Source organism: Dama dama, chromosome 27 (assembly GCF_033118175.1).
Source record: "Dama dama isolate Ldn47 chromosome 27, ASM3311817v1, whole genome shotgun sequence".
In the NCBI taxonomy this organism is placed as follows: Eukaryota; Metazoa; Chordata; class Mammalia; order Artiodactyla; family Cervidae; genus Dama; species Dama dama.
The window spans coordinates 6,912,328-6,984,416 of NC_083707.1; the positions used below are offsets into that span (position 1 = coordinate 6,912,328).

General features: G+C 41.5%; 1 pseudogene; it reads right to left on the bottom strand.

Moving 5' to 3' along the window:
* Window positions 1-19,817: 19,817 nt before the first annotated feature.
* On the bottom strand, window positions 19,818-57,027 carry LOC133047444 (aurora kinase C-like; annotated as a pseudogene).
* Between the last annotated feature and the right edge of the window lie 15,062 nt (window positions 57,028-72,089).

The window sequence follows — 72,089 nt, forward strand, 5'->3', positions numbered from 1 at the left end:
CATCACTGTGTTATTGTGTTTTGTTTTTTGGTGCTGCTTTTTGTAGCATTATGTAGAACAAGGACAGAGAACACATGAACATAGTCCAAAGAAAATTATTTGATTCTACCAGTCTCACAGGAAGACTGTGAAATGGGGAATCCCTCAGTTTAACTTTCATGGAGACCATGATGTTTATTAAAGAAGAGGAATAAAAATGTGTAAATTTGGAGCTTGCATATATGTTATTAAAATTCTCTAGTAACCACAGCAACCACTGAGAACTTACATCAACAAAATATCTCCCCCTTTTCTCCAGGATGTATATTTCATCACTGACCTTGTTTAGAATTGCCAGTTCATGGTGAACTTAAAAGCAGACAGATTTCAGTCAGCTCAATCACTCATTTCAGATTTTCTGCAATCAGTGCATTTCCTCCCTTCTTCACCACATGGCTTGTACCTGAATCAGATTCTGTCCACTTGCCCTGACCATCCTGTAAATCAGAGAATGAAGTCACACTACAGAGCATCTTAATGTCTGTTGTGATTATATCTGGCAATCCCAGATTTAGTATGATTGTTACAGACTTGTGTGAACACACATGGTATGATTGTTATGGACATGTATGAACACTGTATTGTATGATTGTTACATAATTGTATGAATACCATGTTGTTTGGTTGTTATGAACTTGTATGAACACCATATTGTTTGGTTGTTACAGACTTGTATGAACACCATATTGTTTGTTACAGACTTGTATGAACACCATGTTATATGATTGTTTTAGACTTATATGAACACATTGTATGATTGTTACAGACTTGTGTGAACACCACATTGCATGATTGTTATGGACTTGTATGAACACCAAATTATTTTATTGTTACTGACTTGTATGAATACATATTGTACAATTGTTATGGACTGGATGTTTATGTCCATGTCAGATTCATATGTTGGGACCCTGTCCTCAGATGGAGTGTGGTTAGGAGGTGAGGCACTAGGGTTAGATGTGGCAGTGAGGGTGGAGGCCTCCTGAATGGGATTAATGCCCTTACAACAGTCCCTAGAGAGTTCACTTCCTCTCTTGGCCCTCCAGCAGGTGAAGACATGAGGAGGGGGTGGCAGTCTGCAACCTGCAAGGGTTCTCATCAGAACTTGACCATGCCAACCCGTGAATCTTGGCCTTCCAGGCTTCAGAACCATAGGAAATTATAGCTGTCTGTTGTTTATAAGCCTCCCAGTCTAAGGTACTTTGTGACAGAAGCCCAAACAAAGATATCAGTGTTGTTGTTTACTTTTATTTTTCATTTTATTTGTCTAATTATTTCAAATAGAACCTGCAGTTTAACTCTAGTGGGTATATGTGCCTGTATAACAGAAATGCATGCCTTTTAGTGAGAGGGTGTTTAAAATAAGACTCAGTGAGTCCCAGAAAGCTAGATTTAGTCTTGTATGCCAGGCAATAATAAAGGGACTAAAGTAATGAAGCTTACAAAGGCTTATGGAGAAAAATAGACACCATCAGGCGTTTGAAACTACAACAGCTATGAAGAAATCATGTAATTCCATCTTCCCCATCAGCGCTCTGTGTGCTAATGTGTGCATTTTGCCAAAGGCCTTAATCATGGCTAAATGAAATCAAGACTACTCCCTTACCACCTCATCAAAAAGACATTTGGACCTTTGAATAAGCAAGGTTAAAAGCTCAGGCGTTCGGAGACTTGGTAGGCATAAATGTCAGCCCTTGCTGGGTTTGCCGCAGCCGCATTGGAGCCACTGGCGGGGTAACGGCCCTGTGGTTCGCAGCTGAGTGCTGTCACAACCCGTGCCGTGGTGTCCCGGGGCTTTCCTCACTGATGACTCTTAGCCATTCTGCAAACACCATCAGGCATCTGGAAGTGGTGGAGAAGCTGACTTGTCCCCATGGGTAGAAAAGAAAGGCAAGTGGAGAGCTTCCTCAGCCATCACTTGGCCATTAAACAAATGGCCTGGTAGAGACACGACCATGTTGACCTTGCTCGGATGTGTGTCTGGTTTTAATCTAGCTATTACCCTAAATGTTTGCTTTCCTTTAATTCTCCAAATATTTATGGGCAAGGATAACATTCTAAGGGCTTCCCTGGTGGCTCAGTGGTAAAGAATCTGCCTGCCAATGCAGGAGATGGGGGTTCAATCCCTGGGTGGGGTAGGTCCCCTGGAGAAGGGAATGGCAACCCATCCCATGATTCTTGCCTGGAGAATCCCATGGACAGAGAAGCTTGTTGGGCTACAGTCCATGGGGTCACAAGAGAGCTGGATATGACTTAGTGACTAAACAACAAAAACAAGAACAGTCTAAATATGCAGATATATATCTGCTATGTAGGCAAACACATTATTTACCTCTCTCAGAGTATTAGGTTCACTTTTATGGTTTGGAGGGAGAAAAAAAACCAAACAAACTGGAGAGAGGGATCTTTACAAGGAGTGTCCCCTCAGAGAGGTGTCCCAAAATGTCAGAGACCTCGATGGTCAGGTGAGGTAGGACACCGTGTTCCTTCCCCCAACAAAATCAAAGCATTGCCAATTGAATTGTTGAAATTAGAGGCCTCCTCTCGCTCCGAAGGCTGCACTTGACCTTAAGGATTTCTTAGACTTTGTGAGTCCTGCACAGCAGGGAATTTTCTCCTGCCGTCCTCACTGATTCCTCTCTGCTTCAAGTGTTTCTCTTGCTCTAATTAAATCGAATTTAACAAGTTTGAGACCATGATGTCCAGCAGCTGTTCAGCCAGAAACACAAAGAGTGATGAAGGGCACAGAGAATGGCTACATTAAACGAGTCTCTATGTTAGAGGCAAAGATATCGATTCTATTTCTGTTTTTCCAGAAGTAGAACTAATCAGCTGCTGTGGGAATCCAGTTAGACAATTCTACCTCTTAGGAAACCGTGGAAGAATGAATAAGCTGGATTGGCTGCCAACATGACCCTCAGCTCACTGGACACATGTCCATGGGCGTGAGTAGGGGTCCAAATGGTGCTGACCCATAGCCACATCACCAAGGCTGCCAGTTCATATGTCTGGTTCTATTTGTCATTATTACTACTATCTGTGTTGACAGCATCCTGAAAGCATTTATAAAAATGTTTATAAAAACGATGCCTGTGTGGGCAAAATGAGTCTTATTTTAATGGTAGAAGATGAGGCTCAGATATGTGGAATGATTCACTCAATTCTTTCATGGGGCACATGGGTGAAGGGTGTGAGCTCTGCCCTCGGCCAGTTTGGTTCAGCCTCAATGACACTGTTGGCATCATACAAGACCTCAGGCAAGCTAAACAACCCTCTGCTTCAGTCCTCATTGGTATGATAAAGTTGTTGAGAAGATTAAATGAGGGAATACAAGAATGAGCTAGCAAGACTGCCTAGCACGTGGTAGTCTACTTCATCACCCAGGATGAGGCTGGAGATGCAAGAACAGATTCTCCAACATCCTGAAGCCATTGCTTTGAGATGGTGAATTTGGTGCAAGTGGTTCTCTCATTTGGAAGGAGACAAAATATTGAATACAAAAATGACTCCAGCTTTTCAATGCTATGCTATTTTATTGCAGCTGGAACATTTGCCATGAGATCTGCCCTCTTCACCAGATGTTAATTACACAGTCCAGCACCACTGGCTACAGGTGCCATGCTGTAGGGCGGACTCTGGAGCTTAGTCATCTTGCATATCAGGACCACAGCTGTCAAAACTCTCCATATCCCCTCCCCTGAGCCCCTAGCAACCACCATTCTACTCTGTTTCTGTGAATTTGACTAGTTTATTTATTTATTTTTAATTAATTAATTAATTTTACTTTACAACATTGTATTGGTTTTGCCATACATTGACTTGAATCTGCCATGGGTGTACATGTGTTCCCCATCCTGAACCCCCCTCCCTCCTCCCTCCCCATCCCATCCAGCTGGGTCATCCCAGTGAACCAGCCCTGAGCACCCTGTCTCATGCATCGAATCTGGTCTGGTGATTCATTTCACATATAATAGTTTACATGTTTCAATGCCATTCTCCCATATCATCCCACTCCTGCCCTCTCCCACAGAGTCCAAAAGACTGTTCAATACATCTGTGCCTCTCTTGCTGTCTTGCATACAGGGTTATCATTACCATCTTTCTAAATTCCATATATATGTGTTAGTGTACTGTATTGGTGTTTTTCTTTCTGGCTTACTTCACTCTGTATAATAGGCTCCAGTTTCATCCACCTAATTAGAACTGATTCAAATGTATTCTTTTTAATGGCTGAGTAATATTCCATTGTGTATATGTACCACAGCTTTCTTATCCATTCAACTACTGATGGACATCTGGGTTGTTTCCATGTCCTGGCTACTATAAACAGTGCTGTGATGAACACTGGTGTACACATGTCTCTTTCAATTCTGGTTTCCTCAGTGTGTATGCCCAGCAGCAGGATTGCTGGGTCATATGGCAGTTCTATTTCCAGTTTTTTAAGGAATCTCCACACTGTTCTCCATAGTGGCTGTACTAGTTTGCATAAGTTGAAAACATTTCCCCTAAAGTCAGGAACAAGACAAGGGTGCCCATGCTCACCACTACTATTCAATATAGTTTTGGAAGTTTTAGGCACAGCAATCAGAGCAGAAAAAGAAATAAAAGGAATCCAGATTGGAAAAGAAGAAGTAAAACTCTCATTGTTTGCAGATGACATGATCCTCTACATAGAAAACCATAAAGACTCCACCAGAAAATTACTAGAGCTAATCAATGAATATATAAAGTTGCAGGATATGAAATTAACACACAGAAATCCCTCGCATTCCTATACACCAACAATGAGAAAACAGAAAGAGAAATTAAGGAAACAATTCTATTCACCGTTGCAACAAAAAGAATAAAGTACTTAGGAATAAATCTACCTAAAGAAACAAAAGACCTATATATAGAAAACTATAAAACACTGATGAAAGAAATCAAAGAGGACATGAATAGATGGAGAAATATACCATGTTTATGGATTGAAAGAATCAATACAGTGAAAATGAGTATACTACCCAAAGCAATCTATAGATTCACTGCAATCCCTATCAAGCTACCAACGGTATTTTTCACAGAACTAGAACAAATAATTTCACAATTTGTGTGGAAATACAAAAAACCTCAAATAGCCAAAGCAATCTTGAGAAAGAAGAATGGAACTGGAGGAATCAACCTGCCTGACTTCAGTCTCTACTACAAAGCCACAGTCATCAAGACAGTGTGATACTGGCACAAAGACAGAAATATATATCAGTGGAACAAAATAGAAAGCCCAGAGATAAATCCATGCACCTATGGACACCTTATCTTTGATAAAGGAGGCAAGAATATACAATGGAGAAAAGACAACCTCTTTAACAAGTGGTGCTGGGAAACCTGGTCAACCACTTGTAAAAGAATGAAACTAGAACACTTTCTAACACCACACACAAAAATAAACTCAAAATGGAATTTGATTAGTTTAGATCTCTCCTGTACTGAGTAATGTGGGAAGTGTTCTCAACCTAACATGACCTCCAGCATCCTGTGCACTCCTAGGACAGGAGTCAGGATGGCAGGAAGACAGACAAGGATCAGAGTGGAGGCAGAGGGGTGCCAGTTCTGCCCACTGCTTGGTATTTTGACCTATCAAAGTGGCTGTATCAATGTATTTTGTGTTATGAAATAAGTTTCCAAGTCATTCTAAGGCTAAAATCCCATGTTTGCTTGAATTATTTCAAAGTGTGTACTTGAACTATTAATGAAGAACTACTTCAAAGGAGCTGATGCCCACAAGTCAGCTTGGAAGAATCGGCCTTATTTACCTGTTCCAATTTTCTGTGATCAAAAAAAAAAAAAAAAAAAAAAAGAAAAAATCTATAATCTAAAAAGTAGGCACAAAGGCCCTAAATGCCCCTTTCTGACAATCAATATGTCTTTCTAGCAGCTATACTTCTCCAGGTCTAAGTCCTTACTTTATCTCTGTAACACTCCTTCCCCTGACTTTTTCTGTTGAAACCCTTCTTTTCTTCTCAACCTACCTCAAATTCTAGTCACATGTGACTCAAGAGAAAATTTTTTAATTATGAAACTTTAGAGTAAATCTTATAAACCAACATATCCCAACTATGTTCCTCTAGGCACTAGTAAGTGTATTCAAAAAAAGAAAGAAAGAAAGAAAGAAAAGGATTTGATGGTCATATAAAATTTAGGAAACACTGAGCATTACTGTTTCCTCCTAGGAGACTGCCAGGGCTCATTCTCACAATAAAAACTCTAAAAGTCTGCAACAAAGTGGACTATCTGTTATGACAGCCTCCTGAAATATTTGCGCCCAGAACCCACCCTTCCTTAACTTTCCATGAAACCTCTTAGCTTTGTTTTCTGCACAGCGTGGTCCTTGGAAGCACTTCCTCAGGGCACAAGGAGGAATCAACAGTATTGAGAGAGGAACTTCACTGACTGACTTTCCACTGAGACTGGAGGAGGGTGGGTCAGCCCTCGGTAGGGAGCCATTGCCAGTCCAGGGACTAGTGACAAGGACATGAAGCAGGGTGGTGTCAGCACATGTGGCTAGAGGAGAATACAGGGGTGAAATATTCCCCTGGCAACTGAGTGGATGGATTACAGGTGAGTTTACAGTCTCAGTGGTGACCCACTCCAGTGTCGCCTGGAGAATCCCATGGACAGAGGAGCCTGGTGGGCTACAGTCCATGGGGTCACAGAGAGTTGGGCATGACTAAACGACTAATACTTTCACTTTCACTTACAGTCTCAGGGTCAACCTTGTAGAAAGAAGATGGTACCATTTATTTGTTTTTTCTATTTAAATAGTTTTTCATGAGTCGCATAGCCAGTAAAGAATCTGCCTGTGAGGCAAGAGACCAGGGTTTGATCCCTGGGTCAGGAAGATCCTCTGGAGGAGGGAATGGCAACCCATTCCACTATTTGTGCCTGGAGAATCCCCGGGACAGAGGAGCCTGGCAGGCTACAGTCCATGGGGTCACAAAGAGTCGGACACAACTGAAAGACTAACACACACACACACACACACACACACACACACACACACACACACACACACAAACACACAGCAAATATAATTCCCCAAATGTAAGTCTGCATTAACAATACTAACTTTAAAATAAGATTAATGTTGTGCTAATTTCTGCTGTACAGTAAGTGAATCAGCCATGTCTCCTCCTTTTTACATTCTTTCCCCATATAGGCTGTTACAGAGTATTAAGTAGAGTTCCCTGTGATATACCGTAGGTTATTGTTAGTTATCTATTTCACATATAGTAGCAAGTATATGTCAATCACAGTTTCCCAATTTACCCCTCCCTTATCCCTGGTAACCATAAATTTGTTTTCTGCATCTGTGACTCTACTTCTGTTTTGTAAATAAATTCATTTGTAACCCCCATTTTTAGATTCCACGTATGACAATCTCTAGGTTCATCCATGTTGCTGCAAATGGTATTATTTCATCCTCTTTTATGACTAATATCTCGTTATATACATATGTCAGATCTTCTTTATCCATTCCTCTGTTGATGAACTTTTAGTTGTTTCCATGTCCTGGCTATTGTAAATAGAGAGCAGAATGATCTCAGTGTTGGTGTGCAGAATTCAGGCACACACACACAAAAACAAACCACATAAATTAAGAGGTTTGGGGGTAAATGGCAGAGCCAGGCGAAGTGTGGAAGAGAGGATGAGTCTGGGAAATAAAAATTGGGCCATATTTCATAAAATAATAATTAAAGCAGATTGCTGGCTGTTAATATTGTGTTGGGTTAAGGGACATACAAAAATCCCCTTTTAAAAAATTCAAATTGTTTATAGTTAACCATATATGTTTGTCTCTTGAAATATATTTAATTTTTAGAAGTTTTTGTTTTAATCACATTCTTACCATAGTTCTTTTTTTTTTTTAAGTCATTTTTATCCCTGTTATTTTTCCCATCCAGCTTTTTCCAGGCTGTCAGAAGCACAAGCTGCAGTGGTTATGATAGGAGAATGATGGGTGAAATGCCAGTCCTAATTAGAGACTTGATTGCTCCATAATAAAAAAGCTTCAATTTGATTTGGATGGCGCTGGCTTGTCAGGTAGAATGAGTCAAATATGTCTGTACTTTCATTTCAAAATGTGAAAAATGTGAATGTGCATTATTTATATTGTATTTCATGGCTATAATTAATTATGTGTCTGTGGAAATGATGTCCCCAAAGACAGTTGATTTTATGTTCAATCTGTATGTGCATTTGTAAAACTAATTTGTTCTCATTAAATTTTTTAAGGGTTTATTTGAGCTAAACTCAGGAGGTTTTCCTCGGTATCAAACTCACAAAACACAAAGCAAACTGTAATTTCAGCTTTTACGACTGAGTGAGATATTCAGTGCCTGAAGCTTTGTGCTAGATATTATTGCAGGGAGTGTGGTTGGGTTATAAAGATAAAGAGAAGACAGACTTCCTTCCCAGAAAGTGCTTTTGAGCTTGTTTGAAAGACGAGGATGTAAAACAAATGAAAATAATGCAATTTGAACTTCTCCTGCTTTAAGAAAAGAACATAATGTTTAGTCAATGAAATATTAATCCTGTAATAATGAGTTAACCAACTTTTCTTTTTACTCTGTAGAGATTTGGAAGTTATTTTGATGATGATGATTTTTTTAAATTGCCCATCTTTGCTTCCAGTTTCTTTACTTTCACTATTTGGTAAATATATTAACTACTGATATTAAAGTTTCAAAACTATCTCAAACTATATAAATAAAGCATTTTTCTTTGTCAGTGTCAGCAGTAAACTGATTTGCTTTCAAGAAGACCTACAGTTTAAATGTAATATTTCAAATAATTTATCCCATGTTCACTATAATTAAATCTGTTAATTTCTGTGGATGTAATTGCAATTATTAAGGCAATATTTACAAAAATTTTATCTCATCTTTCATTTGCTCATATGATTATGAATTCATATGTTATTCTAGTTATGGTATAACTAATAATTCAATGTAATATGCTAGTTTACAGGTATATTAGAATTTAATTTCTTAAAATATTATTTTTAATCAATGAAGGTAAAAGAATATTTGAGTCTGAAATGAATAGGTTGACTTCCTTGGGTTATGAGTGTTCCATTCCTTTGTCAGTGTTCTTTTGCTAATTTTCAGCATGACAATGATGGTAAAACAAGCTGATTCCTTTGTTTTATTTTATCCAATTTCAGAGCTCACTACCCTCAACAAGATGAAGCAATTATTTTCCTCTTTATTTGGTGTTTTCAGAGACCATTAAGCTTATCTTGTCCACATTGGGAAACAAAGTAATTTTCTATTCAAGGTATTTCTGCTTCTCAACAATGCATTTTTCATTAGAGTCAGTTTTGTTCTTCTGGAAATCACTTTTCAGCAGGCCCAGCTGTGGCCAGAACATGGTCCAGAGCATGGACAATGGAAAAATAAAGTCAAAGCAATGATTGTCACAAAGACTCTACAGTTAATCCTGATGGCAATATTGAGTTGCTTTCAGGTTTGAGTTTAGAGGAAGTTACATGATTAGACCCAGGGAGGGGACTGCATTTTGAACCAACAGTAGTTGGAGGAGACAGAACTTGGTCACATCATAGGCCCACAGCAGCAAAGAAGATGAAACCATGAGGTTAACATAGGATTGTCCACAGAGTCCGGAATATAGACAGAGGTAGTGGAGAAACAGCAGGGCCCTTAGAAATGCCACCAGCAAAGAAGCAAGGACCTTCGAAGAACCTGCCAGGAGACCAAGGTATAGACACTGGTTAGGAGGAGACCATGAGCCACGGAAGGGAGAACATTCCAGAAAGACATCAATACCAACGCAGCAGATGGGCACTGCAGAGAAAAATGTGCCTTGAATATTATACATGCACATCGCTGCTAACTACTGTAGGAATTATCCCAGCAGTGTGGCAAGGGTGAGCCCAATAAGGAGAAAAGTGAGGATTGATAAGCAACAAGGACTTATTGTATAACACCTTTGTTAATAAAAACCTACAATGGAAAAGAATCTGAAAAGGAATATATATGTATACATATACACCTGAAACTATTAATAACAAAATACTATCAGTTATATTTCAATTTTTAAAGAGATAGAAAAATAAGGATTAGAGACAACAAGTATGATATGATCTTTAATGAAAATTGACTGAGTTGTGCTTATGAGCTCTTGGCATGTGTGTAGAGTGAAGTGCTTAGTCCCTTAGTTGCGTTTGACTTTTCGTAACTCCATGGACCATAACCCACCAGGCTTCTCTGTCTGTGGGATTCTCCAGGTAACAATACCCAGGGATCGAACCCTTCTTGGCTTATAGTAGGTGCTAAATGGAAATTATTAAGATGCTATAGCTATTATCATGAGTAGCATGTAACTCCATGTACAAGAATTAAACCCTGGATCTTATCTTATGTCACTTAGAGATACACTGTGATGTTAAAATTATAAAAATCCTCCCCTCTCTTGTTAATTTTAGGCATATAAAAATTCTAGCATTTCACAGAACAGCTATTAATGAAAACTGTTGATTTTTTCTTATTCTCTCATCTCATCAGTCTGTACTCAGTATAAAAGTTTTCTACTTTTTCTTTTTCCATCTAATGTCACATAACCAAATACTTGAGAGAGACAAATCTTTATTTACATAGAACACGATTGTCTATGTAGAAAATTCCAAGGACTCTACAAAAATGAAACCTTGGAACTAATAAGGAAGTTTATTAAGGTTGCAAGGTGTAAGATCAAGAGACAAAAATTAATCATATTTCAATATATTGGCACTGAACACATGAAAATAAAAATTAAAAATACAATACCACAAAGAAATCATCAGCAAAATGAGAAGGCAACCTGGGAGAAGGGAGAAAATATTTGCAAATTATTTATCTGTTAAGGGGTTAATAGCCAAAACATACAAAGAACTTATAAAATTCAATAGCAAAATAGAAAGCAATCCAATCAAAAGGGGGCAGGGGATCTGAATAGACATTCCCCAAAGAATGTCTATTCCCCAAAGAAAACATACAGATGGCCAGCAGTATGCAAAATGGTGCTCAACATCATTAATCATCAAAGAAACGCAATTCAAAGCCATCATGAGATATCACCTCACAAACATCACCTGTTAAAACGGCTATTACCACCCCACCCTTCCAAAAAAGATAACAACTTGGATGAACCTTCAGGAAAGCGTGCTGTGTGAAAATTCAGTCTCAAAGGTTACATTCCACTTAAATAAATCACATTCTTGAGATGACAAAATTTTAGAAATAATGGTAAAATTAGTAGTTACCAAGGATTAGACTGAAGGTGGGTGATCAGTGTGGTTATATATATAAAAAAAATCAATAGGAGAGCTCCTTGGAGTAACAGAATATTTTGTATCTTGATTCTGGTGGTAAATACAGAAACCTGCACAGATGTTAAAATTGAACAGAACTTAACACACACATCCCCACACTGTACGTTCAAGTAAACTCAGGAAATCAGAATAGAAGTGGTAAATTTTATCAGTGTAAATATCTTAGTTTTAACAGTAGTCTAGCTTTTTTTTTTCTTTTTAGCAAAATGTTGATATGGGGGAAATGCATAAAATGTAGACAGAATCTCTTTTATATGACTTCTTTTACTGCATGTAAACACATAATGATCTCAATAAAATTTTCAATTAAAAGAAGTTCATTTCCTTCTCAGCACCTGAAGAAATAGAGAGGTCGTCGTTTGTTCCCCATCAAAATCTAAGCATGTGTTGCACACATGTTAGTGATCACAGCAGCAGTCATCTGCTTGCTTGCTTCCTCCGGATACAGAAAAGGGCCTTGCCACTTACCAACAGCTACGGCACAGGGTCAGTTCTTTCTGCTGCTGTGAAATCTGGAGATTTTAAATTGCTTATAATTTTTTTTAAATGCACATTTAATGTGGACCCAAATCAGCTTAGTATTATTATCCTGTCTGAGATAACCTCTTATCTAAACCACTACCTCGCCTCCACTGTACAAAACAGCTGAATGTAGCTTGGCGAACTGGGGTTCCCACTTGGCTATTTTTGTGAGGATCACACTGAGCCTGCCTGATCTCTCTTGGATGAAGTTGACAGGTGGTGCCTGGATTTTCTTACTCACTGGAACACCCTTGCAAATCCTACACATCTGTAATTAAGCAGGGCTATAATTTCTTGATGAGCCATGTTTGAAACTTCAGCTTTTGTTTGTGTTGTTTGTACAGTTTCTTGACCACTGTATGGGCTTCCCAGGTGGCTCAGTGGTAAAAAGAACCTGCCTGCCAATGCAGGAGACACAGAAGATTAAGTTTCGATCCCTGGGTTGGGAAGATCCTCTGGGGGAGAAAATGGCAACCCACTCCAGTATTCTTACCTGGAGAATCCCATGGACAGAGGAGCCTGGTGGGCTACAGTCCATGGGGTACCAAAGAGTCGGACAGGACTGAAGCGCCTTAGCACACACGACCACGGTATAGGTCAAGGGTAATGCCTTTCTGTTTTCTCTTCCACTCATCTGAGCTACTGTCTTGCCCTGGTGATGCCTTATGTTAATATTTCCTAGATAACTTTTCAATTTCAGTGGGCACTCGGGTAAAATGCATCACTTAAATCTCAGGAAACCTTGTTAGGTAGATATTTTGATCCCCACGCTTACACATATGAAACAGAAATTCTGGGTAATTTTCTAAGCTCTTAAGCAAGAGAGCCTGACTTGAATTCCAGGTTTTCTGATTCTAAATTGAGTGTCTTCCCCTGACAATCAGGACTACTGGGGCGAAACAAAGCCTTCCTGTCTCCATGACTCATTTGACCTTGCTGAAGAGGTGTTGGCAAGCTCTGAGAGCCCCTAGCAGGGGCCTCCGGTCCCAGTCAGGCTTTTCAGTATAAACAGATAAACCAGGATGGTTAGAATACTGCCTCAAATAGCACAGACTTTCTTAAGCTTTTCTTAAGACTTTCTTTATTGGCTTATGGATTTTCAAAACAGTTACCTAAAGTAATAGTTTAAGGTCATACTTCCTGAGCTATTGACAAATGGAGTAATTAGTTCTGAAAAAGTGCTCACTCCATGATGAGACAAGAACGTCCTCCGAAGAGAAGGAACAGTGACCCGATGCTTATTGAAGAGACGAGTAAATGCGGGAGGACGTGAGGCTGGTGATGTTGGGGTGGAGGATACGGCATTAAGCCATTTTAAAGAGACTTAGCTTAAAGGTCCGATTGAGCAAAACAAATTATGCAACCTACTTGGAATACTGGATAGTCAGAGATGATTTGCTTCATTTGTTGAATCTTTGAACATTTTATGTCTTTGTCGCAGGTTTGTGTATTTTCTTTCCCAGTCTCTTGACACATCTCTGTTGATGATGTCTTTCTACAGAGAGAAGGAAGGCCAATTACATTCCCCTTTGTGGATGAACTGAATCAGCCATCCAGGTGTGTTTTAAAAAACAATCAAGACGCTGGAAATTTCTCTCTGCTTCCCCCCAGTTAACATTGTCTTGGATAGAACCGGTTTAGATGAAAAGAACATGGAAAGTCCGATGAAGCAGGGCACTCGTTTGCTCTCACTGTTGTGCTTCAGCATCAGGAGAGCTGTGTACTGAGTTCATATCTGAGCCCTCAGAGGGGCTGCCCACAAGCAGAAGCCTTGAAGCCAGAGTGTCTGAGCGGGTTCCTCCTCCAGCCCTGGTCCCTGGGGACGCCCGAGCTGCAGCATCTATAACAATGGGAACAAATACAGTGATTTGCAGGACTTTTGTTATTTGGATTAAATAAAAGAGAAGCTATTAATACTTGTGGGCTTCCCTGGTGGCCCAGTAGTAAAGAATGCAGTAGGCACAAGAGACTTGGGCTTGATCCCTGGGCTGGGAAGATCCCCTGGAGGAGGAAATGGCACCCCACTCCAGTATTCTTGCCTGGAGCATCCCATGGGCAGAGGAGCCTGGGAGGCTACAGTCCATGGGGTCACAAAGAGTCGGACACGACTTTGTAACTGATCAAGCACCACACCCAGACAACTGTTTCAAATTACTGTCTATTTACAATTTAAAAATTAGATTATGCACTAAGCTAAATAGCAATTACATAGCTAGCATCTAATATTAATTCTAATAATCTATACATATGTAACAGTGATAATTTTTCTTTCAGTTATTTATATTTTCATCTTCTTTTCTTATCTCACCATGCAGGCAATATGCTTCAGGACAAGGTTGAATAGCGCTGCTATCAGGAGGAGATTCTTGACTTGTTCCTGATCATAATCGCTGAATCATTAAGCATGAAACCTGCTATATATTTTTGTTGGAGGATTATTACCTTGAGAGTCATTTTTTTCTTTTCTGATTTTGTATAAATTTTCATTATGAAAGGCTATTAAATTTTATCAAACACTTTTTCTGCATCTAATAAGATGATCATGGAATTTAAGTCCTTTGATATGTTCATGTGATACAATTTCTTAATTGATTTGACTGTTAACTTTTCTATTAAAACTTTCCTGCTGTCTTACCCTTTTCATACATTGTTGGACTTGGTTTGCAGTCTCATTTCAGGTTTTGTATTAGTGTTCACGAGCGAGGCTGGACTTTCATTTTCCTTCTTGCCTTGAGCCTGTCAGGCTCAGTATTCTAAAGTCATACTGACCACACTTGTGGAGTCTTTTTCTGGAACTGAAATGGTTTATGCAAGAGGCATTTGATCCTTGAATACCTGATGAAACTTGTGGTGATCTCTTGGTGTTTTTTTGGAGGAAAATCTTTGAAAAGGATCTGATAGTGACTGTGGGGCTGTTCGGGTCTTTTTTTCTTATTTACTGGAGTTTAGTTGCTTAGCAATGCTGTGTTAAGCGAAGTGACTCAGTTACACGTGCACGTGGACACATATCCTCCCTTTGTCCCCACAGGTCACGGAGTGGAGGTCTGTGTGTTATACAGGAGATTCTCGTCAGTTACCCGTGTTATTCATGGTAAGATGTATATGTGTCTGAGTTCTAATTCTTTTTGAGTCTCTCGTTTCCACGCTGTCAAGGTTCAAGAGAGACCTGTGTTTTTACAGTCTACTCCCAGTCAAGACTGACCTCTTCAGACCTTTGCTTTAGTTGCAGGGAGATCTTCTATCACCCCCTACCCCAAACAAACCTTGGCTTGTCCCCTGACCTCACAACCCACAGGCTGCCGAACCCAAAATTGAAAGGTATTCAGTGCCGTGGATATCTTCAAGGGGAGGCTGGGTTTCCAGGCCGTGTCTACCTCCACGGAGTCCCACTCTCACTTGTTTAGGTGTTCTGACTTGGTTTTTAGCCAGGATGGTCAAGGTATATCTAGATATCCATGCTACTGGAAATAAAGGTTTCTTTCTTTCTTAATTGTAAGATTCCTTAAACTCTTAAAATCTTAATTCTGAAGATTTATTAAGTTCTTCTCTAATTTCTTTTCTGGCCATGCTGTGTGGCATTTGGAATCTTAGTTCCTCAACCAGGGATCAAACCTGTGGCCCCTGCAATGGAAGCGTGGAGCCTTAACCACTGAACCAACAGGGAATCCTTCTCTAATATTTATTTCCTCAATTATTTCCTTTTTTCTGGACAATATCCTACCTACTGCTATCTCTGTCTCAATAGGTTGGCTGCTTAGATCCTTGTGTCTTTCATGCGTTTAGAGAGATGACATTAGTCATAAAATACTTATTGCATGTTTTTCTTTGTGTTAGGGACTGTGGTAGATGCTGGAGGTAATATGCAGAACATGAGAGGGGCGTAATGGGTGGCATGGCCGCTGGGTGGGGATGGCCGCCCTGGACCAGAAGTGGCCCCAGAAGAAGGCTGCAGGCTGTGGGGGTGGGTGCTCAGACAGATGTCTTCATCCATCGAGAGAAACGGGGAGCAACAGTTTACAGCAAAGTGTTTAAATATAGCCTCCTTAGCCTGGTCTCATGCAATTTATTTCAGTCAATTTGATTAAATCTTTTTATTTCAAACCATTTCTTTATTCTTATTGCAGAGTAAATCTTGAAGTACATTTTTGGCCATGCTTTTATTTCTCATCCGCTCCACCTAATGCCACAAATATAATCTGAAATAATTTAAGATATGTGGACATTTAAAGAAAACATTCCTATCTGACATTTGGTTTTGTTGCACGTTGGTTACAGGCAGACGTGGAGGAGGCAACCTCGGTAAAGAGAAAGTATGGAAACCCAGGATGAGAGGACTCAGTTCTCTCATTCTGACTTGCTGAATTTCACAGAGAAGACACCACCCTCTCTGAGCCTCAGTTTCCTCATGTGTCAAATAGAGGCAGCAATGGGTTTTCTCCTGCAGTTCTGATGAGAACAAACATTACAAAATACGATGCAGAAATGATGCTTTAAATTTTGAATCAGTTCATTTCACTCTCCTGCTTGAGGGTCTTTGATGCCTTGTCATTTTAGTTGGAATACAATAGGATGACCCACAGTGGAGATACAGAGGTAGAGAACAGACTGTGGCCACAGGGCGGGAAGGAGAGGGTGGGAAGAATGGGGAGAGTAGCCCAGATGCATATGCACAACCATATGAAGAACAGGTAGCCAGAGGGAAGGTTCTGTATGGCTCCGGAACCCAAACCGGGGCTCTGTGACAACCTAGAGGGGTGCAATGGGATGGGAGGTGGAAGGGGTTTCAGGAGGGAGGGGCCATATGTATACCTGTGACTGATTCATGTTGTGGTATGGCAGAAACCAGCACAATATGGCAAAACAGTTGTCCTTTGGGCTTCACTGGTAGCTCAGCTGGTAAAGAATCTGCCTGCAATGCAGGAGACCCTGGTTCAATTCCTGGATTGGGAAGACCCGCTGGAGAAGGTATAGACTAACCACTCTAGTATTCTTGGGCTTCCCTGGAGGCTCAGCTGATAAAGAATCCGCCTGCAATGCGGGAGACCTGGGTTCAATCCCTGGGTTGGGAAGATCCCCTGGAGAATGGATGGCTTCCCACTCCAGTATCGGCAGAAACCAACACAATATTGTAAAGTAGCTATCCTTCAATTAAAAGTAAATAAATTAAAAACAAATTCTGGTGCCTTTCCTGTCTACCTATGTAATCTGGTTCCATTCCAACCTCTTCGATGTAATTTCTTGATACTGGCCCCTTCCCCAGTCTACAGATTGATCATCCTGCCTGTAGGCAGACCCCGGCCCCTGCGGTCCCCCCACTGCTATGACCACACTTCACACTTGCTCTTTCTTCTGCCTGACATGCTTTTTCATCCTCCAAGTCTCAACTCAGATACTGTCTTCAACGGCCCCTGATTGTAGGCACTGGAGAGTCTCTCCCCACTGTCCCATGCAAGGCAGTAACTCACGGTCTCTTAGTCCGTGGTCATGTAACTCCATGAGTAACTCGTGTGAACATGAGTCCAGTAACCCATGGTCCCAGGCAACTGCATCGTCCACAGTCCCACTGATGAGTGTCGTCTGTCTGACTCCTGCTAGAATTAAGCTCCTTTGAGGTTAAGGATTTTGTCTGTGGTGGCCACTGCTGTTGAGTTTCAAACAGTCCATAGCAGTTGCAAGGAGTTCAGTTAAGTGTGTCTCCAATAAATGAATAAGCAGTGATCATGAATATGTATTTAAAAGTCTAAAGAACTGTTCAAATTCAGGGCAGTTTGGCTGCATTTTTATAGTTTATTCCTTACATAACTTACATGAGCTTGTGTGCTAAGTCACTTCTGTGCTAAGTCGCTTTACTCGTGTCCAGCTCTATGTGACCTTATGAACTATAGCCCATCAGGCTCCTCTGTCCGTGGAATTCTCCAGGCAAGAACACTGCAGTGGGTTGCCATGCTCTTCTCCAGGGGACCTTCCTGACCCAAGAATTGAACTTGCGTCTCTTACATCTCTTGCATTGGCAGGTGGGTTCTTTATCACTAGCGTTACCTGGGAAGCCCCTTTCATAGCCTAAGAATGTTTGAAAAGAAAATGGGCTTCACATTCTCCCACAGAGTTCCAACTAATAAAAAATAAATAAATAAATAAATACAAAAAAAAAAGAAATTAAAAAAAAAAAAAAAGAAAGTGGGCTTCTGTCATCATTCAGATTTGGGCTTTGATGCTGTAAGTGGCAGAGACCCCACGATAACAAGACATTGGGTCCATGGCAGGTGCAGTCACAGCCTGGGCAGCGCCGCTCTGTTCTCCTAGATGACCATCGCTGGGCTCTGACGGATGAGCATTCCCAGCTGCCGTTTTCAGCGTATTTTCCAAACAATTTGATGGCTGACCCTTCAGTGGCTACAGTGTTCTTTTGGAATCCTAAATTCAAAAGTGTATTTTTCAGAATCCATACTGAGACAACGTCTGCATGGCAGCAAACATGGCAAGTTCCAGCTCCATCCAGCTCAGAGCCTGGTGCCTGCTAAGGAATGTTCCATGGGAGGCAGCGCTCTTCTCTGTGTGATGATGTCAGTAGGAGATGCTTTACTTATACAATGAAGTTAGACAGCACCTTTCACAAATGTGAGGAATTCCCTTTGGTGTTGTCCATTGCACTTCTCATCATAATTATACTCAGGCATGTTTCCGGCTTAATATGATCAGCATCATATGTCCAAAAACTATATAGCACTTGGTCATTTACAGATGTTTGGAAAGAGAGAGTTTAAGTCAATCTTTTTTTTCTAGAATATTAATTATGCTGTTCAATCATATGCTTGTTCTTTTATTGTTTGGATTTTTTTAGGGGAGATGGTAGAGCCCTTAATCATACATACTCTAGATCCAGATGACCTGAGTTTGAACTGCCACTTCATCTATTACTAGCTGTGTGACCTTGGTCAAGTTACTTAACCTCTCTGTCACTCAGTTTTAACATCTATAAATCAGAATAAAATAATAATAATGATAATATATACTCAGAGGTATTAAGAAATGTGATGGGCTTAGAATACTGCTACATATAGAAATAGGTGTTACTTGTTATTTTTTTCAGCTGTGAATAAGATTTCATATTTTTTTTTTCTTGAGGTATAGTTGCTTTACATGGAGAAGGCAATGGCAATCCACTCCAGTACTCTCCCCTGGAAAATCCCATGGATGGAGGAGCCTGGTAGGCTGTAGTTCATGGGGTCGCCAAGAGTCAGACACGACTGAGCTACTTCACTTTCACTTTTCACTTTCATGCATTGGAGAAGGAAATAGCAACCCACTCCAGTGTTCTTGCCTGGAGAATCCCAGGGACGGGGGAGCCTGGTGGGTTAGAGTCGGACGTGACTGAAGCGACTTAGCAGCAGCAGCAGTTGCTTTACCATGTTGTGTTACTTTCTGCTGTACAATGAAGTGAATCAGTTGTATGTAGATCCCTGGGTCGGGAGGATCCCCTGGAGGAGGAAATGGCAACTCACTCTTGTATTCTTGCCTGGAGAATCCCATGGACAGAGGAGCCTAGCAGGCTACAGTCCATGGGGTCGCCAAGAGTCAGACACAACTGAGTGACTGAGCACATACATAGTTATCTTTCATCGTGAGCATCTTTTATAGCTCCATAGGATTTACCATATTAACATCAAACTCTGAGCCCCCAAATATCGATTTCCATAACTTGCACTTGAGATGATAGAAAGAAAGTCATGATATAAACATTAAATGATAGATATTCTGCATTTTCTGTATTCAACTTCGCCTGAGGCCACACTCTCACTCTGGCTGGATGACACACACTGGGTGCTGTGAATTGTTGGGGTTCATTAGGATTCGACCAAGTGTGGGCACCTGACAAGCTCCTGCGGCTTCAGGGGGGTTCTGACAGCCTCGCCTGGGGATGGATTTTAGACCCTGGTTGACTCAGCACGTTCGCCGGGCCTGTGCGGCTCCAGGGCGTGGGCTGAGCTGGGCTCTGGGTCCCGTGGCCAGTCCCTGGATCCATCAGGGGCTTCATCAATACTGACACGATCTTCTCTAGTTCTCCATGGCCCTGAAACAGGGTGGTGTCAGAGTCAGAGCAGCAGTTCGGCAACCGCCTCAGGTCTCAGGGCTTTTGCTTGTTTGTCCTTGTGTCTCTGCCACGCTGACCCCTCAGCCTCCGGTCTGGCTGCAAGACGGATGCAGCCTCTGGGTCAGACAGGGTGGCATCCTATGATGAAGAGGGGTGTTTTCTTCCTTATTCACTTACGGTGAATAAGGAAACCTTTCTGCTGAGACCTCCTTAGGGCCCTTCAGGTAGGACTGAATCACAGACCCATGTCCTCACCGGACAAGGGGCTGGAAGCGGAAGGCCACACACAGACCCCTGATCTCTAGTCACACTGGGTGCTGGCTTAAGGCATTGCTGGGCTCTTGTAGCCTCCTTACAGGTGAATGTTTTCCCAGTTAACCCTATCACACTATTTTCCCTCATGTGTGTGTGTGTGTTCAGTCGTGTCTGGCTCTGAGACACTATGGACTGTAGCCCACCAGGCTCCTCCGTCCATGGGATTCTCCAGGCAAGAATACTGGAGTGGGTTGCCATTTCCTCCTCAAGGAGATCTCCCCAACCCAGGGATCAAACCTCTGTCTTCTGCGTCTCCAGCATTGGCAGGCAGAAGCCTGCCACCCGGGAAGCTGCTTGATGGCATATGATATTTTGTTTTGAAGTATATCTCCAGAATGAAACACAGTGCCCGACACCAAGCAAGGGAAGTTCTTCAAGGCTGATATCCCTTCCTCCTGACTCAGAGACCAAGGAAGCCAGACACTCCCCCTCTATATGTTATGGGTAGCCAAGTTTCATATCCTTGCAAACTCTATGAAAGAGGATTTTCAACGATTTTGAACGGTTCGGCAGCCTTATCATGAAGTTATTCTCTGAATCGGTTGACAAATATATCAACCTTGGCTATGGTACTGCAAATATTTCAGAGTCCTTTTGGATAATGCTTTCACTTTGAGTCTCTAAGAGTCAAAATCTCCAGTCATTTCCAGCATCTGCACACATTTCATCACCTTTATTCAACTCTCAAACTTTACTTCATTAATGTATATGGATAATGTTCCCTTCTGTCACATCTTATTAAGAACTAATGAAGCTCTTCTAGACTTAATTTTAGGACTCAGTGGCTGTCTGCATTTCCTTGTATCAGCATTCACTTTTGTCATCACAGGCCTTGCTAATTCTCCTTCCCACTGCAGCCAATTTTGTGAGTCAGGATGGCCTGCAGGCTTCCTTCCTCTGTGGGATTCTGTTCCGCTCAGTCCTCGTTTCCCCATCCCAGCGACCTCAAGGTCAGTAAACATGAGTGCAAATTTGATCTCACACTCATCAGGAGCATAAACAAGGCTGTGAATGCAACCCTGTTAACAAACACATTTTCCCTCGCTTTTTTATTTTCATTTTTTGTTGTTTTCCATTGCTGTTTTAGGGCTATGTTGTATCTCCTTTGGGGAATGAATTCAGTACAATGAGAACAATTAAGTACATTTTCAGAGTTTGAGGGTTTAAAATTCTCTGTCATCACTTTGATTTGCTGTCTAAAAAAAGGAAGTAATGCTGATAATAATAACAATAGTGTCACCACCAACAAGAGTATTCACAGTAGCATTGATTGCAAAGAGCTTGGGGAAAGATCACAAGCCTGGTAATACAGAGTTAGTAGATTTCAGGTACTAACCAACTTTTTATCTTCCTTTTCTTTCCATGTAGATACACACTGTTAAGGATAATTAACTTTGTGAAAGGTGGTGCCCTTTCCTTAGGGAAAAGGATATACACCATTGTGGTGTGTGTGCTAAGTCACTTTAGTCGTGTCTGACTCTTTGTGATCCCATGGACAGTAGCCTGCCAGACTCCTCTGTCTATGGGATTCTCCAGGCAAGAATACTGGATTGGGTTGCCATTTCCTTCTTCAGGGAATCTTCCCAACCCAGGGATCCAGCCTGTATCTCTTATGTCTCCTGCATTGGCAGCTGGGTTCTTTGCCACTAGTGCCACCTGGGAAGTGCACCATTTTGGTAAAATAGGCTAATTCCAATGAATCCTTCTCGAACCTTTTCTTTCCTCCTGACCTCTCATTATCAAGTTGCAGTAGAAGCTTGCAGTTAATTGGCCTGTATTTCAAAATTTGTGCTTGTGAGGGGAACACAACTCAGAAGTTTTTACATGCTTTCTGAAAATGAACTGCAAGTCAGCTCAGATATTTAAAGAAAAAGGAAGTCTCTTTTTACAAGATTTCCAGGATGATTCATAGACTTGTTTGCCTGCCATATTTACCTTGTGAAAGAATCAACACCATGTCTGCATGTTCTTTTATGTTACAGTGTTTATAAGCCAAGAGCTAAAAATCAATCCTCTGATATATGCATCAAAAAATTCCTGCGGAAGCCCTAGAGAACAGACTTGTGGTTGCACGAGGAGAGGGAGGGCGGGGATGGGGTGGATTGCGAGCTTGGGGTTAGGAGATGCCAACTATGACATGTAGGATGGGTAAACAGCAAGGTTAGATGTATAGCACAGGGCACTAGATTCCATATCTCATGATAAACCATAAGCAAAAGGAATATAAATAAAGAACATGTAAATACGTATGTGTGTGTGGTGCTAATTTGCTTCAGTCATGTCTGACTCTTTGTGATCTTAAGGATCATAACCCTCCAGGTTCCTCTGCCAGTGGGGCTCTACAGGCTAGGCTACTGGAGTGGGCTGCCATGCCCTCCTCCAGGGGATCTTCCTGACCGAAGGATTGAACCTGAGTCTTTTATGACTCCTGCGTTGGCAGGTGAACACTAGTGTCACCTGGGAAGCCCATAGAGATGATAGATAGACAGATGTAGATATAACTGAATCATTTTGCAGGACAGCAGAAATTCACATAACATTGTAAATCAACTGTATTTCAATAAAAAATCAATTATATTTCAATTAAAAATTCCTGTGAAATAATAAATCCCATTAATTCCTCTATGGCATTGATTTCATAAATTTACTTCAACCTTATTCTTTCCTATGTGCATTTGTTAAATGAAGACCAGTAACAAACTTCATATTACTCAAATAGACAGAGAGATTTTTTTTAAAGTATTCTGAAGTCAACGCTCCAATAGCTCAATATAAGCAATTGGCATGAATCTACTAATTAAACACTGCAGAGCGAATCCTCTTCTTCTAAGGCATTTATTAAAGTTACAAGAAGGGAAAGAAAGTTAGCTTTAATTTTTCTGGTCCATGTGCTATCACTCTTGAATTTAAACAAGTTCAGCTTGATATTAAATCTTACAGAAAGTACTGTACTTGTGTGTAATGGCAAACCATTAAGATGTAGAGGAAAACATTCCATTTTCCATTCCATTTTCCAGATGTCTCTGCATATCCATGATAGATTTAGTGAAATCTGTTTTGAGTTCCCTTCACAGATACAAGTGTCCTTCTCATTGCCTGGACTGATCGGGAGATGGGAGGATTTCCAATTGGTTGGCAAGAATCATTTGCTAATCGGTTGACAAGAATCAAGTTGATTTGTTTTGTGTCCTGAGAAGGTGGAGGCCACATCTAGGAAAAACGGTGTGTTTGGGGAGCAGTGGGGCTAGGTAGAGTCTGAGAAGCACATGTGAAAACATCTTAGCTGCTGAGTGCCTAAAAATGAGTAAAGTGAAGCTCCTTATATATATTACATTAAATCATTTATATTCTGTGTATGTATATAGCATTAAAAATATGTAATAGCCACATGAACACTACTGGAGCATGCGAGTGTGTGTGTATGTGTGTTGAGATCTCAGTCGTGTCCAACTCTTTGTCACCCCAAGGACTGTAGCCCACCAGGCTCCTCTGCCTGTTGGAATTCCTAAGCAAGAATGCTGGAGTGGGTTGTGGGGCCCTTCTCCAGGGGATCTTCCCAGCCTAGGGATTCAACCTAAGTCTCTTGAGCATCCTGCGTTGGCAGGTGGGTGCGTTACCACTGCACCACCTGGGAAGTCTTACTCGCACATATCCAGCTGTTAAGCTTTCATCTAGAAGTGAACATTTTTATTCATTGAATTGTAGTGACAGTAATTGATGATAAATGAATTAAAGTTGTTTTTTTTTTTCTATATTACCATGAGATGATTTATTTTTGTTAAGTGTTTCAGTCTCCAAAGCAAGTGTCTCACCATCAATTTATCAGGTTTATGTGGAGCTTCTGAGGTTCATCTGCACCAGCTAAGTCTCTGCAGCAGTCACTGACTGCTCATGACCTCTCTGCAGGTGCGTCTTTTCATGTGTACAGTGTGCGTGAAGTGAGCAAAGAAAAACTCCATCGAACACAAATCGGCAAAGGGAGTCTGACTCACGTAAGGGAGCAGCAACTTGACATGTGGCCCATGGAGGAGAGAGACAGGAAGATAAGCCACGAGAAAGATGAACGGGATTATCACAAATGGTGGATAATTAGCTACCAGAGATAAGACGTAGTTGCCTTTGTTTCCTATTTGAATTCGATTAATGGTGCAAGACTTCAGCAAATATGTATATAATTTTACTAATGTTTTCCCTACTAAGTCCCTCATTGAGACCAGATGTAGAATTGGTGGTGGTGGTGTTTGGTTGCTAAGTCATGTCTGGCTCTTCTGCGGCCCCATGGACTGTAGCCCGCCAGGTTCCTCTGCCCACGGGATTTCTCAGGCAAGAATACTGGAGTGGGTTGCCATTTTCTTCTCCAGGGGATCTTACCAACCCAGAGGTCGAACCCATGTCTCCTGCGTTGGCAGGTGGATTCTTTACCACTGAGCCACTTGGGAAGGCCTGTAGACGTGCCCAGTGGTGAGTAAAACATTTGTGTTGCTTTTTCCATTTTCCAAGAAGATGCAGCTGGGTGAAGAAGAGACATCTTACCGCATATGGCTTTCTGGTTTCCTTTGAGCCAGTGTCAATGCTCACAGCAAGAAGAGCTGACACAGCTGATACTTCCTTAAGTTTCACCTTAGATCAGATAGGTAGAATTAAGGATATTTACAAAAACACAAAACTATTGTTTAAAAATGTTGAGGTATATTGGAAGGAGTGTATCAGGATGTACTGGTATGTATGCATCAATTACTGCTGAGCTTGAAGAGGGGCTTGTTGAAGGCACTAAGCCAAAACACTTGTGTGGGTTGTTAACACTATTTTCTCATATTAAAATGTTCAGGAAAATAACCCTGTTCTTTGCACTGCAGCATCACTGCAAATTAACAAGGTAAGAGACTCTCCCTTTTTGTAAACAGCCCTGTTTTTTTTCTTAACAACAATAATGAAAACAGTGATGCTCCTCACAGCTACATTGTGATCTTTTATACCTACACACATATCTTTTCAATTTATTTATGACAAACCTCGTGGGACAAATAAGACAATCCTAAATCAGCCAGTGGAATATCAGAAGGACACTGAAGGTCTCTGTTAACTGTTCGCAGAGAAAAATTATGCGGACATATGGATTGGTTACCAGGAGATTTGAGTTCTGTTCCTAATGTCATTTCATAATGACCTTAGGTCATACAGTTGTGTGTGTCTCTTTGCTTCCTTAAGTATAGAAGTTGAATCATAAATCACTGTTGACTTTATGTGTGACTGTTTAATCAAGGGTTAACACACAGATTAAACATAACCCCATGTGTAAGACATTGGAAGACTCTCGATATGAGTGTAATTATTAAAATAATTTAAACAAATATCTGTGACATACAACTGGGTTAGTAGTATATTTTACTATGTTGGTAGATTTTTCTTGCTGATTTAGAGAGAGGATGAACAGTATAAAGATTAGGACCCAGATTCTGGTCCAACACTTATTGAATTTATAGCCCAGCTCAGCTGTGGATCTTTACAAAGGTCACTCTACATTTTGGACCTAGTTTCTCTTCTCTGTAAAATGGGATAATAATGGTAGATAAGTAAAAGGATTAACATGAGGCTGAAGTAAGTTGATACATGCAAAGTGGTTAGAAGGGGGCTAACACATGTATGGTGATCACTATACAAGTTAGTTATTAAATTCTGGCAAGTATTTTAGTATTAACTGATCTATCTTGAATTATCATGAATAATTTATTCCCTTATACCAAACACTGAGTCTTCATTTTACTTGGCTGTGTCATATTTTTCTGCTATGTAATACATTTACTTGACTTATATTTATACTTCTAGTCACTTATTTGGGTTAGTTTGAGAGTAATTTGGTTTGTCGGTAATGAGGTACTGATCTTCCTGTGATATATTAATCTTTTCATTTGTAATTCTGATGATATACATGAATGATTATCATTCTGTTATGTGGGATTTTAGTTTTGTGCCATATCATTTGATAAGTGAACCTGTCTTATATATCTTAAAGCATTTTTAAAGGCAGGTGAAATGAATGTCTGGATACTGAAGAAAGAACCTGGCTTGTAGCAGCAAGTTCAAAATACTTGACCTTAAAACCTAATTCATTGATTAGTCAGCACCTTAAGATTTTTTTAGAGTATTTCTGAGTGGTAGGAAGTGTGTGCAAAATTTGCATTTTATTCCATAATAACTTTGTAGTAATATAAATAGTGCATTAATTTATACAATATGGAATGATACAGCACTGCATATCCAAGGTGATAGGAAGCCTACAGAAGCTGACACAAATATATTTTGATGTTCCTAATATCTTAAACATTGATCAGAATGTGTATGTGTGCATTTACCTGGGTCTATATCTATATCTGTATGTAAATTTGACTAAAAGCAAATTGACCATAGATTTTGATGAACATAAGTGAAAATCACTCAGTCATGTCCGACTCTTTGTGACTCCATGGACTGCAGCCTGCCAGGCTCCCCTGTCCATGGAATTCTCCAGGCAAGAATATTGGAGTGCGTTGCCATTTCCTTCTCTATTTGATGACCATACATAGAACCAAATATTTTAACAGATTCTTTTCCTTTTAATTTTCCTTTATTTAATTTAAAGAAGGAAATTTTACTGGGCTTATATCTGTAATATCTTTTTTATCTTAAGATAAATATAAAGGCGCCATTTAGGAACTGAGCTAATGGAAGCCATATGCACATGTGAAGGTGTTTTCTGAGTTCATTATCTGCCAACACAGCAGGCGAGACTTAAGCAGAACAGACTAGAAGGGTTTGGATAAAGGCCAAATAGTGATAAATTTGTCATATTTTTGTTGACTCACCTAGTTTAGGGATTTCAAAACATCGTGAAAGTTGCCAAGGAAATATGTTTGGTCTAAATACTGAACAATGATATAGAGTAGATGAGTTAGATCATTTGAAATCAACACAGTATAGAAAAGGAATAGTTGAGGCCATATAGAGACTTCAGATCAATCTCAATAGCTTCATAGACTATCATATCTCACTAATATTTTGAGTTTGCCATATCAGTCCCTTGCCGACAACTTGTGTTTTTGTTCGCGATTTTTTGGGCTCCAAAATCACTGCAGATGGTAACTGCAGTCATGAAATTAAAAGACCCTCACGCCTTGGAAGAAAAGGTATGACAAACCTAGACAGCACATTAAAAAGCAGAGACATTACTTTGCCAACAAAGGTCAGTCCAGTCAAGGCTGTGGTTTTTCCAGTAGTCATCTATGGATGTGAGAGTTGGACTATAAATAAAGCTGAGCACCAAAGAATTGATGCTTTTGAACTGTGGTGTTGGAGAAGACTCTTGAGAGTCCTTTGGACTGCAAGGAGATCCAACCAGTCCATCCTAGAGGAAATCAGTCCTGATTATTCAATAGAAGGACTGATGCTGAAGCTGAAACTCCAATACTTTGGCCACCTGATGGGAAGAGCTGACTCATTTGAAAAGACCCTGGTTTTGGGAAAGATTGAAGGTGGGAGGAGAAGGGGTCAACAGAGGATGAGAGGGTTGGATGGCATCACCGACTCAATGGACGTGAGTTTGAGTAAACTCCGGGAGTTGGTGATGGACAGGGAGGCCTGGCATGCTGCAGTCCATGGGGTCACAAAGAGTTGGACATGACTGAGTAACTGAACTGAACTGAAGTGAATAATATGCAATGCAATATGTGTTATAATGATTGGGTTAGTCTATGAAATGAGAGAGCATTTGCTTTTAGATTACTTTAAATTATGTAACAACTTGAAGTCAGTAAGCTCCACAGCAGAAACAGAGTTTGTATGTCTCCGTGAACTCGCTCCAACATTCAAACAGCACATTCAGCTTGATATTGCTGGTGGTGGCCAGTGATGCTTTTCCATTTCAAGCATATGCTTTCAGCTGTTTTATGAGAATTGCTACTTAGAGCAATGATGTGAGACACTTGATCCATAATCTTCTATCATAGTTTTATCCCTTGAAAATTTTTCAACTGATGGCAGGGTATAGATGTTCCTCAAATTGTTCTAGGAATAGGCATTATACAATTCTGACTGTTTCATCATCTTCACCACACTATTATAATATCTACATTATTATAGTTTGTTCTCCTCTCTAGGGACACATAACAAAAGAGGAATCTTATGGTGAAAACTACACAACTTAATGAAATGGATAATGTAGTTGGCACTTTTTCCAGCATAGTGATTCTAAAATATTTAACAAATAAAATTTGCATTTTATTTTGACTTTGCTATTATACAACTTCTCTTTTAACTTTTTCCAAAAGTTTCTTGTGTCTTTAGAATATTTAAAAATGATTTAATTCCCAAAACAGACATTTTAAGATACTTGGCTTGTTTTAGGGGAGGATCTTTCAAGAATATTTTTGATTTAAGATTAAAGAGGTCAAGAAACTAATTGATACTCAGCATTTACCCAACAAATATCTATTGAGGACTAGCTATATTTTTGGCTAGGTGTAGGATAAAATTTTGAGCAAAAGAGAGAGATTATGCTCCTGTGAAGATTATAGTCTCCTCCTAAAATCTGTTCTTTCATAGAATGAAAACAAAGACATCTTTATCTGGTAAACTCTTAGTTTGTATAAACTTTGTTGTTATTGTTCAGTTGCTCAGTTGTGTCTGACTCTTTGTGACCCCACAGACTGTAGCCCACCAGGCTTCTCTGTTCATGGAGATTCTCCAGGCAAGAATACTAGAATAGGTTGCCATGCTCTCCTCCAGAGGATCTTCCTGACCCAGGGATCGAACCCAGGTCTCCCGTATTGCAGGTGGATTCTTTACCCACTGAGCTGCCAGGGAAGCCCAAGAATACTGGAGTGGGTAGCCTATCCCTTCTCCAGGGGAACTTCCCAACCCAGGAATTGAACCAGGTTCTCCTGCATTGCAGGCAGATTCTTTATCAGCTGAACTATCAGGGAAGCCCTTTGTATAATCCAGTGGTCTATTTACGATAGTAATTCCAAATATACCATGCCAATAAAAGGTATCAGTTGATTTATACAGTACCCATCATCTAGGATCACAGACAAGGTTGCTTATTCAGTCAACAAACACTTTTTGAACACCTAGAGTATAAACATATTAAAATGTTTTAAATTGTTTTGTAAAGTCCCTCATATGTGCATGCTAAGTCGCTTCAGTCATGTCTGATTCTGTCCAACCCTGTGGACTGCAGCCTCTCAAGCTCCTGTGTCCGTAGAATTCTCCAGGCAAGAATACTGGAATGGGTTGCCATTTCCTCCTCCAAGGGACCTTTTTGACCCAGGAATCAACCCCACATCTCTTAGTCTCCTGCGTTGACAGGTTTGTTCTTTACTACTAGCTCCACTTACTACATGGAAAATTAAGTGCACCATCACCATCTCCAGATACGGACGTAGTTCCTGTCCTCAGGGTTACCTCCTAGGGAAGAAAATACATGATTATTGCTCTTCATATTCAAAAGAAGGCCAGAATGTCACAAATGCTCAGAGATGGAGCATCTCATATGCTCTCTGAGGTTTAGAAGAAACTTCCTGGATGCTGAGATCGCTTTGTGTCAGGTGATTGGAGGGGGGTTTGATTTAGTGATCCACAGAGCATGTACCGGATGGATAACTTAACTGAAACAGCACTGTCTAACAGGAAGTTCTCTGTTGACAGAAATATCTTAGGTAAGTGCTATCTAACTCAGGAACCATTTGCTACCTGTGGCCAGGGTGTGTGAGGAGCTGAATTTTTAATTTTATTTAATTAGAGCTTAAAGTGACTTGTGGTTGCTCGATTGGGCAGCATTGGGTTGGCTCTTGTCAGGCTGAGAGCGTGAGAAACTAAGAAAGAAGCTGCTGCAGCAGGCCAGCCCCAGGGGATGCGCTCAGCCAATGGCTGTGGAAGTAAAGGTGAAAACACGTGCTAAAGGGAGAGGGAGAGATCCAGGCGACTGCCACTTCCTGGGTGAGCAGCCTGGTACATTGGGCGTCACTCAGTGATACAGGGAATGAGGAAGGAGAGCAGTGTGGGTCAACAAGGACCCACAATCTGCAAGGTGAAGAAGGAGTGGGACCAAGATGGGGGACTGAGTGGGCACGAACTGCTTGAGGGGCAGACATGGGGACCATAGCGGAGGGGATTGTTAGGTAGGTGATGGACAAAGAAACTCAGGAAACTCTGGTGCTGCTAATTCTAAAGGACCTTCAGGAAGGGTAAAAGTTTAAAAGTCACACAGAAGGTGAGCAAAATAAAGATACACCATGGAATATTACTCAGCCATTAAAAAGAATTCATTTGAATCAGTTCTAATGAGATGCATGAAACTGGAGTCCATTATACAGAGTGAAGTAAGCCAGAAAGATAAAGACCAATACAGTATACTAATGCATGTATATGGAATTTAGAAAGATGGTAACGATAACCCTATATGCAAAACAGAAAAAGAGACACAGATGTACAGAACAGACTTTTGGACTCTGTGGGAGAAGGCGAGGGTGGGATGTTTAGAGAGAACAGCATCGAAACATGTATATTATCAAGGGTGAAACAGATCACCAGCCCAGGTTGGATGCATGAGACAAGTGCTCGGGGCTGGTGCACTGGGAAGACCTAAAGGGATCGGGTGGAGAGGGAGGTGGGAGGGGGGATTGGGATGGGGAATACATGTAAATCCATGGCTCATTCATGTCAATGTATGGCAAAAATTGCTACAATATTGTAAAGTAATTAGCCTCCAACTAATAAAAATAAATGGAAAAAAAAAAAAAAAGACCAAGTGCTGATTCCCAGAGGATGGGGAATTTGTATATCAGAAGTGATCAGAGAAAGTTTCTTTCTTTCTTTCTTTCTTTTTTTTTCAAATTGTAGTGGTTTTTGCCATACACTGACAGAGAAAGTTTCAATAGAGACATAAGATCTCTGTGGGTTTCAATGATTGAGAAATAGGTTCTGTTTTGCCTGATGTCCAAATCCCCGAGCGGGAATAGAGAAGGCTTCCAAGACAATGCAACTCGCAAAAAGGGAAGTTTATTACTGACTCGAGCCAGGGCCTCTGCCACAACCAACGCAGTGGTGCAGGGTCAGAGAGCCCCGAGCCCAAGCTGTTACACAAATTTATAGGGTGAGCACACGCTGTTGGTAGTTGGTTTAAGCGGATTGGTTACAAGTTTGCAAAGCAATTTCATTGGTCAAAACTTTCACGCGCGCGGGACTTTCCCGGGGGTTTCCGCCCCGTTCCTAATTTCCTAATTGGCAAACAGCGGTCAGTGTTAGGCGAATGCTGATTGGTTGTATCCAGGTGGCCTGATAATCTTACCACCCGGAAGTGGGAAGGCCTGCTCCTAATCTAAGCTGCCTGCCATGGCGTTACTTCTGCTTGCCTCACAGTTCTTGATAAGGCGGTCTTCTAACGTAAACTTTTAACTTTATATTTAAACAAGTAAATAACTCTCAGGACTCAATCACCCTTTTATCTCTCAAACAAACTTCTGTCCTAACTTGTTGTCAGGAAACTTACCAGATACTTATCAGAAGAACGGGAGAACCTGCAGGAAATAACTCAGGGAAGGAAGCCTTGTTTTCATCGATCCAAAGGGGATGTATTGTCATCACTGCTCCTTTAAAACACAGTTGTTGTTATTTTAAGCCTATGCGTTGTCTTCTGTGTACATCCAGACCTTTAGAGAGTGTAGGCATTTCTTGTCCTCAGGGTCATAAAGACTAGTTTTCCTGGCACGTTCAGAGTCTCACACAAGTCACAATGAAACCTTTTAGATGTTGTAGACAAATGCAGCCTAAGGAACAGCAAGTTGAACCCTTTTAAGTTGTTTTAGAATTCTTGATTGGCTGGTTCTTTTCCATCTTACTAAGCAGCTGGGCTCCAGGCTCCCGTGGGGGCTGTGGAAGCAGAGCTCTGCAGTGGGGCTTCCTAGTGGTTTGCAGAGGAGACTACAGTTTCATAAAGAGGTGGGTGAGAGGCGTGAGTAAAATAATAGTTTAACTAGATACCAAGACATAGCCCCCAAACTTCATCCGTAAAGCAGAGGCTGACTGAAAAGGATGATGTACTTCTGAGCACAGCTGGAGAAGTTTATCCTGAGAAGCTGTGTCTCTGCTCCGCATCTTGAGTGTTTTTCCCGAACCATCTCAGCGGGATTGGCCTGACTGCATCGTTAGTTCTCGAAGGGAAGGAGGTGCCTGTGTACTTTGGGAAGAGCTATCATACTGTCACAAGCAAGGGCTAGAAGCAGGGGAAAAAACAATCAAATGTGGCTAAAATGTTTAGAAAAGAATCCATTAAAAAAAAAAAAGAGAGAGAGAATCGATTAAGTTAGAGCAGTGGCCAAAGGTTTATTAACTCCTCACAGCCATGTGGTCACCTCTGTCATTCTCAATTTAAAGGGAGAAGTTCTGAGAGAATTGACAAATTCTAAGTCCAAATGACAATGAGGCTGAACTGCTTGTTATATCAGAGGTCAAGGTGGTTATGAAATGCTACCAGACTCATGTCAGCTTGAAGTGACCATCAGTAAAGATGATTATTGCAGTGCATTGAAGAACATTGAATGTGTTCTTTCCTAGATGAACTGTTTCTCAGAGCAAGCAAACAGTTGGTTGATGAGCAAAGCTTTCTGTTTTATAGAATTTACATAATCAAAGAAGAAGAAATAACAGACGTAGAATATCACGCTTTTCCAACTCTTAGCTCAGAAGTAAGGAATCTACGTAATGATGGTAAATAGCGATAAATCTCATGAAAAGCAAAGCAATCACACATTCTGTGACCCCTCCCCCAAAGAGTATATCTTACATTGTCTGTGGAGTGCGAGTGTGTGTGTATGTGTTTGCTCAGCCGTGTCTGACGCTGTGATCCCATGGACTGTAGCCCTCCAGGCTCCTCTTTCCATGGGATTCTCCAGGGAAGAATACTGGAGTGGGTTGCCCTTTCCTCTTCCAGGGGATCTTCCTGACCCAGGGATTGAGCATATGTCTCCTGCAGATCCCGCATTGCAGGTGGATTCTTTACCGCTGAGCCACCTGGGAAGCCCCTGTGAAGTATTACTGCTCCCCACCCCAAGTCAAAGCCAGTCCGGCCAGTTGCCTGTCCTAATCTCCCGATATAATGGGAATACAGCGCAGAGGGATATGTTAAATAAAACCACAGTGATAAAATTCTAGAGAATTTGCCTGGAGGAAATTCTATAAAATAAGCAATCTGGCATCTTCAACAATGATTTGCAAACAAAAACAGAACCAAAGAATAAACCAGCACAAACAAGAAGGGAATAATATAGACTGAAAGTAGGCGTATCAAACAATGACTTAAACCATATAAATTCTTTCATTTTTTTTGCAGTTGAGAAAATTAGAATACTGCACATATATTTAAGGATAGTATGAGGTCGTTAATATTAATTATAAGAAGATACTAATCTTGCAGTTATTTTGGAGTCATTTTTTGGAGATGCAGCTATAGTATTTAAGGGTGAAATGATATGTTGTCTAAAATTATGTTCAAAGTAACTGGGAGGAGAGGCAGAGTAGTGTAGGGGGAGTGTATTTTGTGGGTCAGCAGAATTGTGCAGATAGCTTTGCACACCTACCCAGCCAGAGGTCTTAAAGGTCACAACCTGGAGAAATCAGGTATTGGAGAGAGAATCCAGGTTAATGTGAAGTGGAGGAAAAGTATATGGCCCCACTTGCATTTGGAGAGAGAAGTCTTTTTTTTCAATTTCTACCTGTCATGTAGACGTTCCTTATATGGCTCAGATGGGAAAGAATCCATCTGTCATGCAGGAAACTTGGGTTTGATCCCTGTGTTGGGGAGATTCCCTGGAGAAGGGAATGGCAACCCACTCCAGTATTCTTGCCGGGGAAAGCCTGTGGACAGAGGAGCCGACAGTTCATAGGTTCAAAAGTGTCATACATGACTTAGCATCTAGCCACCACAACCTGTCTATGTATTGAGGGTTCTTCTTTCAGGCCATCATTTGAACTGGGTCCCCTGTGGTATTAGGAAGTACTATTTTCTTTTGTTTCTGAGGTTTCTCCAAACTTGAGCACCAGCACTTATTTTCATTTATGTTATTTTGTCAGCAACGCAAAAATGAGTTAACTTTGAACCTCTTACAATTTGTCAGGTGTTCTGGTGGTGGTTTTTTTTTTTTTTTTTTGGCCAGCATTGTCAAATTCAGAAATCACTCCTCGAACACCGGGTCGTGAACTCTTGCTAACTTCTACATTCCTTAGTAATCAAAATCCTTCACTTAGGGAACATTGGGTTTATATTTACACTGGCAAACTGACACTACTATGACTCATAGCCACTAAACTCATGGGATCCTCTCAGAACTGCCTGGCCTTTCTCCTATCTTCTCTGGGTAGGCTGCTTTCTCCCTCTCTCTGAAATAGTCATTTCACATTTTATAAACTCTACTCCAAGTCTCCCTACTTCACTCTGACTCTCAGCAGATAACCATCCTTGCTATTTAACCTTGCAAATAGAAATTATCAGAAGAACTTCATCAGCTTTCCTGTATCTATAGATAAATATAAATGTTTAGCACTTGTCTTTATTTTTTTTTATTTTTTATTTTTTTTTGTGGTCATGCCACACAGCATATGGAATCTAAGTTTTCTGATCAGGGATCGAAACTTCACCCCCTACATTGGAAGTGCAGAGTCTTAACCATTAGACCACCAGAGAAGTCCCAGCATTCATCTTTCTCTCTTCCATGGGTAGGTGATAGAGGCCAATCCCTGCTCTAGGAATGAGTCCTTTCATGCTTTTTAGATAAACTTACCTTGTTGATTATCTTTCCTCCCCGTTTTCAGCTTTTTTCCTCTCTCTTCTTGATCCTCCCATCAGTATTGAAGTATGGCTTAGGCTCTATTTTAAAAGCGAAATGAAACAAAAATAACTCTTCCTGGATGTCATACGATCACCTCATCTCCATCTAATCATAGCTAAACTTTTGGAAAGAAGCAGCTTTCTACAGCAGTTAATTTTCTTTGCTTCCCACTCACTCTTCAATGTCAGCTCTCTGGCTCTGTCCCACTGCTCAGCGGATCCTGACATTTCGTGGGGACCCAGTAATACCGACTTCCGCCAAGCCGGTGGGCGAGGCTCACTCGCTGTGGACTTGGCTTTCAGCTTTTCCATCATCTTCAACACCCAGGAGCGCTTCCTTCTCCCTCGGCTTTTGTGACTGTTCCCATCATGTTCTCCCTCCCTCTCCCTGATTACCAGGTGGTTTGTCTCCCTCCAGTCTCTAAGCATTGATGTTTTTCCAAATTCGATTCAAGGCTATCTTTTCTTACTTTACCCTATTCTTAGGAAATCTCATATACATCTATAGCCTCAATGACAGAAATACAGAGTATTTTCCACTTTATTCTCCTCTTGAGATATTTTTTTTGGCCACACTATGCATATGTGGGATCTTAGTTCACAGACCAGGGTTCAAAACCACACCCTCTGCATTGGAAGCCTGGAGTCAGTTGGACCGCCAGAGAAGATCTAAAATCTTTATTTTGGATGCTGGTTCAGTATTTTCAATACCTATGTAGAATTCCCCATGAATGTTCTAGAATCATCCCCATCCTAAAACTGACCTCATAATATTACCAACACACTTCAGTTCAGTTCATTCACTCAGTTGTGTCCAACTCTTTGTGACCCCACAGACTGTAGCACACCAGGCTTCCCTGTCCATCACCAAGTCCAAAAAGACCCTCCAAAATTGTCCCCTTATTCATCATCCTTTGAATTGTCTTAGTTAAAAAGTTTGCCTCAGATTGATTCATAGCAACTATTACATTCTTATGAAGTCCCAGGAGATGTCTATAAAGTAGAAATTGAATTCTATTTCTATTAAAACAGAAATAAAATCTCTCCTTATCCAAATTTGGCTGTCCTTATGTTTTACTGCGATGCTAAATGATAAGGATTTCATTTCAGTCCAATCAAATGCAATGTATGTTATTCAAAAAATGACACATTGTGCCCAGCAAATATTAATCATGAAAGACTATGTTCTTATCCTTGAATTTCATCAATAAGGTACATCTTACTTGGAAATTGATTTCTTCCATTAGCCACCTGATATAGCCAACAGTCACAGTGATTTTGCCTCTGCTCCTCTACCTCTGAGAAGGATGCCAGAAAAAAAAAGCAAAGGAAAAATGTAGCAGTTTGGAGCTTTTATACTTTTCATCTTAGAAAATTCCTGAAGGTCAGATTTCATTTCTTTGTCTCCAAATAATGGAGTTAGATAAAAGCAAATTGTTGCCTTTTAAGCAGTCAGAAAATTAGGGTGTTCAACAAACACCCTGATAGGTTTTTTAAATGGTTAAGGGTAGAAGGAGAGGGTAAGGAAAAACACTGAAAGCTATTACACAATGTATTTCAACTTGAGTGTGAATTGGCTAATAAGTAAAGAAAATGAAATTGAACTGAAGGAATCAACGTGTGTGAGTTTGAGTCCTAAGTCTTCCATAAAGCCTTGGCTTTGCTGAATCATGTAGCAACACCATGACTCAACATTTCTCCAACTCATAAAGCCCAGTACCTCCAGCAATTCATGCATGTGAAAGTATTTGTCATTACAGTGTTATAAAATTGTAAGCTACCGTCCTTTACAAAAGTCCGTAGATTTCCAAGCTATCAGAGAATAAGATTTAGCTCCACTCAAGCTCAACATTTTTAAAGCTTCTTGATATGGGAAACCTTCCATCTTTGTATCCTGGGGGAACCCAGAGAGTGGTCAAAAGGACCTCCTAGAAATTTGTGCTGCTGACAATGTCAACAAGGCAAGCAGACCCACGAAGGCAACCTGGCCCTTTTGTGATCATCCTGGGGGACTGTGCACCCAAAGTTCAGGCCAGGACACAGACTTATTTTCATGTATCATCTTTCTCTTCCTGGTTATTATAATTTCACTGAATACAAGGATGACAAATATCTGTTGCATGCGTGAATGCTAAGTCACTTCAGTTGCGTCCAACTCTTTGTGACCCCATGAACTGTAGCCCACCAGGCTCCTATGTCCATGGGATCCTCTAGGCAAGATTACTGAAGTGGATTGCCATGCCCTCCTCCAGGAGAATCTACCTGACCCAGGGATCGAACCTGCATCTCTTAATTCTCTTGCATTGGCACCTGGGTTCTTTACCTCTAACACCACCTGCAAAGCCCTAACATCTGCTAGGAGATGCTTAAGAAAGAATGTGTTTATTTTTGCCCAGTTGAATAATTTCTAGATGTATAAAAATTCTATAGGTCAAACCTGTTACTAATTAAACAAACTTTAAAGGAAGAGTTATGACTTTAGCCTCCTTTTTATTTGGGGGACAATTTATTTGGTCTGTTTTATTTTTTTTCTAGTCATCCGATTTCATCCCAGTTGGGCAGCCCCTGCCCATCCTGCCCCTGGAGGGACTGGGGTGGCCTTGAAGCCCTTTATGCAGGACCTGCTGGTGTGAGCCTTCCCTGGCCAGGCCTTTGCTCTCTGCTTTACTCCCTCGAGACTCAGGCATGTCAGGCACCGAGTCCTGCAAGCGGTACCCATGTTCCATCCTCCGTAGCACAGCGGACATGCTGTTTTTATCTTAATCTGCCACTCTTCCTTGCTTGGTTAAGAACTGGTTAAGAATCCTGCAAGGAGGTGCCAGTTCCCACCGAGCCACAGGGGAAGCCCGAGAGAATAATTCAGCTTTTCCAGATACCCAACAGATGCACCTGGAGTATCACTAGGCTGGAAAGACCCATTCTGTCAGCTGCTCTCCTGGTTGGATCAGCATTTCACTGGCTTTCAATTTGTAATCCCACTTAGTAGGGAGAATCATTGTGTGTTTTTAAAAATTTGGTGGAGTATGGTTGCTTTACAACATTGAGTTCGTTTCTGCTGTGCACATTGATACAGCCTCTATGGAGAACAATATGGCAATTGTTCTTAAAAAACCAAAAATAGAGCTGCCCTGGTTGTTGTTCAGTCACTAAGTTGTGTCTGACTCTTTCTGACCCCGGGGACAACTCGCCAGGCTGCTCTGACCTCCACTATCTTCTGGAGTTTGCTGAAATTCATGTCCATTGAGCTAGTGATGCCATCTAACCATTTAATCCTCTGCTACCCCCTCCTTTTGCCTTCAATCTTTCCTAGTCCCAAGTCTTTTCCAATGAGCTGGCTCTTCGCATCACATGGCCAAAGTACTGGAGCTTCAGCATCAGAACTACCACTTGCTGTAGCAGTCCCACTCCTGGGCATATACTCTGAGAAAACCATAATTCCAAAAGATAAAAGCACCCCAGTGTTCACTGCAGCACAGTTTGCAATAGCCAAGAACGTGCTTCCAAGACATGGAAGCAACCTAAATTTCTATCAACATATGTAGAAGATGTGGTACATATATACAAGAGAATAATTGTATTTTCCTCATCTGTTCATATACCCTTTAAACTGCTAAACATTTGTGCAGGGTTCTATGTTTCTGTTGCCAAAATGAAATATATTTTATCATCATTTCATCACCTAATAAAATGGTGTTAGTCACTCAGTCATGTCCAACTCTATAATACCGTGGGGTGTAGCCTGCCAGGCTCCTCTGTCCATGGGATTCTCCAGACAAGAATACTGGAGTGGGTAGCCATTCCCTTCTCCAGGGGATCTTCCCTACCCGTGTCTCCCACACTATGGGCAAACTCTTTACCATCTGAGCAACAGGGAAGCCAAATAAATTGGTGGACTCTTTATTCTCTTATTCTTTGGTGGGAAATAGATTACCCTCAGTGTAGGTGTGGTGGTGGAGGTTTAGTCACTAAGTCACGTCCGACTCCTGCGATTCCATGGATTGTAACCTGCCAGGCTCCTCTGTCTGTGGGATTCTCCAGGTGAGATTACTGGACTGAGTTGCCATTTCTTTCTCCAGAGGATCTTCCTGATCCAGGAATTGAACCTGAGTCTTCTGCATTGCAGCAGATTCTTTACCAGCTGAGCTAGTGTATTTACCTACAATTAGAGGGCAGTCACCAGATATATGCTGTAAGATTCTTTTAAACTCAGTGGCTAATAAATACATGCAATTGTTCCAACTGACTTTTAAGAAATGCAAATAAAATGTTAAGAGATGAATTTTACCTACAAAATGGGGAAGATTAATAAGAATACTAAACATGTCAACCAGCCTATGGAGATGTAGGAAACCTCTATGCTCCTGGTAGATATATAAATTTGCATAAAATTTCTGAAAGTCATTTGTCAATATTCATCAAAAGACTCTACCCCTTGAATCTGAAATTTTACTTTTGGGAAACTCTCCCAAGGAAATAATTGAGCATATTTATATAATAAAACAGCTACAGAACCAGCAATGCAGTCTTTTTGCAACAGCCCCAAATGGGAATAATCTAAGGGTTTAAGAGTAGATGGAGAGTTGAAGAAATCATGGCTGAGTTGTACAGTGTGCTCATTAACATGCAAGGATAGAAATAAATTTTCTGACTTGGCAGGATAGTCACATGCATGCTTGCTAAGTCGTTTCTGTCGTGTCTGACTCTGTGACCACGTGGACCTTCCAGGCTCCTCGGTCCATGTTTCTCCAGGCAAGAATCCTGAGTGGGTTGCCATGCCCTCCTCCAGGAGACCTTCCCAATCCAAGGATCAAACCCACATCTCTTACATCTTCTGCATTGGCAGGCATGTTCTTTACTACTAGTATCACCTGGGAAGCCCAAGATAGTCACAGCATACTGTTCAGTAGAAATATAAGTCATTAAAAAAGAATGGGCAGTGTTTAAAAATCTTCACATGTGGAAGTGATTTTCTCTGGGTGGATGGCTGCTGAGTGGCTTCCTCTTTCTCCCCTACTCTTATTCTCTTTGTCTTTCTAAATTTTATTTTTCAAACAAGAAACACATGACTTTGTAAAAACTAAGATATTAGTTGAATAAATGTTTAAAAATAACCTTTTTATATGATATCTCTTTCCTCTCCCCAGTTCCCTCCAGGGACAGTTCACCAGCCAAGGCGCTCAGGGAAGGACATTCTTGTCGGTGTGGTTTATCTGTTACTATTGTTTGTTTGGCTACACCAGCTGTTAGTTGTGGAATGCAGGATCAGTTCCCCGACCAGGGATCGAACTCCTGTATTGGGAGCAGGCAGTCTTAGCCACTGGAGCGTTAGGGAAGTCCCTACTTTTATTATTTTAAAAGAATGTGCTGGCGCTCAGTAGCTAAATCGTGTCCAACTCTTTGTGACCCATGGACTGCAACCTGCCGAACCCCTTTGTCTGTGGGATTTCCCAGGCAAGAATCCTGAAGTGGGTTGCTATTTCCTTCTCCAGGGGATCTTCTCTACCCAGAGATCAAACCCAAGTCTCCTGCTTGGTGTGAAGATTCTTTACCACCATGCCATCTGGGAAGCACCATTATTATTTTAAAGGAATACAGTTCATTGATTCCCTCACTCTCTTCACATAGGCAGACTTTGCAAAGGAGAAAGGAGAGGAGAAGAGACTACAATATTCAGATTGGGGAGAATCAGTCATTTGATTAATGTATATACTTTTTCTTGATTTTCACTGAGGAGGGCATGAAGATGCCAAATCCTTTCCAGAGCTGGATTTGTTTTATGAATGCAAATAAATAATAGTTACCCATTAATTTAATAGGAAACTCAAGATTAACACTTAAGCAAGGTCATTGTGGACTTTTTATTTTTTCTCACTCAATACTTTAAAATGTTGAAATAGGCAGTTGAGTAACAAAGCTTTACCCTTCCACTGTATTTAAATTTCATTAAATTATATAAAGTCACTTACAGTCTTGGCTTCAAACTTGCTGAATCATTTTTTGGCTTATTTTGGGCAGTATGTGAAATTTTTCTTTCACCACCCTGTCTTCGTAACATTGTTTAAAGAGTCTCTTCAAATGGTTTACTTTGTTTATACTTCATCTATGTTCCCGCCTTCCAAATAGATAACTTAAGTATCAGTAACATTTATTTTGGCCCATCTTTACTCCTGAAATGAGACAAAGCCTGCCGTGCTTCTTCCATATGTGGGGCATTTCTGGAATATTGAGAGAAAGACATTTCTGATTATTAATTATTTTCTTTGAATTAATTTCCAGTGATGGTCACACAATTTTTCTTAGCACTTTCCAAAACATTTCAACAGAATTAAATTTTTTTAAATTAGTAAACTTCTATTTGTGTAAAGTAAATTGCAAATAGGAAGGTTGGGTATTGTAGTTGAGGAAAAATAGACTCAGCGTGACTTCTCTGTTGTTGTTTAGTCGCTAACCTACTCTTTGTGACCCGATGGACTGTAGCCCACCAGGCTCCTCCGTCCCTGGGATTTCCCAGGCAAGAATACTGGAGTGGTTGCCTTTCCCTTCTCCAAGGGGTCTTCCCCACCCAGGGATTGAACCCAGGTCTCTTGCATTGTGCCAGGCAGAATCTTTACCACCAGGGAAGCCCATCACTTCTTCAGTTCAGTTCAGTCACTCAGTCATGTCCGACTCTTTGCCACCCCATGGACTGCAGCACACCAGGCCTTTAGTGCATGCATTAAAAAATGCCGAGCACTCATGCAGAGATAACTTTGAATGAAACGTTGCTTCTTCTTCACCATGGCTCCATTTGAGGCAGCACTGAATCCAAGGAAAACCAGTCAATGATCCATCCGGGAGGAAACTGACTTGTGTTCCTTCCTCAAATCAAGCTTTCCCTTTGCCGAAAGGCATGGTTGAAACTCTGTAGACTCAGTTCTCTAGCTGAGCAAGAATTCCTATGGACCTTAACTAGTAGAACTTACCTTCTTATTAATCCCTTTAGGAATGTGGCCACCTGGGTCTCAAAGTGTTATTTGAGCTTTGCAGCATCTTTAGCTAGATGAGAGCCCTCCACATGATCTCTGTGACTCAGGGGCAGCGGGAGGAATGGTCAGCGACTCTGGAGAATTCAGCCAGGAGTGACTTTTTGTTTGTTTGACTAAGCATATCGTTCTTTCGTTTTGATGTAAACCATCAAAACCATGACTATAATGTTTAAAGTGATTTTTTTGGCTAATTAACTTGGGTATGTCTTAATGGAATGACAGTTAGCTTCTCATTAGCCTGAAGTGAATTACCTACCTTTCTGATACAGTTTTAGCAAAAGATCCCTGTGACCAGAGAGAATTATAAGTGGATATAGGCATCCCTGGTGGGTCAGCTGGTAAAGAATCTGCCTGCCATGTGGGAGATCTGGGTTCAAACCCTGGGTTGGGAAGATCCCCTGGAGAAGGAAATGGCAACCCACTCCAGTGTTCTTGCCTGGAGAATCCCTTGGACAGAGGAGCCGGTGGGCTACAGTCCATGGGGTCACAAAGACTCGGACACGACTGAGCAACTAACACTTGATCGAGGGTCCCACTGACTGTTCTGTTGTGAGGTCCAGGCATTTGCAAGTTTCTGTAACAAACCGTGCCTTCACTATGATGCCAGTTGAGTCAATTCTATGCGTAAAATTTATTGATCTGTTCAATCCATTTTCTTGACAGGATACAGCTAATCAATTTGAATTCGCAGTGTACCAGTGCAGGCAAAACATCACTTTCTTTCTTTAGTTGTGGCTTATCTGTTCATATGGCCTGTGTATCTTTCCTGCTGCCCATTTAGATGGAATTTTGCACATTTTAATGAGCCAGGTTTACTGTTCCATGTGCTTCCTTCAGACAACAGTTTCAAGCAAACTTTCTATTTGTGAAAAAGTTCTGGCCTTCTAGAAAGAAGACTCAGAATATCTTTTTCATTTTTAAAAATTTCAAACTGTAAACTTTTTATTTTTTATTGGGTATAGCCGACTAATAATGTGATAGTTTCAGGTGAATGGTGAAGGGACTCGGCCATACATATACATGTATCCATTCTTCCCCAGACCCCTCTCCCTTAATGTATGTAAGAATGAGGCATTACAAAGACAACCTTCTCTAACGAAAGGAAAGGGAGAGAAAGGAAGTTATTATATCCAAAATAAGATCAAAAGCGTAAGATTTGACAGCCCGTGTTTGTGGTTTAATCTCTTTTAAAACTGGGATCTAGAATCCCATTAGTGCCAGGCTTCTGAAACTCACCCAGCATGTGTAGATAAGAATGGTAGACATCAGTGGGGACCAGCGGAATCCAAAAGAGGAAAACTTCCTTTGTTTAATTGAAACCATAAAGTGAAATGATAATCCACTTCACAAGGTTGCAATTTTACAAACTGAGAAGAGTCTCATTCTATAGCATCAAATCCCTTTGTATTCTCCACAATTTCCTGAGTGAAATCACCCTTAGATTAATTCCTTGTTGCATTTGCTCCATCCTGTCTCCTTGGAGAATCAATCAGGATCTCGTGGGGGTATAGTGAATGGTTAATGATGTCTAAGGCTTCCTACTTATCCTTAAAGGCTGCGGGACACCATTGCATTGCATGGCAAGGTGGGCCACAATGTCATGTTACATAAAATATTAGAATCCATCCTGATATATCCATGCCCAGAGACAACCAGGAATACCCTTGCAGCCAAAGTTGGGTCTGTTAACTTGCCCCCACACCATGAGGAACCACTGGGTGGCTCGAGAAGCATGTGGGGGTGGCTTGTCATTTGGTTTGAAGTTTTGATTTTGGGGGAGAATGTCAGGAAATTAATTTAATTTTGGATTGGACGCTGCTAGAAAGCAGGGGTGATCTGTTAGTTGAGCATCTTAACACTTTTTATGTAGGAAGAAGAGGCACTAGTGGTTGAGAACCCACCTGCCAATGTTGGAGATGCAGGAGACACAGGTTCAATCCCTGGGTTGGGAAGATCCCCTGCAGGAGGGCATGGCAACCCACTCTAGTATTCTTGCCTGGAGAGTCCCTATGGCCACAGGAGCCTGGTGGGCTACCGTCCATGGGGTCACAAAGAGTCAGACACAACTGACTGAGCATGCACACAAGAGCGATGAAGTAAGTGGCAGTGTCAAGGTAGTAGCACTTGTATGGTCATGATGGAGAGATGCTTGTTCACTTAAATGGGAGCAGGGTGTCCTGGTTTTAGTTTTGTCCCAACATGGCCTGGAGTGAACACATCCGATGTTCATATTCTGTGAAACTGTTAACATTTGCTTGGGGATCTCCTGGCCCAGCTTCACGGTTCTCTCCAGGCATTACAGCCCACTCTCCAGGGCACCTTTGCACAGTATAAATATTTGAAGGAAGCACAGGAACATTTGTTGAGTGTCCTGTGAACATAACTGCACTGTTTGGACCTAACTATGGAACTGTGGGATGCTTAGGACTTCTCTTGGCTTAGGGCTGCAGTGAAAAAAAAAAGAAAATTACCCAAGATGCCAAGGACACTGTGGATGGGCACACTTGAGAAGGCTGGCCTTGATATTATTTCACCTTCAGATGCTGGGCTCCAGCTCCTGGGGCCAGGGTGTTCTTTCTCAATCCCCTTCTCTTCATCTGTCTCCCAGCACAGAAAAGTTTGAAACTGGGGAACCTTGGTCTAGAACTGCGTTGTGTGGTTCAGAAGCCGCTTACTACATGTGTCTATTTAAATTAATGAACACATGCAGCTAAGTCATCAGTTCTTTGATCCCACTGGCCACGTTTCAGCTGCTCAGTGGCCACATCTGCCGAGCGGTCACACAGTAAACAGCACAGATGGAGAATGTTCCCATCCCTGGAGCTAGTCCACTTGGCAGGGCTCCTGCCCACACAGTGCCCACAAAGCAGTCTGCATCCCATGGGGCCAGTCATTCTGCAATAAGAGGATGCCCACACACAAGCTCTTACCTGTCCCTTGAAAGTTTCAGCCCCAAATATTCTTAAGCGTGGAATCAGCCCGGCTCCCGGCCCTTACTTGCCCATCGAAAGCGTTTGGTGATAGCCCTGCTTCGTCCAGGCCAAACAGCACCTCAGGCTGAAATGTTTGCCTTTGTACTACTTCAGACTGATCTAGAATATCATCCCAGAGTGAAATGATGTCTACAGCATAAACAGATTCTCATTTCCACAGTGAGAACCCCCAGAACAACAGACAAAGAATCCCATTAGAGAAAGTCATAAACTTACTGTCTCAGCTTCCAGGAATTAAGGCATCAAAAACCTAAAGTTCAATGAGTATCTTTTAAAGACAAGTGACTAAGCCAGCACACTGCTTGCTCCTGGGCAGCTGGGGACCCCTTGTGGACCCACATTGTCCTTGATCATCACTGAGTCTTCCCAGCTTCTTGAATAAAGCTGCCCTGGGGGCGGCAGTCCACCTCCCCGAGAATTCAAGTGCCGCTAGTGACGGAGGGCAGGGTCATGAGTGTGGGTGGGAGTCAGGCTGCCTACCGTTGGTTCCCACGTCCTCCACTTGCTCTATCTGATGACTTAGATAAACACCTCAACTCTCTGTGTCCAAGGTTGCTCATCTGTAAATTTGTAGATTTATAGACGAGGAAAAGGACAGTATGTAACCCAAACTCAGAGGGTTGTTTTGTGCATTAAATGACTCAATGCATATAAAATTATGCCAGATATACAGTGCTCACTTAATCAATGCTAGTTATCTTTATTACCGTCTATCAAGTAATAGATGGGTGATTTCACAGGATATATGACTTACTTCTCATTAGGACACTGTAAAACATTAATCTCATTTATAGATTAGAAAATTAAACATTAGAAAGTGTAAATAAATCATCCTGACTCATACCCATTAGATGACAAGGCTGAGACCTTAAAGAAGGTTAGGTTTGTCTGTGATATCCTCCCAAAATACCCATAACATTTTCTATTACACACTCAATACACTTGCAGTGATTTGTGAAGCTGTTCTTCCCAAGGAGATGGTACTTTCCCTGAGAACAGGATTCATGTCTGTCTTGTTCAGCATTCTACTCTTCCTTCTTGTAACACTGCGTAGAAGCTTAGTGAGCACTTAATAAAGATGTACTGAGTGGATAAATTAACAGACAGATGAATGAATCTATGTGTTCTCTAGTTTTCCAAATGCTATTTTATTTTGGATGAAAAGATGGTAAAGGAAAAAAAAAGTTGAACATTTTATGGGTATATTAAAATTCTTGTTCACTTTTTAGAAAAACAACATTGGTATGAACAAGCAGGTTTAGGTAGTATTTATCATGGAAAAGGGACATGGGTTTTAAAGTTGAATAATACATTTAACTGGGAAAAAAAATAAACAGGCAGCATTTAACAGTGATTTAAAAAAAAAAAATCCTGAGAGCCAGTGCTAATTTTGTAGTACAGAAGGTTCCAAAGTAATCCAGCCTAGAGATGACTAAAGCCTGGATCAGGGATTTGCCTGCAGGGATAAAGAAAGAATAAATGAAGATCTCTGACCTTTAAGAGGAAAAAAATTGTGTTTTTAAAAAAAACCCAATCACCTTGAGAATGACTCTTTCTGTATAACACTAAGTTCTATTTTTAACACAGAAATCCCAAATTCAACCTAAAGTGATTTGCTGCTAGATTATTTAATCTGTAATTAACTGGCCTTTATACTTCTTTTATTAGAAATTACAGATTCTTGCTTAATAGCTAATATGCCAAGCCACCAAATCCATTACTTATACGAATAAGTGCAATTTAAGTGGAACAATATCCACCAAGTACTGATAACAGGTTAAAGCATTTACCCATGAGTAACGTCAGCAGAAATGAAACGTCCTGGCTGAGGGGACGAAGGCCTGCAATGCAGCACCAGTTACCTAGGACACTCAGCCTAGACAACTTGGCAGCTCCAAGGCCAATGCAGGGCAGTCGTCAAGGTGGCGAGAAACCGTATTTCCCTTGTTGATCTGCAAATCCTTATCTCTGTCATTGTCCAAAGACTAAGAACATTTCTATTTGAGGACACACAAAGCATGATTTTATCATAGCTTGGAGATGTGAAGTTCTTAATCTGAACAATGCTGGGATAAACTTACCTGCAGCAATCTTTTATTGTAATACTGGAGTTACTGTGCTCTAGTTAATTGGATGATTTGGGTATCTGAATTTCTTTTCTTTTTAATATCATAATCATATTTAAAAATGTGTTCCAATATCAAATGGTAAAGTTCAACAAGGAAAAACTGAAATTACTTTTGGCATCTGAATTTCTAAGTTAGATACCTTCTGAATTCGTTGGGGAACACTGCTTTTCCTTTAACTGTGTTATGTATTGAATGTTTGTGTCTCCCCAAAATATGTAGGGTATTAATACCTAGTGTGGCTGTATTAGGAGAAGGGGCCCCTGAGGAAGTCATTGATGTTAAAGGAGGTCAAAAGGGTGATGCCTGGATCCCACAGAATTAGGGTCCTTATAAGAAGAGACCCCAGAGAATTTGCATCTCCCGTCTATATCCACATCTCGTCTACCCAACCCCCATGCCCAGGCACTGAGGAAAAGTCACAGGAGGACAGAGTGAGAAGCCCAGATCCTTTCTAAGGCACTGGAGGGGACAGTGAGAGAGTGACCGTATCCTGGTCTCTTGTGTAATCCCACCTGGCTGCATGCTCTGTATCCTCAGCTCCCCTGGGAGGCGTGTTTGTGTTCCCACTTCTGCTCAGGTGCCCAGCAGCTGGTTCTCACTGCAGGATGCTACCAAACTCCTCTCCCCGTGGTCTTGTCATCTATGTGTGTCTAATTCCCTTTTTACTATTAAACTCTCTTTGTTGAAACATAAAAATCTAGTCCCATTTCCCCGCTTAGACTCTGATTTTGTTGTTTAGTTGCTAAGTCGAGTACGATTCTTTTGTGACACCATGGTCTGCAGCCCTCAGGACCCTCTGTTCTTGGAATTTTCTGGACAAGAATACTGGAGTGTTGCCATTTCCTCTTCCAGGAGATCTCCCTGACCCAGAGATCGAACTTGTGTCTCCTCTGTTGCAGGTGAATTCTTTACCACTGAGCCACCTGGGAAGCCCAGGTGAATCTTAGGCAGGTATTTAACCATCTATGTCACACTTCAAAGATTCAGAAATTAAAACCTATGCTGATATTCTGATTAGAATCACTGCAAAATTCCCAGTGCTACTATATATTTATGTAAGTTTTTATCTTTTTGCCACTTTGTCAGCACTGGGAGTAATTCCATTTTGAATCAGAAGTCCGTGTCTTTCTCTAATTTCTTACTTTCAATCTTTTTCCCACTGCAGTTTCATTTCTAATCACTCAAGTTATTTTCTTGATAAGGAACTAGATCAAGCCATCCCCATTCTCGCAGGACTGTTTGAGTACTGCTTGCTCAGTCGTGTCCAACTCTTTGCGACCCTATGAACTGTAACCCACCAGGCTCCTCTGTCCTTGGGATGGTCCCAGCAGGAACACTGAACTGGGTTGGCATTTCCTCCTCCAGGGGGTCTTCCTGACCCAGGGATCAAACCCATGTGTCCTATTTCCTACATTGGCAGGCAGATTCTTTACCACTGAGCCACCAGGGGCACAAGACTCTTTAGCACAAGATAAATGTCCTTTAGCCACTTTGTCTGCAGTTTTCCCCACTGCTTCTTGAGTCTGAACCCTGATTCTCTGTGAGCACCATACTTTTTTCCACTTGGGGCTTTTCCACAAGTTGGGTCTTCTGAATGGAACACACCCCTCTTCCTGCCTCCCTGGAAAGCTCCTATCCATTTTTCAAGTCCAACTCAAGGTCCTTTTTCCACGATCCTTCTTCAGCCCAGCGGATATCACGGGAGCAGCGTCACCGACCCCAGTTGTCCTTGCTGAAGCCCGCTTCACTGTCGCCCAGTTGGCACTGAGGGATCAGAACTGCTTGGAATAAGCAGTTTTTTTTATCCCCACAGTTTAGCACAGTGTCTTTTAACAGGGTAAGAACCCAAATATTAGACTGAATATTAGACTAAATAATAAAGTAGCAAATAAAAACACTTCAAGGTGAACAGTACTTTTTCTGGATTACTAAAGAATAATTATTTTTAGTAATGCCAAATAAAATTTTTAAAATAAAAACTAATATTCTGTGAAATCTTATTCTGTGCCAGTGCTACATATTCAAGACCTAATCTCTTAGCATAGTTTTGGCATCAATCTTGAGAGACCCTTGGACAGCAAGATCAAACCAGTCCATCCTAAAGGAAATCAACCATGAATATTCATTTAAAGGACTGATGCTGAATCTGAAGCTCCAATACTTTGGCCATGCAATACAAAGAGCCGACTCACTGGAAAAGACTCTGATGCTGGGAAAGATTGAGGGCGGGAGGAAAAGGGGACGACACAGGATAAGATGGTTGGGTGGCATCATCGACTCAATGGACATGAGTTTGAGCAAACTCTGGGAGACAGTGAAGGACAGAGAAGTTTGGCGTGCTGCAGTCCATGGGGGTCACAAAGAGTCAGACACGACTGAGTGACTAAAATTGAAAGTCCATCTAGTCTCAGTCTTTGCCTCTATTTCTCTTTCGCGCACACAGACATAAAAAAAAAAAAAAAAAAAAAAAACTTAGGCAAAACCATGCCCAAACTATTCCATACCTATACACGTTAATTCTAAGTTTCTATTTTTATAATACTTTATTTTAAATTATCTATTGGCCTTAAAAATAAAACATCATTGCTGGCACAGAATTAAAAATATAATAAACTCTTTAGTTGCTACTTTTGTAAGTTGTGGCTTCTTAAATCTGCTCTTAAAAATAAAAAATGCAGAGAAATGTGGGCAGTGACATGTCAGTGGGTGTAAACTGTGGTGTGCCAGCAAGTTTAAAAGCTTATTTGAAATGTGAAGATAAGCTTGATTCCAAAATTATTCCATCTTTATTTTTCTCTGCCTTTTTTTTTTTGACTTGAAGATATCTCCTATTTAACATGACAAGAGCCTCCTGCTCCCAAACTCCCAAGTTTGAGAAGAAATTGTATGAAATGTCATCATATCCCACCCCACCCCATTTCTTCCCTCCTTCTTGGTAACAGAGAGGTCTTAATGAACCCGATCTGATAATTTGACTCTCAGAGAATCAGATTTTATTTTGGGCAACACATCTGCCTGAAATGTCAGCCTTTACCTGACTTTCAACTTCCTTTAAGTGGGAGGGAGAAAATAGATGTGGCTGCATTAATAATAGCTAAATGCTAATATGACATTAGAATTGGGATGGAACAGCACATACTTTGTCGCTGTCGCTCTGAATGACAGCCCTCCCATAGGTGAGTCAATAAGGAAGAAAATCGTGTTGGAGAATATAGTCCATGAAGGAAAGAAGAGAAGGATAAAGGGAGAAGTCACATATTTTACCTTGTAGAAATAAGAAAAACTTTAGGCTAAGTGCTATCCACTTATTACAGTATTTAGGTGTCTGATCACAGGGTCTGATCACAGAGTGTCAAATCTTGCTTTTCCATCATTTTCATGGTGAAACAGAAACTGTTTAGTTTCTAAGTCTTATTTGAGTCTTTGAGACCCCACGCGCTATAGCCCATCAGGCTCCTCTGTCCGTGGAATTTCTAAGGCAAGGATACTGGAGTGGGTAACCCTTCCCTTCTCCAGGGGACCTTCCTGAACCAGGGATCGAACACGCATCTCCCACACTGGCAGGCTGACTACCACTGAGCCTCTGGGGAAGCCCTGAAACAGAAGCGAGACATCATCAAAGCCTCCAGCTGGCCCTACTCACTCTCACTTGCTTCTTTCCTTGCCTTCTCTCTCCTTCAGAGCTGTTGAAGTCTCTGGAATTCCATCTCTAATACACTGCCAGATTAGATGGCAGGCAAGCTTACAGAATTATTCCAAGAGGTGATGCTGTCTGGGTTTGGACTGCAGGGTGCAGTTATCAACCTGGCCCAGACGACTCATCTGAGAGTCTTCATCAAGCAAACTGTGATACTCTTTTCTCGGCCACACACTTCACCATCATGAGCAAACATGCTCTGTCCCTAGAGTTCCATCATTCAATGCTTAGTGACTTAGTAACATCCCTCAGGGAAACATAAAACTAAAATAATCTAGGTCCCTATAAACAAGGACAAATGAAATGTGCACATCATTTAATTTTAGTTCCATACCTTTCTGGAAGTCAATTGTTTACCAGGTTAACCAGGCATTCTGCAAGATCCTGGAATAATCAAATCTAGTGAATAATGAACCCCCATTCATGAAGGAAAATATCTCTTGCTCCTGTAAATCCCTTCATCTTTTCTTTTACTTACTTTAATCTCCTCCCAACTTTGGCTCATTGGGCTTCCCACTCCAGTATTCTTGCCTGGAGAATCCCATGGACAGAGGAGCCTGGGGGGCTACAGTCCATGGGGCCACAGAGAGTCGGACACGACTGAGCGACTGAACTCACAACTTTGACTTTGACTCATCGGGGCTCCTTAGTCCCTCATCTTGTCTGATCAGAGCCGAACTTATTATCTGACCTAAAATATTTGTCTGGTTCTTTCTTCTCACCTTTCTTTTTCCCATCTCTCTCTTTCTCTCCCCCTTTTTCTCCTTTTCTTGCTCCTTTAAAATATTCCTGCACACTCACTCTGTGCCGGGAATTGTGTGCTGGGACGGGAGCTTCAGTGGTGAACAAAACACACATTTCTGACAACCTCGTGGGACAGAGAAGCCTGCCATCGCACAGATGAGAGATGATCATAGAAAGAATATAGGAAAGGCCTCATTTATTGAGTTCATGTCAGAGAAGATGCTGTCAAGAGGACACCCTGAGCTGAGAGCTGCATGGAAGTGAGGCAGGCAGGCAGGCAGAGGGCAGAGCGTCCTAGGTGGAAAGCTTAGGGGTGGAAAGGCGCTTGGATGGCCACTAAAATGGGACTTTGTGTTGCAGTGAAAAGGAAAAAAAGAACAATGAATTTTCCTTTTCTTTCCTGAGAATGAAGAAGATAAAGGGAACAGTGAGCAGGCCTGATCCTTCCTGGTTTTTTCACTTTCACTTTTCCCAATCTGTAGTCTGTAACTAAATCTGCTTTTCTGCCCCCTAACTCTGCATGGAAAAGGTCAGTTTTCATCCCAATCCCAAAGAAAGGCAATGCTAAAGAATGCTCAAACTACCACACAATTGCACTCATCTCACACGCTAGTAAAGTAATGCTCAAAATTCTCCAAGCCAGGCTTCAGCAATACGTGAACCGTGAACTTCCAGATGTTCAAGCTGGTTTTAGAAAAGGTAGAGGAACCAGAGATCAAATTGCCAACATCCGCTATATCATCTAAAAAGCAGGAGAGTTCCAGAAAAACATCTATTACTGCTTTATTGACTATGCCAAAGCCTTTGACTGTGTGGATCACAATAAACCGTGGAAAATTCTGAAAGAGAAAGGAATACCAGACCACCTGACCTGCCTCTTGAGAAACCTATATGCAGGTTGCAAGTTAGAGCTGGACATGGAAAAACAGACTGGTTCCAAATAGGAAAAGGAGTATGTCAAGGCTGTATATTGTCATCCTGCTTATTTAACTTATATGCAGAGTACATCATGAGAAACGCTGGGCTGGAAGAAGCACAAGCTGGAATCAAGATTGCTGGGAAAAATATCAATAACCTCAGATATGCAGATGACATTACCCTTATGGCAGAAAGTGAAGAGGAAACTAAAAAGCCTCTTGATGAAACTGAAAGAGGAGAGTGAAAAAGTTGGCTTAAAGCTCAACATTCAGAAAACTAAGATCATGGCATCTGGTCCCACCACTTCATGGCAAATAGATGGGGAAACAATGGAAACAGTGACAGACTTTATTTTCTTGGGCTCCAAAATCATCATATTAAAAAGCAGAGACATTTCTTTGCCAAGAAAGGTCCGTCTAGTCAAGGCTAAGGTTTTTCCAGTGGTCATGTATGGATGCGAGAGTTGGACTGTGAAGAAAGCTGAGCACCGAAGAATTGATGTTTTTGCACTGTGGTGTTGGAGAAGACTCTTGAGAGCCCCTTGGACTGCAAGGAGATGCAACCAGTCCATCCTAAAGGAGGTCAGTCCTGGGTGTTCATTGGAAGGACTGATGCTGAAGCTGAAACTCCAGTACTTTGGCCACTTCATGTGAAGAGTTGACTCACTGGAAAAGACACTGATGCTGGGAGGGATTGGGGGCAGGAGGAGAAGGGGACGACAGAGGATGAGATGGCTGGATGGCATCACCAACTTGATGGACATGAGTTTGGGTAAACTCCAGGAGTTGGTGATAGACAGGGAGGCCTGGCGTGCTGTGGTTCATGGGGTCGCAAAGAGTCGGACACAACTGAGCGACTGATCTGAACTGAACTCTGCATGAGCTACCAGTTCTACCTATTAGCCTTTGACTCTGTGCTAATTGCATCCTGTATTTGCTGCTCACCTTGATAGCACTCTCTTTGAAGACCACTCCTGGGTTTTTTCTTTTTACAAAGAGAAAGCCTCACTCAGTACGTTGCACAAAAGACGATGGGCCCAATCGTCAGCTCCCAGAGGCTACCTGACACCGGCTTGTGACTGTTCTTGAAAGTGTGCAAGAGGAAGAGATGAAGATGCTAGCACCTTTGATCCTCATCATGGACCCAGACTGCAAGCCCTCATAAGCCCTGAGACTTTCATGGAGGACAGGGCACAGCTCTTGAGGCATGAACCTCCTGTGTTCCCCACTCTGCCAGCTGAGGATTAAAGCCACCTTCCTATTTCCTCCAAACTCTGTCTCTGTGTTTTTTGTGTGGCTTCATTGGGCATGGAAAGCCAAGTTCTTGGTGGCAACATTTGGAAGAACTTAGAGGCCCCTGGCATCAAAGGGTACTGGAGGGTGGCGGGTATTTTCTGAGATGAGCCTGAGAAGGCAGTGTTGGGAGAAATGCAGGAGGGTCAAAGCTCAGGAAAAGATCAGGGGCTTTCTACATATCTGGAAGCCATGGGTGTTTGTTTTCTTATCTAGCACAGGAGTGACATAATTTAGTTTGAATGAGATAAGTCAGGAAGGCCTTTCAGGAGGCTTTTTGCCTGAAACTGTAGCTTTCAGAGAATTGCACGTGGAGTAGGGAGTCTATGGGCTTCCCAGGTGGCGCTAGTTGTAAAGAACCTGCTGGCCTATACAGGAGATGTAAGAGACTCGGGTTTGATCCCTGGGTCGGGAAGATCCCCTGGAGGAGGGCATGGCAACCCACCCCAGTATTCTTGCCTGGAGAGTCCCGTGGGCAAAGGAGTCTCATGGGTGATGGTCCACAGTGTCACAGAGTCCGACTCAACTGAAGCGACTCAGCATGCTGAGCACACACTACTAGAAACTACCAAACTCTAAGGAACGTCAGTGTTTCAAGACTGTGCAGGGAAGCAACACATTGAGAAGGAGTGGGCCACAAGGCCAGAGTACACTTTCACGGAACAAAAACATGTCGAGAAAGAAAGAGTCAGAAATGTTGAATGCTTCTGATACAAAAGACAGGAAACGTGTCCTCTGAATAGAATGTGGGCATCACTCTGGCCATCCTACAGGTGGTCTGGTTCACATTTCCTCCATACAAACTGACCTCCCAGGGTCTCCGTGACCTTGTATCTCTCAGAGCTCCTTTCTCACCAGCTCCTCAGACTCGCGTTTCCGTCTGTTTATCCCCCTACTGACCTCCTGTTCCCGACCATGGGTGGTCCCACTGCCTTCTTTCAGAAGAAATAGAAATACAGACATAGACTACTCAGCGCCCCCTGCCCATCCCCAGCCTCCTGCGTGAGCCTCTCCACATTCCGGCTTTCACTGGACCTCACCACTCCCTCTCCTCTCTGGGATGTCCCACAGCGGTGACTGCCTTTCCCCCAGGCTTTTGCTTTTTCTCGTCTTTTATTCACCTCTCTGCCTATGACGACGCTGAAGCCACTCCACCTCTTCACAGTGCTGCTTGATTTTCAGGGGACCATCCTAGCTGTGCTTTCCTTGACTGATAACGTTCTAAAAAATGCTATATGTAGACACCTGTATCCCCCAATTCTCCCACATAAACAGCTCTCTTCACTGCATTCTTTGACACTTGGACTCCACCACAGCAGGGGCATCATTCATTTAAGGTCTGTTTTTACCATTAAATCCTGAGTTCCTTGAAGGCAAGCGGCCACATCTTATCTCTGCAGACTACTCACTGGCCAGCACATGACATACAGAAATTGCTCGATCATCACCCGAGGAATAAATAAATAATGCCTTTGAACATTATTATAACTTGGCAAGTGTTACTCTTAATAGCAAATGTTGACTTTAATAATGTACTGAGGGTTACATTTCTCCACTATAACCCCATTGCTGGGCAAAATTGAGTATAGACTCTCCAAGCTAAACCTTCAAAACCCCTTAGAGAAAATGCTGACATAACCTTTCTTCCAAATGAAGCCAGTATATTCAAAATACCAGAAGTCCTTTGCTGACCCCACAGTGATAGTTGACCTCTTAACATGCAGACTGTTAAAATCCTAGGCTCTGTCCTCAGAGAAGAGTTGTTACAAACAGTTCTTGCCAAGTAAAGAGGATTCTGCATTTCTAATCCACCAAGATGTTTTTAAAAAACAGCTGTTACAATGACTATTTAAGCTGAGGATATGTGAGGTTCTTTTATTTACAAATTTTTCATGCATGAGTACTTGTCGGGTGTTTATTTGTCAAAACCCACGTCACATCTGTCTTGCATGCCATACTCCTGATGACATTCTTTTTATCTGAAATCTAGAGATTTAGGTGCATTCAGTGTTGTCACCTGCTTGCTAATGCTCAGGAGATCAACGGCATTCTGTAGGCAGGCCATCTGGAGTCAATGGTTACATCATGTGGGTTGTTGAAAAGGAAGATTTTAATGCAGAGGAAGCAGCCAGATCCAGAGAGTTTCTCTCTCCTGGTGCTCCTGCTTTGAAGGCTAAGTATCAGATTTTGCTGTGTGTGATAGATACAAAGATAATCAATCTGGTTGATGCAGTTCTACCTGAAAAGAAGTAATCTAGGTCACTCAGCCGTGTTTGACTCTTTGTGACCCCCTGGACTATACAGTCCATGGAATTCTCCAGGCCAGAATATGGGAGTGGGTAGCCTTTCCCTTCTCCAGGGGATCTTCCCAACCCAGGGATTGAACCCAAGTCTCCCACATTGCAGGTGAATTCTTTACCAACTGAGCCACAAGGGAAGCCCTTATTAACTAGCATGATGCATCTCACAAGCAAAGAAACAAAAGACAGATGCAATACCAGAGCAGGTGTTCCACAAGCATTCACCAAGGAATAGGGGTGGGCAGGGCTAAGGAAGCCTTTTGAGCAGCCAGGGAAGCATCTCCAAGAGTGAGCGCAGGCCCATGGCTGCTCCAAGACCTGGGCCAAGAGCAGCCACTCCCAGGGCTGGTATCTGAGAAGCCTGGAGATGAGGTCCCGAGTCCCCAAAGGTATCAATGCAGAAAATCTTACATCTACCTTGAGGATGCAGCTGTAGGTCTCACTATGGGAGGCACTCTCAAAGGGTGGATTTCCCACCAGAGGCTCATAGCAGAGCACCCCTAGGCACTATAGATCCACTTCTCATTGTATGTTCTCCTCTCAGTCATTTCTGGGGGCAAGTAGTCCAGCATCCCACACATCATCTTTCTCCTTAGAGAGGGTGTGTGCACAGACCAGCCAAAGTCTGCATCTTCACCTCACGCATGAGCCCCAGTAGCAGGTTCTCCGGCTTAATGTCCCTGTGAATCACCTTCTTTTCATGGCAGTAGGTCAGAGCATCTGCCAATTCCTCCATTACTTGGTGGTTCAGGGGTAAAGAATCCGCCGGCCAATGCAGGGGACACAGGTTCTATTCCTCATCTGGGAAGATCCCACTTGTCACAGGGCAGCTAAACCAGTGCGCCACAACTGAAAGAAGTAATAGTATTAGATTTACATGTTTGCTAATGTAGTCAGCTGTTTTGCAATAAGTTGTGGTAAAAACAGATTGGCATATTTATAAATTAGGCAGAAAAATAGAATAGTTTTTTACTGGTTCAAAATGAGTTTTTTTTTTTTTTTTAATTTTAAAGATAGCAAGTAACTCTCAAAATGGAAATTATATAAGGCTAAATGAAGAAAAAAAAAAGCCATCCCCCAATTTCATGTTACTTGATTACCAGAATTTATTACCCTTTTTTCATGAACATATCGATAAAAAAATACCAAATATCGATGTGAGCATAAACATATGCTGTATGCAGATGTGTAGAGAAAGGGGGCTTCTCTGGAGGCTCAGTGGTAAAGAATCTGCTGGCAACGGAGGAGATGTGAGTTCCACCCTCGGATGGGGAAGATCCCCTGGAGGAAGGAGTGACAACCCGCACCAGTACTCTTGCCTGGAAAATCCCGTGGATGGAGAAGCCTGCCAGGCTATAGTCCATGGGGGTGCAAGAGTAATATACAGCTTAAGAGACTAAATCACCACCACCACCATGGAGAAAGGAGAAATTTTGTTTTTTCTATTTCCTATATCAAAACTGACAGGTATTTTTAAAAGCACCCTATGAGTTACACTGGACTTGTTATCATTAAAACAGCATGCTTTTTTTTCCTAAATAAGAGGCAACAATTTCAAAGAGAGTTTGGTAGGCACTCCCTTTAGTGCTTAAGAAATCATCTTGAATCTAATAGAATCTCATTTCTTTCCACATGTAAGAAAGTTCACCTGCTGATACATGTGGGCCTGGACCACCTTACTCTGGGTACTGGAGAAAGCGTGGAGCTGGGATTGGGGAATTCACTCTTGTGTATTAGTCCCATTTCTGCCAATGAACTGATTGGCAAATCACTTCTCCATTTTGAGCCTCAGTTTCTTCACCTCTAAATTAAGGACATAGGCTAAAACATATCACCTAAATCCATTGGCAAAGAGTTAGGAAGCAAAGGGCATAAAGTTTCATCCAAGCAAGATGAGTAAGCTCTAGAGATCAGGTCCACCATGGTGCCTGGAGTCAACAGAGATCCACGACACACTTTGACGTTCGTTAAGAGGGTGGAGCTCAGAGAGTCTTGCCTGGAGAATCCCATGGACAAAGGAGCCTGGCGGGCTGCTTCCACGGGGTCACAAAAAGTTGGACGTGACTGAGCAACTAACACTTTCACTTTCACACACGTGTGTGTGTGCATGTGTGCACATTATTGTCTAGTCGCTAAGTTGACCCCATAGACTGTAGCCCGCCAGGCTTCTCTGTCCATGGGATTTCCCGCATGAGAATAGTGGAGTGGGTACCAGGAGATCTTCCTGACCCAGGGTTTGAACCCTTGCGTCCTGCGTCTCCTGCACTGACAGAGGATTCTTTACCACTGAGCCACCTGGGAAGCCCATCTGACCACCGTACTTGGTACTCATTTATTCTGTGTGTTTAAGCACCTGAAGGCGAGACAATCCCACCAAAAACAACTCTCTGGATCGTGTCATTCAGGAATAGAGCTGGAGCAATTTTCCTCCACTCTGAAAATCTGTTAAGAAGAAACAGACAAAGACTTTAAAGGCATTCTTGTGGTGGTATCAATAATTTAAGTATTGGCATGATATCCAGGGACTTTTCGTGATGATTCACATCCCGGGCAGAAGAAAGGGATGAAAATCATAGGTGTGTCATCCAAGTGCCTGACTGATGTGATAATAAACAGAGAAGAAGCAGGTAGAGGAAGGCACAGGGAAATGATAAAGGACACAGAGTATAAAACTGCAAATTCATTTCAGCTTTAAAATGTGCTGAGGTTCAAACAGCACAGCTAGTTTGGGGACCTGGGGGTGAGCAAAGACAGTGTGTTGGGGTGAGCTTTGCGCACTGCACCAAAAAGAGATTTTTCACATTAGAAGTGGAGAGAGGTTAATGTCACGCACCTGCTACAAATATGACATGAGAGGCCTTGGGGTGGTTTACAGCATGGCTTTGAGCTGCCGTGTCTAAACACATATGGATGGTGGGATCTACAAAAGTGTGGGGATGGGGGGCAGGATCCGAGAGATTTGGGGGGAAGGAGCCCCAGACCTCTGGCACTTGAAGCTGAAGTCAGGCCTCGTCTGGCCTTGCAGCATGGACCCAGCAGGACCAACCCACACGTGTCATGTCTTAGTTTTCCAGACAGAGTAAGAGCTGAGCAACTGATTTAGCAAAATCCAAAATAAATACACAGGACAGCAGTGCTCCTGGCTTGGAGCAAACAAACACTGGGTGGGTGATTTCAGTGAAGAAGAGAAATTTTAACTCACCTTGAAGACCCCAAAGAAGGGTTTAGTTCATGCAGCAACTTGACACTCTTTGGGGTTTTCCGTTTATTTTTCATTAGTTAATGGAAGTAATTGCTGATCATAGCACAATAAATGTGCTTCCATCTTGCATTGACAGCGGCATCTGGCCACGGATGCTCTTCAGAGATGGAGAGGCCAGGCCACGCTCTGACAGAGGCGGGCGCTACAGCTGCTTCCTGGATGGTCCATTAGGTCCGACTCCAGTTTTTTGTGATTTTCTTCATTTTCCTGTTATCGGTCCACAGAGCAGTTATTAGCCTTCCTGCTCCTTTAACTGAAGGTTTCTTTCCTCCTCACTCCTTCGGGGTCCCTTCTGGCTCCAAGCTCCTGACTTTTATCTCCGCTGGTGTATGTGTCATTAATGTATGTGACGGCAATGAGCTGGTTGTCATACACATTATTTATGATGTAAGGATGTTTCACAATTTTTTTTTTCTTACTTCAAATGATACTAATTTTAGCATCACAGAATATTGGTCTCTGAAATTGCAGTTCTCTTTTCGAACTGATGCTACTGTAACTTACAAATTGGACACTGCTACAACTCTTCCAAAGGCTTTTTTGGTCGATAAATAAAATATGCTAAGCAAGAGACAACTGTTTTGCCAGACGTACTCTGCTGCTAAAAACAAGACAGAAAGCTCCTATACCTATGCATCATTTAACTACACACTAAATAAACCGAGTGGTCTAAAAATGTGTTGATCAAAACAAAAGGGAGATTGCCTTCACAAAAGAACATGATTTTAAAAACAAAAATTGGAGAGAGGGACTTTCCTGGTGGTCCAGTGAGTTGGACTCCATGTTCCCAATGCAGAGGCCATGGGTTTGATCCCTGGTCAAGGAACTAGATCCTGGATGCTGCCAATAAGACCCGACACAGGCAGATAAATATCAACAAATAAAAATAAATACTAAAAAAACTGAAGAGAAAGCAGTGTGATGAGCAGGGGCTTAGGTTCTCACACTCCTGGGCAGTGGCTTCCTTTTCAGGCTCACACAACTTGGCATCAGCGGCTGTCTGTCCTCTTTCTGTGAATAGTGACAAAGCACTTGAGCGGTGGGGTGAGGACTCCCGGCTCATCCTCCCAGGACTGTGCTTGGCGTGTGCTGTTACTGTTACTGCGGGGAGAGGTGTGCTTGCCTTTACATCGCAAACTGCATAGCAACCCTGGTAGCAAGATGTGTGTAAGTCAGAACTGGATGATAGGACTTTTTTTTTCAGTGAGACTTTATTAAAAGCAAGCATGGGGCATTAAATGGATCAGATTATTTGATATCACAGTGATGGCCCTCAATGTCATTTTAAAGAATAGATATCCTTAAAAACCATCCCTGGGAATTCCCTGGAGCTCCAGTGGTTGAGAGGATAAGACTCCATGCTTTCATTGCCAAGGCCCTGGGTGCTCTTCCTGGTCAGGGAACTATTAATAAGATCCTACAAGCTGCATGGTGCTGCCACACACACACACACACACACACACACACAGAACCTATACCTGGCATTTAAGTGTTTTCTAATACACGTGGAAAGGAAGCAATCGTTTTCAAAACTTCTTCCAGGGAAAGCAGCCAACTGGGTTATGCTCTATGCTCCTGTGTGAAAATGGTCTCTTATTTGCCCACAGGATATTCTTAGTCACTCTTTGTAAGTCGTCTGCAGAGCATGCGGGGTCTTGGAAGAGACTCCTTTTGGAGCCTCGTTTGTGGTGTTTCTCCCACTGCAGTCACCCGGGTGAGATCTCCACCAGAACCTTCTTCATCTTGCTTTAAGCACATTCTGTTCTTACTTTTATGACTTTCGCTAGACAAATGGTCACAGAAACACCTCTTTGTGTCCTCAATTGCTTAGTCATTTTCAACTCTTTGCAGCCCCATGGGCTACAGCACACCAGGCTCCTCTGTCCATGGGATTCTCCAGACAAGTATAAAGGAGTGGGTCGCCATTTCCTTCTTCAGGGGATCTTCCTGATTCTGGGATCAAACCCATGTCTCCTGCATTGGCAGATTATGAATTTATCCGATCCTTAAACCAAGTGGATATGCCAGTGTCAGCCTATGCTTCATGCAGATATGAAGTGCAATGTGTGTCTCATATTTCAAATGAAATAAAAGAGATTGAGGTTTAACATTTCCTTCCTGCATATCAGCTGGGTCACTTTGAGCTCTCCCTGAACTGTACAAACAGCCTTCTCACTCTGGAGACCACCATGCTCTGGAGTTAAAGACGCTGGACCAGTCAAATCAATCTCGTTGTTTTGAAACTAGGAAGAGAGGGTTGTCAAAGGCATAGAAAGAAAGCATATCACGGGAATATCTGAGAGAGCTAGAGAGATAATTGAAACCATATCCAAGGAGGGCCAGAGAAGTTGGAAGTTTTCCTTTTGCTGTTGATATATTTCTGCAATAAGAAATTCAGGATCATTTCTTTAGATAGCCTGGAGCAATGAAATGACATGCACTGAAACTAAAAATCTGCAACAGACTTAGCAAACATTTTAAATGAAGATGATGCTGCATCATTTTTTTTAACTTAAGAGTGTTTCAAATGTTGTAAGTACTTTACACTAAGTAGGGAACTACTGATTTCAAAAAACCAAGACAGATGTTTTATTAGAGCTACAAAAACCAAAACAGAAACCTTGCAAATAAACTTTGCTGCTTCAAATGCTGTTATCCAATTTTCTACAGTGAGCAGACCCTAAAATACAATATTCCCATAAGAATAATGCAGTAAGTTCTATTTAATTTTCTTTCAGATGTCAAAGGTAACAAAAAGTGTAAAAAGGAATATTTTAATGGTTAAATTGAAATAAGTGACTATCTGACTGTTAATAACGTATTTAGTGCAGATATGTTGATAACTCAGCAGGGAAAAATATATACTTCTTTTGTAAGTGATAATTTATAAAGTACAAACCAGTATTTTGGATAAACTGTTAATGATGTAAATTGTGCAATATGTATGCATGCCTTTCTGCTCTCAAATAGGATGTTTAAATAGGTAACACATTTATCAACTTGTGATACATCTAAATTTCTTTTATAAAATATATTCCCCATCTCCATTCATGGCAATTTTCATGCTGATTAGTATTTTTGCATTTCCACAATATGAATAAATTAGCATAAATGTCTGGCTATATGTCTAGACTATATGTGAAAATGCTTTAAAAGCCACAGATAATTTGCAGAGTTTAGTATGAGGTAAAAACCACTATTTAACATTTGTAAATATATTATGGCTGCAATAAGATTTTATTATATAAATAACATTTGTTTAATAAACTGCTGGCTACAGTTATGTGCAGTTTATTAATGGTGTTTATAAATAACCCAAAGAAACTGATTAAAAAGTAAAATCTTTGCACTTTTGATCCTTCTGTAAACTAATGTGCTCAGTGGTGTCCTACTCTGTGTGACCCCATGGACTGTAGCCCACCAGGCTCCTCTGTCCAGGATTTGGGATTCTCCAGGCAAGAAAACTGGAGTGGGTTGCCATTTCCTTTTCCAAGGGATCTTCCCCATCCAGGGATTGAGCCCTCGTCTCCTGCACTGCAGGCAGATTCTACACCACTGAGCCACCAAGGAAGCCTCAGTGTAAGATTATGATTGTCTATAAAGGAAAAACTTAAAATAGCATGGTTAGAGATTTGAGTACAATGTAATTAGCAGGATACTTGGATATTCCTGTAGCATCTGCATATATTTGGATGCAAAACAATGTAAAAAATCCAGACCTCCATGTTTGCTTAGTTCTGTGAAGAAGAGATATGTCTAGATTTTAAAATGAGTGCAAGATGATCAAGAAAAATCGAACAGTTGACACAACCGCTTAGGAATATAGTGCATGCTGTCCAAGAGAAGTCTCCAAGTTATTCACACAGGATCTGTATATGCTTCCTGGGTGTTTGGTATTTAAAGCAGATCATTACTCTGAAGCACTTTGCTTTACCACAGCGGGTATTGTTTTTTTCTTGGAGAGATAACCAAGGGATTCCTGAGCTTTAGTGAGAGAGAACTAGGAACAAAAGTAGGGGAAAAAAATGGAAACAGTGACAGACTTTATTTTCCTGGGCTCCAAAATCACTGCAGAGGGTGACTGCAGCCATGAAATTAAAAGATGCTTGCTCCTTGGAAGGAAAGCAATGATAAACCTAGAGACAGCATATTAAAAAGCAGACACATCACTTTGCTGAAAAAGGTGTATCTAGTCAAAGCTTTGGTTTTTCAAGTAGTCACGAACGGATGTGTGAGTTGGACTATAAAGAATGCTGAATGCTGAAGATTTGATGCTTTCCAACTGTGGTGCTGGAGAAGACTCTTGCAGTCCCTTGGACTGCAAGATCATACCTGTCAATCCTAAAGGGAATCAGTCTTGAATATTCATTGGAAGGGATGGTGCTGAAGCTCCAATCCTTTGGCCACCTGATGTGAAGAAGTGACTGATTGCAAAAGACCCTGATGCTGGGAAAGACTGAAGGCAGGAGGCGAAGGGGACGGGAGAGGATGAGATGGTTGGATGGCATCTCATGGACATGAGTTTGAGCAAACTTCGAGAGATGGTGAAGGACAGGGAGGCCTGGAGTGTTGCAGTTATTAGTGTCGCAAAGAGTTGGACACAATTTAGTGACTGAACAGCAATGAGAAACTGTAAGAACACGCATTAGAAGCACAGCTAGATCTCTCAGCTGGTCTAGAATTGACCCTTGCGTGCTGACTTTTATTTCCTCCCATCCTCTTGTATGTCTTAATGAACTACAAGCAGTTGATTTACCTGATTCCTGGCTTGGAAGTTCTGGGGCTACTTTCCAAACTTTAGTCATCTCACCTGCTGCTCCAAGCTGTTGTCAACCTTCACAGCTCTTCCTATTCTAACATATTTCTTATTTATAGGACATTGCTAAAGTTGGCATCTATTGTACTATCAAATTTTATGCTTGTATGTTTTATGTATGCTTTCATTTATTTATATTTTTATATTTTGTGTTACATTATGTATTCATTATACATTTTTTACTTTCTTTCTTTTAATCTGTGCAGTATATATTTATAATGGATTATGTAGAGAGAGCATCTGATACTTTTTAGCACTTTGGATAAATAGCAGAACCATGAACGGAAACTAATATTTGTTCCATGTGTGATGTAGTGTTAGGTGCATTGTATAGATTGCACCTTTAAATCTTACACTAACTCTCTAAAGTAGGCACTTTAATCTTTATTTTTACAAATGGTGGGGCAGAGATACTAAGCAGCAAACTCAGTAGAAGCAGACTCTCTAAGGGAGGCAAGGGCAATGCTGGCATTTGAAACTGGTTGAGTTTATTTCCAAGTCTGAGACTTTTTGCTGTGCAAAGGCGTCACCTTTCACCCATCTGCTTAGGAAGCAATTGCTTCTGATTTTACTGCCTCCTGGTTATTGTTTTTTATAAGCTTGCTCCTTGTGGCTCTGAGTCTCTGACACTTGAATTCTTCAGTTTAGAATCTAAACTAAGGGATGCTGACTACACATTAAAAGCATGAATTAATGTTAAATTCCAAGTTGTTTTTGTTACTGATGGCAGTGGTTGTGGTGGTGGTGGTGTGTGTGTGTGCATACTTTATAGGCTTGGTTGAGCGTCATTTAAGATGACAAATATTTATCTGGAAGTTTGAAGCACTTTATAAACCTGTTCTCATTGAAATTGTGAAACATATAACTCATGTAACTCATAGTTATGAATATCTAACTCATAGTCTATGAGTTATCTGTAACTATGGGACAAACCATTCCAAAATCTGCCTTAAAGATGCCACCATTTGCCTATCTAAGACCCTGAGCTGACAGTCTGGTCTGGACTCGAGTGGGTACCTTCACTGCTGTGGGTGGCCCTGGCCAGCTCACTCCCGTGCTTGTGGTCAGCCAGTGTGCAGACTAGGGATGGCTGGTCCCTCTCAGAGCGTCTGGGGCCTTCTGTCCAAGTCTAGAGTGTCTTGGACTGCTGGACTGCTCCCCCAAAGGACATTTCTCTCCACTTGGTGTCTCATCCTTGTTGAGACTGGCCCAGACTTGTTCATGAAGTGGTGGGAGGAACGTTCCAAGAGGGTGAGAAAGTAAGCTGGACGACCTTCTGAAGTCAACACAGGAAAGTCACACAACGTCAGTCACTCCTGCCGCATTCTCTTAGTCAAAGCAGGTCACGGGCTCCGCCTGCCTACAAGCAAGCGAGGACACCTCACTTCTTCACAGGAGGAGGAAAGAATTTGCTGTCATTTCTATTTCACCATGAATATAGAAATTTAGAATGCAGTTATCACTAAGAAGCTTTCCTTCTCAACCCCAGAGGATCAACGTATCCTTTGTTTGAAATAAGAATGTCGTGTATTTTCTCTTCCCAAATGCGACGTATGCATCCTTACTAGTCCTAGCATTTGTGTACTTTGCTCAGATAAATTCTTCTTCTACAGACATTCAGTGATGTGACTTATCTGATACTGAGTCTTGAGCTGGAGGCAGTAGAGATCAAATTTTGACACTGAAGGCAGTGCACTTCATTTCCTCTCCATATATAAATAAAGTGACTGATATGTCAGCTGGAATCCTGACACCTTTCCTGTTTGCCTTGCTGCCTGATCAACAAGAAGGGCTCATTCAGAAGGGATATTATTTATTTATCTTAATACACAATGCATGAATCCTAGTGTGGTTTATTTTTGCTTAAATCAGATAAAGGAAGGATGTCTGATGCTAGATACAATTCTACCGCAAACCTCAGATGCTTTCCAAGGAGATTGTTCCTCCACAGCCAGTACCTAATACAAAACATGAAGTCTGCAGGTGAGGAACTGAGAAAAAGTGACACTGGCAAATCAATATTCCTGTAGCAAAACAACCAATCAAAAACACAGTATTTTTATTAGGTGATAAAATGCTTCATGGGTTTTTCTTTTGCATTTATTTTAAAGAAAAAAAATCACCCTTATTATTTGATAAGCATCTCCAAATTTTAATATTTTGCTAATAATTAGCTTCTAGGTTAGAAATTTGCTATAACTAAGCTTCTAAATATCTTGCAGTAAGGAAATAAGAGAACTACTGGAAAGTCCATGTCGTGTAACACAGGCAGTTTTCCTGAAAAACACTCATTAACGAGATGTCCAGTTCTTTAGCCCTGCTAGCTATGACTTTACTAAACCAAAAGAATTTTATAAACATGTATATTAAATAAAGATGGCTTTGAATATTGTTTAGGTGAGTTCAGGTGGGTACACAAATGCTGGAGTGGAAAAAAATGTTGGTCGATTTGAAAATATTTTTATAACTGATGTCAACTTTATTTGACAATCACATCACTGTCCATTAAATAATAATCATTCCTACAAGCAACGAAGTTCTTTAGTTGAAGTCATTCTCCTAGTAACAATGCTTCGATCAGCAGCTTCACAAGGGTTTTCTCAGCCTCACGTCCTCCTGTGTTGCTTTTCATTTTCTAGAGTACTGACCCTGGAGTTACCCTTCTCACCTTTATTTGCTTTTGCCACACTTTCTGATCACTCACTTTATTTCATTTAATATATTAGTTTCAGAGTCACAATCAGCGTCATAGCATTTTGAACATGGAGATGGGCTCTTCCATCTTGTTTAAAAAAAATCTTCTATTTTAATTATCTTAAGCTGCAGGAGTGGAGTATGCAATTTTAGGAGTTGATCTAAAACGTTCGGGCACTAGTGCTGTTCAGCTCAAGAAGTCACTTCACATGCACAGAATATTATTTTTAATTACTTTTTCAGTGCTACAAAAGATGTGTTAGTACCATCCTATATAAAAATTTTTTCACATGTAACTCCAGCCATGATTTTATTGTACCTTTTCCCTTTATTGGACTGCTGAGTTCATTTTAATTAGAATCCTGAGATAACAAGTTCCTGAGGTTGAAAATGTTATCACTCTGCTAATCCCATAAAACTCTCGTTTGATTTATCACGTTTGTAAGGGGCCCTATATTCAGTATCAGAAGTATTGCCCTTTGTACCTCTGATTTGTGGTTATTGTCTTTATTGTTTGTGTGTGTGTGTGTGAGTTGTGTCTCTTTGTGACCCCATGGACTGTAGCCTGCTAGACTCCTCTGACCATAGGATTTCCCCAGCAAGAATACTGGAGAGGGTTGCCATTTCCTTTTCTAGGGGATGCTCCTAACCCAGGTATGGATTCTGTCTCTCCTTTGCAGGCAGATTCTTTACGGCTGTGCTACCAGGGAAACCCAGTTATTGTCTTTACCAACATATGTAATTCATACATTGTATTTGACTGAAGGGCATAGAATAAAGAGAAGCATTACTTTATAAAGAAGTTAAAAGTAAAAATTCCACCCAAAGCATGGAAGTTTTTTAAGTTTGTTTACTTTTTGTTTGTTTGCCAAATATAACCATAAAAGAGAAATAAAGGAGATTGATTCTCTTTGGAAAAAAATACACATATTCACATACACACATGTATAAAAGTCTAAAAACAAATGCATTAATCATTACACTTTCATAAGAATACTTATAAGTATAAGGTTTTTAATTTCTGTATTCTTTCTCCATTATTTAACTTTTCATATTTTGGTTGTGCATTGCACATTTTGGGTTTCCCAGGTGGCTCAGTGGGTAACAAATCTGCCTGCAATGCAGGAGACACAGAGGACTTGGGTTCGATTCCTAGGTTGCGAAGATCCCTTGGAAGAGATCATAGCAACCGACTCCCGTATGCTTGGTGGGGAAATACCATGGACAGAGGAGCCTGGAGGCTACAGTCCATGAGGTTGCAAAGATTAGGACACACTGAAGCAACTGAAAATGCACACTCACAATGTACATTTTACATACGTAAAATAGACTTTGCAATTCTCTAAAAAATGTACAACTCATTCAAAGTGGCTGAAGAAAATGCTTCCAAATCATTTACACCTAATTATTTATAGTATTTTTTCTGTGTCTTAAAACAGCATTCATTGCTATAATTCCAATGACCAATATGAGATAGGAATAATTTAATTACAATTAGGAAAATACAAGGTGGAAAAAGAACACCTTAAAAAAAAAAAAGAGAAACTTTCTCAAGGAAACATGATTATACCTCATCATGTTTAGTCAGTTAACAAATATTTACCATGTAGCTGGTGTATGCTGACATTTGAAGTCCTAAACCCTAGTACTCAGAATGTGCCCTTATTTGGAAGTAGAGTTATTACAGATGTAATTAGTTAAGATGAGCTCATATTGTTGGATTAGGGCGGGCCCCTAATCCAAAATGACCGATGTCTTTATAAGAAGGCAGGTTTATGAAGCAGTGACACATAGAGAAAAGGCCTCATGGTAACAGAGGCAGAGACAGAAACGACGATGCTACAGGTCAAGGAAGACCCAGGACTGCTGGAGACCACCAGAAACTGGAAAAGATGAGGGAGGTGAGGGGGCCTTCTGCAGGATTCTGGTCCTGCGCACTGTCTTCTGGACTCTTGCCTTGAAAACTGTGAGATGATTTTCGTTGTTCTGAGCCACCTTGTTTTGGCATTTTGTATAGCAGCCCCTAGGAAGACGGTGCAGAGCGCATCAGGGAAAAGAGAGTGCAGCTGAGATGTGACTGAAGGACACCAGTCGGCCTCAGCTGCCTTTCATACCCCCACCGTGACTCATTACAGTGAAATTGTCACTGTTGTCCTTATCTGACCTTTAATCCCCACCCAAGTCACTTTCATGGACTAGACAAAACTGGCAAGGCCTGTCTTCAGGGAGCCAAACTCTAAATGTACACTGGGGAGGAGAGGAGATACAGGCAGCTAACAAATGAATATTGTTGTGTCCAAGTTACTGTAATGTCTTACTGGTTTCTTCATCTTGGTATCACTTTTGTATTTTGTGCCTAGTAGAGTGGGCTTCCCTGGTGGCTCAGAGGTAAAGAATCTGCCTGCAATGCAGGAGACTTGCAGGAGATGCAGGTTTGATCCCTAGGTCTGGATGATCCCCTGGAGAAGGGGATGTCTACCCACTCCAGTATTCTTGCCTGGGGAATCCCATGGATGGAGGAGCCTAGTAGGGCTACAGTTTATAGGGTAACAAAGAGTTGGACATGACTTTGTGACTTACCACATGTAGAGTGCCTGAGATATGCAATTATGAACTAATGAATATCTTCCCTTGAATGAGAACACTGGGGGTACCCTAAAGTGAAGGTTTAAGAATGACCAAGGAAAAGTACCTTCCTTGTCTACATTCTTGACAAGATCACACTTCCCGGGACTAATGGTTCTAAGATTTAGACTCTATTGAAAATTCAGCTAAGCTCTAATTCCACATTTATTTCTTCTTATTCATAATTAAGTCCTAGGTCTAGAGAGCATACCAAATTCTTTCAGACCCTATTACAATCACATTCCCTTTTGTTTGTTTCTTTAAAACACATCCTTCCATTAGCATGGCCCTTCAACTTAAATTGCAGTTTTCTGACTTTGGGCAGGATGCTTAAAGAATTCTGACCCTCCATTTCCTCATCTAGAAAATAAATATATCAATATCTATCCCATAGGGTTGCTGTGACGAACAAACAATCATGTATACTAAACAAATTCCATAGTATCTTGTTACTCAAAAAACGGTGGAGCTATGGCTATTATTTACTTTTCAAGACCATATGCATGCATCACCTATTTTGTAGCTGTTCCCTGGTTTTCTCCTCTCCTGTATGTTTATAACGCTCTCTGTACATAGCTTTCACTTTTATTTCACTTTGCACTTTTATTGATTCTTGTCTGCCTTTTCTACTATGTCATCCTATAAATCAGGGGCTTCAGGAGTCCTGGCTCCCAAGATGAATTAGGTGCTCATCAATCATGGGTGAATTTAAGGTTGCGAATATTGTAAAGATCCAAGGCAATAGAGAGATCTGGATATCTGTATAAGTGAAAGAGTTACAGATGTCTGGAGGTTCAGTGCTGAAAAAGATGGGATTCTGAAAACAGTCAAGAAATCAAAACCAAAATTTGCCATCTTGATTTTTGCCTGGGGCCAGCCCTCCTATTAAACACTTCTGTTGTCAGTCAAAAGTCAGTGACTGTGCCTTGGTTATCTGTAGCTCTTAGGCATTCTAAACAGTTCAGCTCGCCATCTGCTTTGAGCACAGTGAAAGAAGAAACTGCAATAGAATATTCCTTTAACTAGACCGGGAGTGTTTTAAGTCCTTCTGCCCAGTCTTTGCTTTCCTTTCCTTCCTTCAGGCAATAAAACATGTAGTGTGTCTTGCTGCAAGAGTATTCTCTTGATCAAAACGGGGTTTGATGTTTCAGTATTATTTCTCTCTTGGGATGATTTCATAATCGTTTATGGATGGGGAAGGGCTTGGGGGTGAATGATGGAGGGAGTGAGAAGAGGCTCCCCTGTCCAGGACATGCCTATTGTTGGTTCTGCTGAAGACATCATTGAGAAATTTCATAGTACTTTTAGGGTTTCCCAGGTGGCACTAGTGGTAAAGAATCCACCTACAAATGCAGAAGATGTAAGATATGCGGTTTGATCCCTGGATCGGGAGGATCCCCTGGAGAAGGGAATGGCAACCCACTCCAGTATTCTTGCCTGGAGAATCCCATGGACAGAGGAGCCCGGTGGGCTACAGTCCATGGGGTTGCACAGAGTCAGACATTACTGAGTGACTTAACACAACACACAGCACAGTATTCTACAGGGAGGCAGATTGTTAACACTAAAGAAGAGAGCACACATACTTCATCTGAAATGTATTTTAATTCTCTGAGTCCCAATGCACGTGGAGAAATGACCAGTTTCAAGCATTTTAACCTTGTCTATCTTGATGACTTAGGGAATCCCCATACATTCTTCTGTTGCAAAGAACTCCTAAGTAATAATACCATTCTGAGGGACACTTTTGCTCAGGTATTAATTTACTTGTGTTTATTGTCAAATTCCTATTTATCCTCTGGGCTGAATGGGAAGTGAGGAGCTCAAATTGAACAACAACCCAAAGCCCTCAATTCTGTTATCCCTTTGTCTTACCTGAAATTCAGAGTGAGCGCTACCATCTGAGAAGCGCCACACTGTGGTCACTTAGTCGCTAATTGTGTCCTCTTTATCGTGACTCCATGGACTATAGAAGCTCCAAGACAGAGGATAAATGGCTTCTTTGTTCTCTGTTTACTGTCATCACTGAGGAATGAGAATATTCAGTGACTTACATCAAAGAAAGAAGCAGGTTCATAGGCGATCACCGACTTCAGAGGCTTGGGAGTAGCTGAAATCCTGTTGTTCTGCGTCTGTTCCCTCTTCTCACCTGCTTTGTGGTCTGAGATGATGTCCTCAAGGGTTTACATCACCCAGACCCCCACCCGCTCTGGCTTCTAGTTGAGTTTGGTCAGTGGGAAGTAGCAGAAGACTTTGAGAAGGAGAAAGAGAATGAGGCTAGAGAACTGGCCCTTCTTACTCTCTGGGCACAGCTCCTTTTGGATCACGGATGTCAATCTCTTTGGATTCTGCAGAAATAGTGACTTCCTACTGTTGCTAATCCCTGAATGCTCTGTTCTTC